We start from the raw sequence: 72,089 nt of genomic DNA, 5'->3' as shown, positions 1-72,089 counted from the left end.
CCTGCCATGAGGCAGGCGTAAGGTTGTGACGCATTGGCGTCCTAGAAGTGGCGCAGCAAAATCTCATAGATGTTGCTGCGCCACTCCTACGACCCTTTTTTGCGGGGGAACGCCCACCCTGCATACATTATACCTGACGCAGGGGCTTATGAAGTGACGCATCTGCCTAGATGCGTCACTTCGTAAATATGGCACAACATGGCGCATTATTTACGCCACCGCTGCATCACTAAAAGTGACGCAACTGCGGCGCAAAACTGGGGCAAGGTGCTCATAAATAAGCCCCTCAGTGTGCTACTTCTCCTGAGTGGCGCCTCCATTCCCCAAATCAAATACCACTGGCCAGTCCTTTTTTTTTTTTTTAAGTATTTCAGCAGGCTTATTAGCCCTTTTTTGCTAAAAATGAGTGTGATTGTGGTTGCCTTTTCTATAAGAAGTCAAAGTACCAGTCAGTCCATCACACAGTGGCGGCATGGCTGGCCAGCCATTGTTATTTTTGTTTGTTTCACAAAAACAAACACTGAAAGTGTGGATGTTTTAAGCAAATAAATAGCCCTCACGTATGTCGGGACATTTTTTTTCCTTTTTTCCTTCTAGGGGCTGCCTTGAAAGGCTAGGTGGTCATGAACAGGAAAGAAAAGTCCGATATGGCATTGGAAGCTTGCCCTAAATTGGGTGACCCTCAGATGGCATGTCAGCCAGTGGTCCAGTGGCCTCTATTGTGTTTCCAATGGTGGAGCCATTTGTTTCTCGTTTATCAGAAACACAGTGCTTCTTTTCTCTCCAAATGAGGCTCTGGAAGTAACAGAAAGGTTGGCAGACAGGCCACCATACAATTTTCGGCGGATGCCCTGTTACTGTCAACCTCTAAATGCGGTCCCGGCCCCCATTATGAGTGGCCTGGTCATGATTCTGGTAATTTCGACCCCCAGAGTCATTGTGGGGTCTGCAGACACCTGCCCGTTATTTGTTGATACCTGTTGGTACACTTGGGAATGGGAAATAACGGAGTGAATTTTATTTAACACGTCCAGTTACTTGTTTTTTCCTCATTCCTGTCTGGCTTTTAGCTGAAGATTTTGCTTGCTTTCAGTAGCCAGAGTCCTTCGAGGGAAATAGCCAGGCCTGTGGCATTTTCTCTTTACTTACATGTTCTGCTGAGTTTGGTCACTCCTGTCAAAGGGCCTACCGAAGATTTGAAATAACTTGTAATAAGGGCTAAAGTGCTTTATTGATAATAAAAAATAAAGAGAGCTAGAGCCACAAATGCTATACTTGAAAATGTGCTGAAAGAAGAACAATATGCATTAATATTAAAAAATATATCAAACTGTGCAAAACATCATCATATGATATTTACATATCCTTACACTCATATTCTTAAGAAAGTACAGAGAAATCATACTAAACAATTTATGAAAGGGGCAAAACTTCCAAGGTGTGTAGTATTGCATTGGTAAATGAAGTAGTACCCAGCAAGGCAAACTTTTGGGGGGATTTCATCTTTTGTGTTGAAACCTTTTCACATCTTCTTCTATGAAAAAGTGTTCTCTTTTCTCAGAACGGTTTGAAACAATATTTCCTGGATCACAGAGGAGGAAACAACTTTCCAAATTTCTTAAGATCTTCGAGCCCAATTTAGAGTTTGGCAGACAAGGTACTCCATTGCAACAGTGACAGAGTACCCTGTTCGCCAAACTCTCGGTCCGCCCTTTAAATTTTGAGTTAGGTGGGTTGCTGGGTTTACACTAATGGAGTAAAATGTACTCTGTCGGCAAAAACCTTCATCCGATGGCCCGAAGAAGTACGGGCCATCGGAGTCAAGCCACATGACTGTCCACCCTATTTAGAGTGGGTGGTCAGATTTTATTTTTTCATTGTCCGTCAATGCTAGAAATATCCTGGCAGTGAGGGACAGTACAAATAAAAATATGACCCCCACACCATGGGTGAAAATTCCCATGGTGTTGGGGCCATTGGTTTTTACTTCTCAAAGAACAAACTCCCGCTTGGGAGTTTGTTTTTGGAAAAGTAAAAACTTTTAAGCGTTTAGTGTAAGAAATATCACTAATGACAGACGCACACCAATCTTTTAAATGGCTTTGTATGAATCGCTGTGATGGCAGTGCAAGCAAACCCATAAAGTTAATTACAGGGCTGGCAGTCAACTCTTGGGGGCAGATTTACAAGAAAGTGCCGCAGCGCGGCAATGCAAGCCCTTTGGCTGCGCCACGCTGCAGCACATTCAAAGCACAGGAATGCAACATATTTACAATAATATGTCACATTCCTTTGCTCTCCCCTGCGCTGGTGCACAAACAGCTGCCATGCACCAGCGCAGACACCCTTGCACCATGGTGCAAGGATGCCAGCGTCATGGGGAGATTGTTTTTGTGCCGGAAGGGGCACCTTCCTGCACAAAACAATCACTACAGGCATTTTCCTCTTTGAAAGCGTGCAGTAGAATGGAGCATGCATTGAAAGAGGCAAAAAACGAGGAGAAATTCAAACATTTCTCCTCATTGCGCCTCGCTACGCCACCCCTAGAGTGGCGTAACATTCTGACGCATTTCCAGGTTTACGATTCATCGTAACTCTGGAAATGTGCCTGGCTCCGTGGGTGTTGCGTGGGAACACCCACAGCAACACCAATGGAACTCTCCTTTCACGCAAAGTGCTGCGTGTGAAGGGGTCGTATTTGAACGGGCAGGAAAAGTCGCGCAGGGTTGGCTTTTCCTGTCCTTGTAAATATGGGGTAGTGAAGTGGGCAGCCGGTGGTGCAAGGGGCTTGTAAATCTGCCCCTGAATTTGGCAGGTGTAGTAAAGGCAGGGTGGCGGATGTAAAGCCCTCAGCCATCTGGCCCTTTGTTTCCTTGACTATAACATCATACAGTTTTGCAGTTGGGTGTGTTTTTTCTAATGCGTCTTTTAGATGACCTGCAGCTCCTTGAATCCAGCTTGTTGCCCTTTGTTTTTAAACTGGCGTTCTCGTTCCATCATTTTCTCGTTGTACTGATCTGCTCAAGTAGCAGTTGAATAATCGATCATATAATATACTCACAAAAACAAGCGCTTTTTCCAATCCATTCAACCCGAACAAAGTCAGCGCATTTCAAAGAAAAAATCCCCCATTGTTCTCCTTTTAGATGTCGTTCCCAGTTTCCTCCTCTTGTGTACTGGCATGGTGTAAGTGCATTGTAAACGGCAACACCACAGCAGGACTATGGGGTTTGGCGTGCCTTGTGCATTGTGTGCGTATCGTGGTGTTCTGACCCTTGCAATCAGCAACAATGGTGTCAACAGCCATCACAGCGAGGCTCATGCAGCCATACGTTATGAAAGGGCCTCAGCCATTTAAATTCGAATACCTTGTTAAATTACCTGCCACTGCTTGGCTTTAAAACATTCAACAACGTGTTCTTTCTAAAGATAGATAGATATTTCAATTTTGAACGGAATTGATAGGGTGCTCCGGATGAGGTTCAATTATTGTCTAATGGCACACATTTTGAACTTTGGCAATTGCATAACATCACAGGAGCATTATTTTTAAGTTGCTAACCAAATGAGTGACCATGCATCGAGTGTACATTTTTAACATGCCCTAACATTTGGCACAGAGGCATAGTGCCTTTAATAGTAGAATATGTACTCTACCATAAATTATTAAAATTAGCTCAAACTAACTAAAGACATACTGCCAAATAAAAATACAGAAAAGAGGTCAGCTGGCATCCATGCAATCTGCAGCATTCAATGAACAACCTTGTCTTTTTTTCCAACTGCACACAAACCCACTGCAATTTAGTTATCAGTAGTCAGTCAGTAAAAAACTTTATTCGTTACTCTTCAGTAACATAAAGCACATCAAAATATAAAATCGCATAAAAGAATAAACCATCACAAAAGAAAACATGCAGAGTAAAAACCTTAAAAACATTCACATAAGATTTCATTTAGAGGGGGTCTGGCCTCACACTTTTCCAAATTTGTAAGCTCTGCCATGTATAAGAGGCCACAGCACAGCAGACCAAGAGATTATTCAATTGTTGTAGGAATAATTAAGCTGATCTACGCTGTCTTACATTAAATATTTGAAAAAGGGGAAGGACAAATTTCCTTCTAGGCAAATCATAGAAAGGACAAAAAAATACAATGTGCAGGTTCGTCTGGGAAGAAATAGCATCACAGGGGCATGAGGAGACACCTGAGAGGGAATGGCAATTTGTGGGGTAACCGACCGTCAAAGGCACCAGATTGACCCTAAATCTGGTCAGAACAAAACGGTGCTGGACGTTCTGAATCAGTGTCAGATAGGAGTGCAAGTCCTCCTGGAAAGGCTTCCCATCTTTTCCTCGGTGCCTTTACCTGGACATGGTGTTTCAGCTTGCTCTTTGCAAGCATTGTACAGGGTTCAGGTTTAATAAAGAGATCCAGGTAGCCGATCTCCTCACAACATGATTTTATGTATCCCACCAAGGAATCTCTAGGGCATGATCTACGGTCAAACTATCCCTAAGTTTCACCTTATTCAAACTCGTTTACTCTCGTGACCATATAGATTGCCAGAGTAAAAGCAAGGCCATCCTGATCTTGTCTGTGATATAAGAGGCCCCCACTTACGAATGACAAAAAACATTAGAGCAACTTGGGGGGAGTGCTAAAATGTTTTTCATAAATGCTTTGTCCTCCCTTTGGATGCCCTGCGTATTAGTTATGCCCCATAAGATGCCACCGCCACACATTTGCCCTCATAGTCAAGAGTTCCCTAACTGGCTTCCCACCCAGGGGCATATTAGCAAGGAAGTGCCGGAGAGAGGTGTTAGACTTCTTGGCTTAACGCCTCTCTCCCCCACTTCGGAAAAGTAAGGCTGCACCATATTATCAAGGATATGGTGCAGCCTTGCTTCTCCCCCTGTGATGGCGCTAAGTTTCACATTTTAGCGCCAACGCAGACACCCTTGCACCAGAGTACAAGGGTGTCTGCAAGTAGGGAGTTTTGTTTATATACAGGAAGGTGTCCCTTCCTGTACATAAACAAACCAAAATGCCATTTTGTAACTTTCATGTGTGCTGCTTCGTGCAGCATACATGAAAGTTACAAAACAGCATTTTAAAAAAATGGTTTGTTTATGTACTGGAAGATACACCTTCCTGTACATAAATCAAAAAATGGCATTTTGCTTTTTCCATGTGTGCTGCACAAGGCAGCACACATGGAGAAAGCAAAAACAAGGAGAAATAAAGCATTTCTCCTAGTTTCGCCACCTTAAGACCAGGATTTTTCTGGTCTTAAGTTCGGCGCTGCCACCTATTATTGCCGCCCTTGAAGCGCCAATTTCAATGGGTGCTGCGGTGGAACGCCCACCGCAACACCCACTGCTCGCCCCCTTTCACGCTAAGTTTAGCGTGAAAGGGGACCTATTATCAAGACAGCGTTAAGCCACTTAACATGGCTTTAAGGCATTTTTTTTGTCTTTTACGGAATTTTATATAGCGCGAACTTGACCCGTATCAGTATTGAGTATCAGAGCGCTTTACATAGCACCAGTTGCGTTACATGAGGACACACATTTATTTTTGTTAGGCATGGGGAGATTAAGTGATTTGCCCAGAATCACAGGATGTTCAGCGTCATTGCCGAGACTCGAACCCAGTTCCCGGATTCGAGGTCGACCGACCTAGCCGTTAGGCCAACTCCTCTCGCCATGTTAAGTGGCTTGACGCTGCCTTGATAATAGGGCGCAGACCCTATCGCCACCACAATGTCACAAAAAGTGACGTTGTGGTGGCGAAGGGGGCTTGATAATATGCCCCCCAGTTTTTTCGTGAACGAGTGAACTCCATTAATGGACTTCTCCATCTGGGAGCACATATTTGATGCCATGGGAAACCAGGAGAAGTCACTGTCAAACAGGATACCCAGATAGGAGAAAGAAGGAACTTCACTCAGTTTTGTCCCTTCAGCATAAAAAGCGGGGTTTATCCTAGGTCTGACCCCACAGGTCATGACATATGTCTTGGCACCATTGACTCTCAGGTCCAGCCCCGACATAAAGGAGATGTACTCATCGATAAGGCCTTGCAGCCCTCTCCCTGTTCTAGAAATCAATACTGCGTTGTCTGCGTAGAGTAAAACAGGGTGGGTGAAAGGTCCAAGATAAGCTGTATCTCTCCCCAGTGTCCTTAGGGCTAGCTCCACACAGTTAATTCACAGGGAAAACAGGAAGGGGGCTAAAACAAACACTTGCCTGACCCCCCTCCCGATGTAAAAGCTGCCCATACATTCACCCTCTCTACCAACATGTGCAGGAGCATTAGCGTCACTATACAATTGCCTGATGAAGGTAATTATACCAACTTCCACCCTTATTTGCTCCATAACTAGCCACAATTTCAATTTTCGGTGCCCAACCCCTATTTAAACCCATATTGTGCATCTACCATTATATTATTGGAAATTTCCCAGTCCTCCAACCTATGCAATAGTATACGTCCCATAACCTTTGCAGTAGCATCCAAAAGTGAGATGGACCGGTAGTTTTGTGGTAGGTCTTTATCATCTTTTTAATAGATTGGGATAATAATGGAAGTTTTCCATGAGATAGAGCAGAGGTCTTCAAACTTTTGTAGGTTGAGCCCCCCCAGTTTAATTTTTTTTAGATGTTGGGCCCCCCCACCAGCTGACAGAAATTTCTGGAATCTGGTACACTACATAATCCACCGCCATGCGCATATCACGGGCCATATCCGGCAAATAATGTTCTACACAATAGGAGTGTTTAGTAAACTGCAGGTTTGTGAGTGGTTCTGGTGAAATGACAGAGGCTTATTACACAGCTCAAAACGCAATATTCCAAGATAAAACTTGCGCAAATTGTTTTTACTAGGATGCTTTATTTTACGCATCACCAACAGCAGCAGTGGAAGCTTCTCTTAAACACAGAATAATGCAGCACGGACAGAAACAGTGCAAATGATACAGACACATCACCGACAACAGCACTGCAAGCTTCTCTCATACACACACATAGCAAGTGCAGCGTGGACAGAAGCAGTGGAAACAAGACAGACACATCACCAACAGCAGCAGTGCAAGCTTTCCTCACACACACAGAACAGGTGCAGCACAGGCAGCAACAATGCAAATCTCTGTCACATAGAACAAGTACTGAAAAAAAGGCACGAGTATATTTCATAAGAAGGCGGTTTAAGTATAAACAGCCCAAGCATTCATTACGCACAATGAACACGCATGGTATCAGAAGCAGCACTATAAGCTTACTTATGCAAAGACAATAAATACACCCCAGAATGGAGCAGTGCAAACTTTCATTAGCCAAATAATACAACTCGCTGCAGCAGGAAATACTTTTCTCAAACAAAGAACAAGTACAGCAAATACAGCAGTATGCCAAGTTTCCCTAGCCAGGCGACACAGGAAGAGCACAGGCAGCAACACAGTAATTGCCTCACATATGTGGCAGGACAGCACAAGCAGCAGCAGGGCAAACATGGATTGTACATGGAATGTCCAGCAGCATCAGCAGAGCCTCAAACATCCAAAGAAGCAGAAAAGCTCAAACAAGAACAGTATAGACACCCCTCATACCAGAAACAAGTACAAGAAAGCAAGCAGCATTAGTCAAGCTACTACCACATTCATTGCAGACAACAGATGCATGAGGCCAGAACATCCTTCCACAAAATGAGAGGAAACTTTGGCCATGGATGTAGGGAACACAGGGAAAGAAGGAGGGGAGAGGAGAGGCACTTGAACACCCCCTTTTCCAAAGGAGGGAAAGCAATACCTAGCAGATGCTGGGGCCTGTCTGTAGAGAAGTCTTCTGGAAGGGTCTACTCGACTAATAGGAAAGAAAGGCCGTGGGGTTGGGAAGACATTTTTTCCTGAAAATAGTTACTGTATGGGCTCAGCAGTGCAGACAAACCTGCCATTGCTAGTCTTTAAAGGAATGCATACTCTGTGGCGGTCTGCATCTTAAATAGATTGTAGATGCTGCAGTTGGGCATTAATGAAACAAACATTGGTAACGCCTTTTGTCTTGTGTTTTTCAGGTCTATGTGTTGTTTGTTGGAATGGGTGTATGTTGTTTGATAATACTAGACACAAAATCAGAAACCACACTTCCAGAGATGTATATGCAAACAAACCACTCCCAGAAGCAAACATACATGCAAAGCAAAACACACACAGATGCACATGCAGCCAGAAAATCCATATTGGCACTAGGTGGATGTTGGTTTAGATACCGGGATGGCTGGATCGATGGCTGAATGACTGTATACAAGGATAAACATATGGTTGCCTGAGCACAAAATGGATGGGTGTGGTTATATACATGAATGGATTAAATATGTGTATGGATATATGTTTAGTTGTGGGTTGATGGAAGAATGGGTGGAAGTGAATGGATGGTTAGGTGCTTGGGTAATGAACAGATGGGGATGAACCAAACAAAAGTACGATCAGTTTTATATACTATCACTTCATGTTCAAGCAATATATAAATGCATTTAAATACCATGATAAAATCAGAATATATATATAGCACTAACTATACCAACAAACCAAAAAAAATTGGCATATACAATGGACCATGACAGAGCTATTAACCCAAGAGAAGAGCCCTAGAGTCCGGAACGCACAACATGGCTCATGAATACACTTTAGTCCCCTTTGTCCCATACCCTCTGATTTCATTGGACATCTCGCTTAGTATCAGTCATTTCAGCTGCGGTGGGAGGCAAGGAGTCTCCTCTGCTATGAAATCGAACACGAAGGAACCGGACTGTCTGTTCGTTTGCTTTCGGTTTTAGCAGAGGAGACTTCCTGCTTCCCACTGCAGCTGAAGCATTTCAGCTCTACCAATTAACCCCCTCCTGGGACGGTGAATGTTAGCTCTTAACAGACAAAGGCATGGGCAGGTCGTGCCCCATGAATTACCCTCCCTCCCCCCTCCAACCCTCTGTTACTGGAGTTCTCTAATGAAAAACAATTCCCATTTGAAATGGGTGAAGACTTCGACCCGGAGACAGTGGAAGACAACAAAGGTAAGATTTTAGAGTGGAGTGTACGCCCCCCCCCCCACCCCCCGAGATGGTGTCACGCCCCCCTGGGGGGACGCGCCACACAGATTGAAGAACTCTGAGATAGAGGGTCCAGTCCACCCAATTGCATTGAAAACTTTGGTGAGTAGCAGGGCCTATCTGGGAGTAGTACCCCAGGGCTTAACTGAGGGTCAGACTGTACAATAGGGTTGGTCTGATCTGCATATATAGCAGAGAAGAAGTAAATTCATACCTCTTCTGCTACATGTATGTCCGCTGAGGGGTCGTTAGAATCCCTGATGTATTCATCGCTGATCACTCTCCAAAACGACCTACAGTCTTTAAGGACACTAGCCTGTACCATTGCTGCATCTTTTATTACTTTCTTTCTATGGCCTTTGGCCTGCCTAGTGTGTTAAAGCCTGTCTTATTAGTGACACATATCTGGGCCTCTGCTGAAGGATTTTGGTCAACTGCATTCTTGCTTTGGTGCAGTCGGCGTCAAACCAGCCCTACTTTGAGCCCTAGGTGCCTGAATACTATGGCTAAGAGCCTGTTTTACATGTAAGGCTATAGCCGAAAAAGCTATAATAATCTTTGTGGCTTCCACCTCAGAGTCTAAGCATGCATTAACCTCTGCCAGGGTATGCTTCAAAATAACAGATGTAAAAATGCAGGATTTACTTTTTCCCGTTTAATCGAATAGCTATTTCTGGTGGCAAAAGTTTGTTTGAAGCATATTTTCTGGTAATTACTTGGCTTCCTTGCTAAGCATATCCTAGACTTCAGGAGTGGGTGGCAGTGTCTAACTCTTCAGACACCATATTATAATTAATGGTAGAGAGATAATCGTTTCTAACGAGTGTTGACACTAAGCCCCCATCTTCATCCCTCTGTGTGTTAAGCATCTTATGGCTAAGCTTCATCATTAGATTATTCAGAGCTATACCAACACCTTTATGTTTAAAATGAGCAAGGCTTCCCCATGTACATCGACAATCCCACAGATTGGTTTAATGAGTAAACGGGCAGTAATGTGCATTAAAGTCTCCTACCCAAAGAATCCTCTGGGAATTGTGATGCAAGGACAATACAGACTGAATCACTAAATCCACATCTGCAACTACCTGGATTCTCTGATTATCCAAACATTATTGTAGAAGTTAATTAGGAGTATGTGCCATATCTCACCCACATCGCAAACCAAAAAGTGAAAGAAGAGTGATTTATTAATACATGTATGTACTTTCCAGTCAAGTGAAATTAAAATATAAGTCACTAAACCCCCCTTTGCCCTTCCCGCAGATGACGGTTGGATGGGAGTGTGAAATGCCATAACCATCTATGGGATTAACGACCGTCTCCCAAGTTTCCTGAAGACAAATAAGATGGGCACCAGAAATTAACATATGCATATTGGGTAAGTCAATCTTATTTCTGAGGCCTGCTACAATCTCCGTAATGAGTGGCACCCCCTGGTTGTTACAATTGTGGATACCATCAGATCTTCCTAGAGTATTATCCCCATCTTGTGGGTTGTCGGGCTTAGGGTACTTCTCGGTATCCAGGGAGGTTCACCCAAGAACGTGACAGCTAGATATTTACAGATATTCTGGTCATCCTAAGGAACTAAGCAACCCAATTCTATTTCAAGTCAGTCTTGACAATAGAGTTCAGAAATACACTCATACCTATTCTCTACCCTCCAGGCATGCAGTGAGCGGCTGGATAGATCTGTCTGAATTCAGAAATTAAAATGACCTACTCCATGTCCCTTCTTGCTATTAACTAGAGTCCAAGAGTTCTGGGCAGCTACAACTATTCCAGTGGGACTGTAGAAGAAAACAAGTGGGACTACAGAAATGTTATTAGACTGAAGTTCCATGGACGCGCATGCTTGCAATATCTTCTCAGCAAGTTCTGGATTGCGGAAAGTATCACCACGCATTCACCCTCGATGACCTATGCTGCTTTTCACACCTAACCCACCCGTCTGACCATGATTATATTACGGTAAAGTGTATCCACCTGTATCCATCAAGCCCTTGCCCCTATCCATAGTACACTTTTCTTTTTTTGTTCCCCCCAAGATTCCACTTTTTTTTGTAGATATTGAGGGAACTCCTACCAGAGTGACAATATAGAGTACACTTTCAGGCAGCAACTCTAGGGTCTGAAGGGAAGGAACTCTACTGCCCTTTACATTCTGTGTCCTGGGTACGTTTACATAGTTGTTGACAACTTTTTTTGAGGCAGAGATGTCTTTCTGGTTTAAAACAGCTGGATTTGTAACCTCCGTTGTTTCACCCTCTACTAAGCCTCCGCCACCATTTCACTATGCGCCTGTTAGGTCAACAATTGTTGTATGGCGATCTGTCCTCTTTGTTAGCTGATCCAGGGCTACACTACATGACCAAAATGACAAACATCCAACAAAGGGAACTGGAAATATGAACTTTTAATGAATTAAGTGAAAAGTGCTTAGAAAAAGTACAACTCCGGTGATATGGTTGCTGTTGACCGTGACCTAAATGAGATTTCAGGGCAAAAGCAATTCAGTAGGTCAAATACACCAAGTAAGCTCATCTCTGTCAGATATTTTATGTTGGGACACAGTTTCTGAAATGGAAGTTGAAATTCTCCAGCAGAGTAAGGATGCAGATTGTATCCAACACCTGGATACCCTACCAGGTGATAAGATGCGCTATACAAATCTACATAACATCTTAGAAGAGCCCACAAGGCTGGCTAGCTATTGAATGAGTGCTCACTGAAGCTGTTGATTTGGGCAGGAAAAGCTTTGAGTGGAAAAATTCACGATTAGCACCCAGAGAAGTCCACTCGAAGGAAGGATACTTTGTGTGCCCTCACCCGGTCTAGATGTTATGTTCTGACTTAGTCTCAAGTGCAACAAGGTTGTAGGCTGTATGCAACAATGAGTTCCACCCAGAGTTCCCCATTGAGTGAGGTATGCGACAGGGCAGCCCACTGTCACCCCTCCTTTTCGCCCTCATGATGGAACCACTGGTGGAATGGCTTAGACAAGACGCTCATTTTAGTGGCTTCAGATGGTCTGGGGGATATGAGTACAGAAGTTAGTTGTATGTGGATGACTTCCTGGTCTATATTAGTGTCCTGGAATCCTCCCTGCCCTGTATGATACACATACTACAAGTATACGCTGATGGTTTAGGATTTAAAGTCAACTGGTCTAAATCTACATACATTCCATTAACTGGGAAACATGATGACATTTGGGCTCATATCAAACTGAACTGGGCTCATCACCACTTTAAATACTTTGGTATGCGTATAACACACATCAGAGAGAGGGGTTCAGACATGAATGTCGCACTTCTAGTATTCCGAGTGTGGCGAGACATGGACATCTGGAGAAAACTCCTTGCCAACATAGCCGGCAGAGGAGTACTGTTTAAAATGATATTGTCAGAAATTGCTGGTTGACTGGGGTGTGAGCCTTGGTCATGCAGCAACTACAATCCTAGACAGGGTAAGGCTCAAGCAACATCCAAATTAACCTTTGCTCACCCTCTGGTAGCTTGGCACAGAGCAGTCAGGCTTAACTTAGAGGCAAAATGGAAAGTATTTGTGCAGCACTTCAACAGTAAAACAGTAATACCACCACACAAAAAGATCCATGTTAGCAAAATAGAGCTAAATTTAATAAATAAAACAAGACCAGAATGATAAAAATCCAATCAGTAGAACCGGAATTATGAATTTTTAAAGAATAAACTGCAATATAGCACCTAATACCATAAAGCGGCAACCACGGCTAACTTGTCACACTGGACTGGGTCAAATTTAAAAGTTCAGGCTGACCGTGATGGAGCTCGGGTTGCATATAGTCTCAGATTTGTCCAGCTGAAGGTTTACCTTCTCAAGTTTTGTGACAAGAGTCCCATTCACATTAGAGAAAGTTGCCGGGAGCAAGGAGAGCGTCACTGGCGTTGGTTTGCGTGGTGCGAGGAGCAAGCTGGACGTCGCGAAGGGGCAGGCTGGTACCTAGTGTTGGCGGGCGACTGATGCTTGCTGGGCAAAGAAAAAGGCATGTGACAGCTTGCACTGATTTTTGGTGTGAGCAGCGCAGTTCTGGTGTGAACAGGCTCGTTGGTGGTCATGAAGAGCCCAAAAGCTTGAATGTAAGAGCTCTAGAGCCACACCAAGGGTCCAGGACATGAAATGCACCACTTGGGAGTCAGGAACTCACTGAAGATGCATCCAGGAGCTGTTGGGGAGCCTTTTATGTCCCTGAGGCTCAGAACAGGAGGTCAGCAGTTTAGCTCATTGAGTCACTCTGGGGCCCTGGATTCATGAGGCGTTTTAGGTTCAGTTTTTTCTCCCCAGGCAAGAGGGCAGTAGTCAGCAGGTCAGCACAACAGGGCAGCAGATCCTTCAGAGTGGCAGTCCAGCAGAGTGACAGTCCTATTGGCAGCACAGCAGTCCTTCTTCCTGGCAGATTATTTGTGGGCCCAGAAGTGTACTGAAAAGTTTGAAGGTCTTCTTCTATACACTGGTGCCCTGTTTGTGGAAGGTGGGAGACGTTTCTAGACATTGACTTTGAAGTATATGGAATTTCTTGTCTCCCCTGCTGCCTGAAGTGACAATGCAGGCTTGCTAGGCCTTTTGTGTGGAAAGAGGACGCAGCCTATTAAAGTGTAAGTGGGGTTGTGCCCAGCTCCTCCCTCCCATCCTGCCCGTGATTGCCCATTCAGTTACACATAAGCCCACCATTGTGTGTGGGTGTCTAGGAGGAATACACAAAGCCACACTGCCAACTACACCCAGTCATGTGATCAGAGACAGTCTGCATGCACCAAATGGCTAAGGCAGGAAAATTCCAACTTTCTAAAAGTGGCATTTTCAGAATTGTAATTTAAAATCTGACTTCACCATAAGTTAGGATTTTATATTGTGATTCCAGAAACCCCAAACTTAAATGAGGCATCCCTTCCTGTTTGAAAATGAAACTTATAAAATGTAATCAGCAACTCCAATGTTATCCTACGGGAGAGATAGGCCTTGCAGTAGTGAAAAACTAATTCAAGAGTGTTACCTACCAGAACATATCACAGTTAAAAGTACATGTTCAACTTTTTATATGCACTTCACCCTGCCCTCTGAGCTGTCCAGGGCCTAGCCTATGGGTGACTTATATGTATAAAAAGGGAAGAGTTGGACATGGCAAAGGTTTATTTTTCCAGGTCAACATGGCAGTTTAAACCCGCACACACAGGCTCCGCAATAGCAGGCCTGAGACATGTTTAAAGGGCTACTTAAGTGGATGGCACAATGTGGTGATAACATGTGGGCTAAGAAAGAAATGTTGAATGATATGGTGCTATGACATCAGAACAGAAGGGTGGAAGAAGATGGGGAGGTTGGGAAGCTGGGAGGAAGACAGGAAGGTCATCTGGATATATCATATGAAGTCACAATTTAAAAACATCCAGAATCAAAGATGTGCAACCCTTATCTGTACATTGGCAATGAGGAGAACTGTCTGTGCAGGGGACAGACATTTGGAAATCTCCAACCCTGGAAAAAAGGAATCACCGTTTTTCACAAATCTATACATCAGGATGGTGTTGGTAGAAAAAAGAAATTGCTCGAAGATTAAGGCAAGTGAGCATTAGCTAATGTATGGGATATTGACCAGTTAATATAACTAATATAGTCTTAAGCATACATAAGCTGCTGTTTAGGAGTGCGAGCAGAGGCCGCTTGGCCAGTTCCAGATCCGGCCAAGTGTGAAGCACAAGCCGGGTGCTGTCAGCTGCGTGGATCAAGCAAGCTGAGTGTCATCAGACATGAGGGCTCGCACATGCCAAATGCTGCCAGCAATGCTCAAAAGCATTCGAGATCAGGCCAAGTGTGAAGTTTGGGCCGGGTGTTGTCCACCACGCAAGCTGAGTGAGACACGGAGGCTGCGCATGCTGAATGCTGCCAGCAACGCTCGAGGAGCCCAAAGAAGCATGAACGTCGTTATGTGCTGTCTCAAGGGCTAAAATAGGCACTAGGAGTGCTCATCATACAGAAGTGTTGGATGCAGCTACAAACACACTGCAGGCTACAAGAAAAAAGAAATTATAGTGAACAATGTATAAGAAGAGCGAATTGGATGACTAAATATAGTGTTGTTATTTTAGATTATTATTGGAGTATTTGCTTATTATATTAGATTGTTACTTTAAATTTATATTTTAATTTTTTATATTAAGTTACTTACAGGAAAATGTCAGATCAGACTATATCATCACCTCCACCTTTTTTATCAACACTTGGAGAGCCACCGATACCATGGAAGCTGTTGTGTGTAGATTTAGTTTCTGTATATAGGTTTCCCGATTTATGCCCTTATATAGGTACAATTCATATTGCCCTTATTTAGGCATAGAAAATCCAGCCCTTATTTAGGCGTTGTCCATGCTAACCAAATACAGGCATGGTCTCCTACATCCGTCAATCCACGTCACAATGAGTTCTTGGAAAACCAGACTCTTAAGCCTTTAGGAATTTCCCTTGCTTGAATATTGATTTCTCCAAGAACTCATTTATTATGCATGAACATCTATTCCTTAGGGGTTCATTCATGACGTTCCGATGCCCGACTTTTACGTCAATACAGGCATTCCTAAACACCTTCAAGGTATAAATATACCTGCACTTGCCCTGGCAAACCACGGTTCCGGTACGGTCCAGTTCGACTGCCTACTTGCGGTTCGCCACGGCGAGTTCGGAAGGAGATCGAGTTCCCGCCTGATGCACTGACCAGACTCTGTCATCCTCCTCGCAAAGAATCCAGCTCCAGTGTTTCTGACTCCCCTTGCGGGGCGTTAGATATCGAGTCCTGGAAAGAGATTCCAACCTCACACATTCTAAGGTATGGAGCAGACTAGAACTTAGAGAAACTGTTGGCAACTCTTGGCAAAACTAAAACTATAGCTAGCTATACTTTAGAAAACAGCACCTACTTCTTAACTCGTGCTACACTTAGGTTAGGAACACTGGGGTAGAACTATTTAGAAGCATCAGATGAGTATTCACATTTTAGCCTGTGTTATTTATGTATGTATTTTATGAATATATGTCATAGCTACAAACCATGCTATTGCAGTATTATTTTATCTTACTGCTAACCCTGTACGTATTGTATTTCGCATCCTGTCTTACGAATGTAGCGGTTCATATCACTTGCATGAGAAATAAGATTGTTCAATTAACCCCTTTTTATTGAAACACCCGTCTCTCTATTTCTGTGCAACTCTGTAGAAATGAAGCATGCACGATTGACTGAGTGAAACTGTTATCTATTGTTTCCACGGTTCTGAGATTGTTCCGACTCTAAGGGAAACAAAGTTGTCATGTTTATGCGGTTGTCAGAAACGAATCCCTTCTTGTATATTCGAGAAGTTTCTAGTGACCTCTGAGTTAGCCGGCACACACAAGTAATTAAGTTTAATGTACTCGATAGAGACATACTGACCTCAGTCTTATGTCAAAACTATAGTGTATATTATTCCAATGCGCAGAGCCTATTAGGGATATAGGAACTACAATACATGGCGCCCAACAGTTTGATAAGGTACTAATTTAATGCTGGATACTGAAGTAACTCAGTCGTGCTTTTCTCAGAGACCCCTACTCATAATACTCCATAAGACGTCTGGAGTGGGTAGGAATAATATCCGCCATAGCTGAGTAGGACAAAAATCCTATGTATTAGCTGTTTGGTTTGTTCAACGTTGAAGGATACAGTGTTCCAAAGTATTGGGCACCTTATCTTTGTTCCCTTGAAACTTGCTCTGAAACTTTCATTAAACAATGACCACAAGCGGCAGAAACACCGATACTGGTGGAGCTGTACCCGACGAAGTTGTAGCAGCTTTTGATTATGCAGGTTTTGATGAAACCGATGTAAATGCGAAAATCATCGCTCCAAATTTAAGGAGAGCCATCGAGACTGTTAATAACATGATGTCTGATCTAGAGATGTCTGCAGTATTCACAAATCTTGAATATTTAGAGGGTTCATCAGACTATGAACAAATGTATTGTTATAACCACTATGGTCATCATTTCTTCAATAAATCTGCAACACCTAGAAATGTATTTATGTATAACCAATGGGAACATTGTCCTACACCTCCAAAGGGTAGTTCGAAAACTTTTGCAAAGAAATTTCCATATTTTTCAGGCTACAATTTGTCTAATCCATAAACGTTTTACTTTCAATTATGTGAACAAGACAGGAACGAAAAATATGTTAACCAATACGAAACAGATTTATTCTGCAGCCTTTATTGCCCAACTGTCTAGACAGGGTTTCGACTTTTGGAAAGACAACATTGAGACAAAATCTGTCTGGGGTACAAAAGATTTGCAAGTACAGCTGGTAGAAGCTCTGTTTAGAGCCTGTATCATCCCTGAGCAAATTATGTTGTTGAATGACACTGTCCAACAAACGTCTTGCCTTGGGTTAGCCAAGATCAAAAACATGAACAAACCGACCATACCTATACCTGCAAGTAATAGCACTACACGGGGGGAGTTCGACGTATAATATTTTGCATCACAACAGATCAGATCCAGAATGAAAAAAATGGTTGCTCTGGCCCACAGACACAAACAACTGTCAAGATTGATTCCTAAACAAAACACAGGGTTTCACTATCAATAGGCCAGACCCATGCTATGTTCAAAGACAGCATCCAGGGGTAGTAATAACATACAGTGTAGGGAAACTCTGCCTTGATTGGCTACAGACAGCTACACTGAAGGATGTAAAACAACACTTAACTTTACTTCAAGAAGGCGCAGACCTTAGGGAATTCTTGCTAGGACCAAGAAAACCGCGTAAAAAACGTTTCATATATGCCGGTATACGCTGCTTATAATGAAGCATGGAAGGTTACCCAAGCAGAGACTGCAGAACGAATACGAGAAATTGATCGTATTAATTTAGAAAAAACTCTCTCTGTAGTAGACAATGGGTTAACGACTCTGTCGTCCAGAATATATTCATTGGACAGCATTGTGTCTTCTGTCATAGACATCATGGAACAAGACTTGGTCATGTTGCAACATGGTCAGTCTCAGCTACGTTCTATCATGCTATTGGGCTGGACGCTACAAAACTTGCATGCAGGCTATGTGCCTTGGCGTTTAATCAACACTACGTCACTGTTTTCAGAATTCAATCTCACTGATAAACAGATCAGACTGGCACAAAAGGGAGCAGACTACACTGTGCTGAGCATTGAAAAACTGGAAAAATTACCATTTACGGTGGCAGAAAAACCAGCTACTGAGTGGATCATACATGGTAAAATTACTCTGCCTGTTACAACTTTCCATTTTCAGTATTGCTTAAAACATATACCAGTAGGCAAATATGAAAGGTTGGGTAAAGGATACATCAAGACATCCTGGGATTTACCTTACACACATAGATGTTGGAGTAGGGAACGTGAAGTGTTTCTTAGCGGTGAAAACTGTGAACACGCACCAAGCGGTTCTCTCCTTTGTCAGGGTATTAACTTACACAGGGCCTGTGATGATTCCACTACAAACTTATCCTGTCACCTGCAAGGTTTACCGGCTGCAGTGATTAATCCAATTTTTGGCCAACTTTCTAATGGGAGTTACATTATGTTGAATGATCACAGCTGCTGTGGCATGTTGCCAGGTATTCCATATCTAGTTACGGTTACATCCAGGGTCACTTGCTGTATGCAAGCCTTGTTTCCACAAATAGACACAGTCAGGGAGTCGCCTTTACGGCCTTCACTGAACATCTCTTCTATACGAAATGATACTCTAAGCAGAATGAAAGCCATTCTTTGACAGAAAACAGTGCCACTGACCTCGGCCAAAGAAACCTACGATCTCCAAGTCACAAGAACTTCTGACGAGATACATACCCTTTTGTATACAAACTGCCCTGTACATTTCTCAGAAATGTTAGTTCATATCTTAAACATGTCTGAAACGAGCGGTATTATACATGTATTTAAGAACGTATGTGCAGGACTGTTAGCACCTTTTCAAGCAGTCCTCTGATATTTCCAAACTTCATGCACTCTGTGTTTGGCGGACTGCCGCTCCTTTTAGCACTCGTTGCAGGGATCCTATTTTTGCTCCTACTGCTACGATATGGCAAGCCAAATCACCAGCGACACCCAATTCACCATGGAGAGAGCTCTATTGGAGATGAAGTGTCGTGAGCGCATTGTCCAAATTTTGGGTTTACCTCGTCTATGAGAATTAAACACCACATGGTTTCTGTCATTCACACCAATCTGGCAAGATTGCATCTTACCTGTTCTATGCTGCCTGCTCTGTGGTGAAGAATGGGTGCTAGACATCTGTCTAACACTCCCATCAGTCATGCCTACGGATATCGATACTCTGCTGGACCCGATAACGGCCCATGCTCTGTGTTGTCCCCAGCGGCTACCAATCCTGATGACGGCATTCATTGAGATCTCACAGGCACAAATTGCTACTGCTGAGGTACGAGAAGAAACATCAGGCACGCAGGTAACATCTGATTCGAACATTGCTGATGCAACCAATGCTGAAGGTGATTGTTCACATCTATGTGCAGTTAATCTTCTAAACGAGGTATTCCAATTTTCACCTACAATGGTAGATGACTTTTTGTCTACAGGATTAGAAGATTACATGTTTTCTCAAGGCCCACACACTGACTTTTGATTCAGGCACAAAGTGTTCCGATGAGACTCTGAATTTGGCCTTCATTCTTTTCAGACAAGAGACTAACTTTGGAACTTTTTTCCTATGATTAATCCTTTTACCAATTTGTATTTTTTTTTCATTTTTTGGCACAGTAATCTGCTTATAGTAGAACTATTCATGGAGAACAGAATTCTTTGAAAATCTTCCAGGGACATTATGCCACTTTGTCACATCAACAATTGATTTGTGTTAACCTGTAATGAAATGGTTTCGGTCCCTTTTTCTTTGTATTAACGAGCCATTTCATCATGTGTATATATTTCTGGTTCATTCTTTTTAGCATTTCCAATGCACACATATGCTTAGAATGAATTATTGCTTTTAATATGTACAGCACCTTATGCATAGCAATGGTTTTGTAATGCATTTTTAGGACATATGTTTTTAGATATGTTTTAGCGATGCGATACTCTCTTTTAGATATGTTTAGTATGTTTGGTATTTAGTAATGTCGTTCATACAAAACTGGAGTGGGTGTTGTGTGTAGATTTAGATTCCGTATATAGGTTTCCCGATTTATTTCCTTATATAGGTACAATTCATATTGCCCTTATTTAGGAATAGAAAATCAAGCCCTTATTTAGGCATTGTCCATGCTAACCAAATACAGGCATGGTCTCCTACATCCATCAATCCACGTCACAACGAGTTCTTGGAAAACCAGACTCTTAAGCCTTTAGGAATTTCCCTTGCTTGGATATTGATTTCTCCAAGAACTCATTTATTATGCATGAACATCTATTCCTTAGGGGTTCATTCATGATGTTCCGATGCCCGACTTTTACGTCAATACAGGCATTCCTAAACACCTTCAAGGTACAAATATACCTGCACTTGCCCTGGCAAACCACGGTTCCAGCACAGTCCAGTTTGACTGCCTACTTGCGGTTCACCGTGGCAAGTTCGGAAGGAGATCGAGTTCCCGCCTGATGCACTGACCAGACGTTGTCATCCTCCTCGCAGAGAATCCAGCTCCAGTGTTTCTGACTCCCCTTGCGGGGTGTTAGATATCGAGTCCCGGAAAGAGATTCCAACCTCACACATTCTAAGGTATGGAGAAGACTAGAACTTAGAGAAACTTTTGTCAACTCTTGGCAAAACTAAAACTATAGCTAGCTATACTTTAGAAAACAGCACCTACTTCTTACCTCGTACTACACTTAGGTTAGGTACACTGGGGTAGAACTATTTAGAAGCATCAGATGAGTATTGACATTTTAGCCTGTGTTATTTATGTATGCATTTTATGAATATATGTCATAGCTACAAACCATGCTATTGCAGTATTATTTTATCTTACTGCTAACCCTGTACGTATTGTACTTCGCATCCGGTCTTTTAGCTGGCACACACAAGTAATTAAGTTTAATGTACTCGATAGAGACATACTGACCTCAGTCCTATGTCAAAACTATAGTGTATATCATTCCAATGCGCAGAGCCTATCAGGGATATAGGAACTACACTACAAAGCAGTAGAGAAAGTATTAATTAAGTATTTATTAGTCATTGGAGGTGATAGATATGGACCTCACAGGCATCAGGCCATTCTCCTTCAGCATCTAGGAATTGAGTGAAGAGGACTTTATGAAGATTTGCCAGAAGTGTCTCTAGGCATGGGGGATGGTCAACCCAATAATATTTTTGAAATATCAATGCAAATGCTGGACTTACAATTCACTCCTAAAACCAATTTGGGTTTGGAACATCATAAATTCTTTTCAAGGATACCAAAAGTAGGTGAAGACATTGTATTGTATATGCGGCTGCAGTAAGAGGGCTAGCATTGTCTCGTTGTTTTGAACAACTAACTGATTCACTAATAGCAAGAACATAAAATTAAACATCCTAAGTTGGAAGAAGCCATCAAATAGCTAATGAGATGGTGGTATGTGGTTAAGGGAAATGGATGCCACAAAGGGTGATAAGAAATAAAGTGCAACAAATAAGATAGGAACTGTGTACAAGAGTAAAAGAGTAAAAGAGATAATGATAAAAAGAATGATGCAGGGAACAACATAGAGATGCCCAAACCAAAATCAAGAGACATATGAAACAAAGAAGCAACTTATAAAAATCGTGGAAGGAGAGGGTATTTTGCAGAAGTATGCAAAAGTATGCAAACCAAAGATCGATGGCAGAGATAACAGAAAGATTCAAGTTATTGAACAACAGATTCAGGACAATTGTGAAAGTATTCAAGAAATAATTCTAGCTGTAAGTGAAGAGGTGAAAGATTCGGAATGAGGTAGTGGTTTGGGAAATGAAAAGTTAATGGGGTTACAAAGAGTGAAACTAGAGAGTGCTGACAAGTTAGAGAAACCACATTGTCAAGTATTGCCAAGTAACACATCAATAAAAGTGCTGGCGGACTCAGGGAGTCTATTTACCCTTGTGTCTAGGAAACCATATGAAAGTAACTGGAATCATGTTGAAGATTCACAGCTTTGAAAGCCGGATATAAAAAATGTAGGCTATACAGGAAGGAAGATAGAGATTCTAGGGATGAAGTGGATGACTATTGAATTCAGATGGAAGGCTGTCTATGGACGAGTATATATTACAGAATATAAGTCTGATCCGCTAAAATGGCTTTACCAGAGGGATTCAGACATAATGATAAATCCTAATGGAAAAAAATGGTGATGGTGGCAGAGAGAGAGGAAGTGGAGGAAATACTTGATGAGTACCAGTGTGATTTGATGAAGCAGTATCCATGTGCGTTCTCTAATTAATTGGGTCTACTGAAAGGTTTTCCCCATTAAATAATATTGAGGAAAGGTGCAAAACCAATAATCCATAAAATAGGAAACATTCCTAATATGATGAGAGAACCTTTGCAATAAGAACTAGACAAAGTATTCCAACAAGAAATTATTGAGCCAATTGAAGCCTCTGAATGATTGTCACCAATTGTTGTGGCACCAAAACAAGGAGGAAAAATCTGGCTGTGCATAGACCTACGTGGTCTTAATAGGAACATTTGGGTGGATAGGCAGCCACTTCCTAATATATCTGAAATGTTAAGAACTAAGAGTAAGGATGCTATGTTTAGTGTTTTGGGTATGTCAGCTGCATATCATCAGGTTAATCTGTAAGAGCAATAGAGACATCTGACATAATTTGTAACTCTGTTAGGGGCTTTTTGTTACAAAAGGATGTCATTTGGGCTTGCCTCAGCGGTATTTCAAAGAATAATGAAAAACATTTTCAGAGATATAGATCATATATTGTGCTTTCAGGATGACATACCCATGGTGGGAAAGTGTGGAAGTGACCACAATCAGTTATTTGAAGAGGTTGGAGAGACATGGAGTGATTATAAACAAAAAGGAGAAATGCCAGATTAGAAGTAAAGAAGTAACATATTTAGGACATCTTAAAAGTAATGAAGGGATTAAACAAAGAAAAGTATAATAACAGCAATAGATAAAGTGCCAATGCCAGGTAGTAAAGAAGAACTGAAATCATTTCACAGGATATTACTTGACATTTATAAGAAAGTTTGCAGAAGTGGTAGAACCTTTAAGAAAATTGACAAAAAAGGGCGTAGAATTTGAGAGGGGAGAGGAATGTGAGCATGCATTAGAAAAAGCTAAGGAAACCATTATACAGGCTTCCACACTCTGACATTTTGACACTACAGGAAGGACATATTACAATAGATGCCAGTAACATTGAAATTGTTGCAGCACTAATGCAAATCAAGAATGGTACAGAATATGTGGTTGGTTTTGCATCCAGGAGATTACAGGGAGCAGAGGTCACATATTCTCTGATTGAAAGAGAGGCCTTAGTTTACTGCTGGAGAATTAGTTATCAAAAATGCAAGTGAATGAGGAGGAAATTGTTAAAGAGATATTTGACAGAGAGGAAGGGACAATCAATGGACAGACGGCAATACATGTGGAAGAGTGGAATGCTGCAAAGAAAAATGATTTGGTGATGAATGACATGGAATTAAGAGTTGAATGTGGATGGGGCAATGGAGGTGAATTGAATAGAGAAATGAGTGAATATTTCAAAGTCAAGGAGGAGTTAGGCATAATGGGTAGAAAACTAATGAGAAGAAGTCAAATTGTTCATTATAGTGGGGTCCGAACACACATCATCAACATTGTGTATGAAGGACATCTGGGATGGGAAGGGGCAAAAAGGAAAGTAAGGCAGTCATTCTGGTGGCCCAGTACGAACAGTGATGTGGGGGAAAAGGTGAGAAATGTTCTGGCATTTGCCAACAGTGATAAGACCAAGGTAATGAGGCAACCTCCTTTGGATTGCATGATTTTTCCTGAAGGACCATGGGAAAAGTTGGCTATTGATTTCCTAGACCTATGGAAAGGTTGGGATCAAGAAATTGACACATCTTGGTACTGGTAGATTATGACACTAAATGGTTTGTAATAACGACAAAGGAGCATGTTAACACAGCAGGAGTCACTGAGTTTCTGGAGGAAACTTTCATGGAGTAGGGAATACCTAAAACCATTGTGTTGGGTACAATTTAATTTTAGGGAAATTACTACTTTTCTTTCCAGGATAGGAATAGTCCACAAGAGTGTATCTCAGTATTATGGGTTAGTGGAAAGGATAAACTGTTTGATAATGGAAAATATCCAATTATCTTTGGCCAATTGACTTCCGTGGAAAATAGAATTAAGGAGGGTGATTTGGTCACATAGGACAGCTCTCCATTCTGTGACTGATATATCACCGTTTGAATTCCTGAAAGGAAGGGAACCTGGTAGAAAGGAGTGCCCCATATGGCTGAGTGGAAGAGCTAATGCAAGGGTTGATTGTGAAGACGTGAAGAGAAAAGTCAAAAGAAGTATGTACAGCATTACAAAACTAGAAGGGGTATGATGAAATCTTACATATGAAGTGGAGAAGGTGGTGTAAGGAAGGGGGTTTTTGTCAGTAAATGGGATAGCAAGTATTATACTCCATGCAGAAACCAAACATAGCATTGTAATGCTGGGGGATGGAACTGCATGCAGTATGGAAGATGTATGTAAAGTGAAAGAACAATTGAAATATGCAAGTGGGTGAGAAAAAATAGAAAAGGAAAAAGAAACATGAAGTTACAATATCAATATTATATTATATATGTATTGTATTGTATTATATTATGATAAAAAAAAATATAAGTAACCAATGGAAAGAAATGTAGGAGGTATTACCGTATTGAACAATTCTACATGTATTGTTTAAACAGCCAGGTTCATGATAATATAAGGGGGGAGATGTGTGGTGATAACATGAGGGCTAAGAAAGGAATGTAGAACGTTATGATGCTATGACATCAGTGTAGAAGGGTGGAAGAAGCTGAGGAAGCTGGGAAGCTGGAAGAATGACAAAAAGGTCCGCTGGATATGCCATATGAGGTTACACTTAAACACATCCAGAATCAAAGGCGCGCGGACATCATCTGTACACACAATCAGTGCTGCAGGCCCACTAGGATAATTTAATTTACAGGCCTTGGAAACATGAAGTGCACTTTGCTAGCGGCTTATAAGTAAATTAAATATGACAAATGGGTATAAGCCAATCCTATCATGTTTTAGAGGGAGAGCACAAGCACTTTAGCACTGGTTAGCAGTGGTAAAGTGCACAGAGTCCTAAAGCCAACAAAACAAATTTGGCAAAAAGTAGGAAGAGGTAGGCAAAAGGCTTGGGGCTGACCTAGCAGAGGGGGCTAGATCCAAGAGATATCCTTACATCCACTGCTATATACCCTACAAAAAAAAACATATAGCGCTCCTCCTGCATTTTTCCACTCCCTACGGCTGATGATTGTAAGGTTTCTATGGTGGGGGGGCATGTATTGTATACTGTGAGTGTGCACACGGTCCATATGACAGAGGCTTGGGAATTGCCAACATCCAATTGTACTATTGAACTAGTCATACTGTGCATAGTAACGACTGGATATTCACCGACCGTGTAGACCCGGCAACTGTGGTGAAACTTCAGACCTTCGAATGCAATGGGACACTCTGTCTGCTTTAGGGGGAGCACCAGCATGCAGACCCACCCATGGCGACATTAAGCTCACTGTCCTGTTGGCATCAGGCACTGAGCTGGATTGTGACACAAGGTACTGACTAATGAATCACCATTGTGGATGAGGAAATGGCTCAGGTACACAGCAACCCTGTAAGACTTCCGTGCATGGGACAGTATAGGCATTTCTAAATTAGTAAATATATGGGAGGGCGGCTCAGTATGCACATTTCACTTTTTTAGGACACATAGGAAATCCATAAAGGGCAGTTCAATCACTATTTACAATTGCGCCTTGCACTCGACCAACACCAAAAAAGTCTACAGGTTCTCACGGACCACAATCCCCTAGAGGTGCACATCACAACGTTTCAGATAGGGAAAGAGGGGATCTTCAAGTTATATTGAACACTAGTGCACAATACCCTAGACTCAAAGGTGCCTTTGAGAGGGGGATGGCAGCTGGACGTGGGAGCATTTGAAGAGGAGGACAGGGTAGAAGTGGGGATGGCCCCCAGGTCATTGTCGGTATCTATGAGGCTGTGTCTAATTCAGCTCAAGTACCTATATAGAGTGTATTATAGCCCCACGAGAACAAGCAAAATAAAGCAGGGCCTTTGGTGCAAGCAACAAATGGGCAAATTTTTCCACCTTATATGGTAATGCCCCGTGATAAAAGGGTACTGGCAAACTGTTTGTGATACCTTGTTCTTGGTGATGGGATGGCTGGTGGTACCTGAACATAAAATGGTGATATGGGGACTGATGGATGAATGGGGTGGCAGCTGATGCATTGGATTGCTGTTGGCGGTGGGTCTCCTCCTTGCAAAAAGAGGTATTGCTAGGCATTGGAAAGTGGAGAAGGCATCCCTAAAGTCAGAATAGACTTGTTTTAAGGACGATTGTGCTACTACGAAATTATGTGTGTATAAATCCAGGGTAGAAAACACCAAAACGTCTGGGGGACCTGGATTTCACACACCATGAGCTGCAGAGTTTGAATTGTTTTGAGGAAGATACTCACTTAGTGGTCCAATGGGTGGCATGGGGAGAGGGAGGAGAGGCTGTATACAATATGACCTTTATGTGCTGGGCGAACCTATGTATATGTTGGAAAATCAAATAAAAAGAGTTGGACAACAAAACAATGAGTTCCAGAAAGCTGGATACCTTCTGTCTAAGCACCTGCTGAAATGGAGTTTTAGAAACCTGTTTCTTTACCCCACCCAAGTCTTGTATTGGGTGGTGTCCTAGTCCCCCGGAGGTCCAAAACTTTTCTAAGGCTTCACTTTTCAGAGGTGCTAAGAAACGTTCAGTTAGACACAGCTAAGGGTACCAGGACCTCAGAAATGGCACTTGGGGTTCAAGACTCACTACAGCAGAGGCCACTAGCATGGTCAATTTCAGGTTCAGTTGCTAATGGTCAGCTGGCAGTTCAGGGAAAAGGCCTCTTGCAGCTCATTGTACCTCAGGAGGTCAGTCAACTGACCCTGCGAGTCAATTTATTTTTCTGCAGTGCAAGTGGGAGTAGGTCCAGCCCTTCATGTCCCTTCACATGTCTCAAACAGCAGGTGCAGTCCTTCTTCTACTCTTCACCATGTCCAAAATATGTTCTGTTGTGGGTGCCTTGGGGTGCCATATTTATAATTGGCACCAGCTAGTGGTAATTCCTTGTTCCTCTTAACTAATGGGGAATGTTTTCAGGGGCAACCCTATCCACATTTGCAGAAGTTCCTGTTTGCCCTCCTGCAAACAATGACATATTCCACCTTACTCCCATCACTAGAAAACTGTTCTCCCCTTGTGCAGAGCCTGTGTGCCCACCTAAAGGTATACCCTGAGTAATGAGCAGTCACTTCCTCTGTGGTCACTCAAAACCAGTTCTGGGGTAGCTCTCCATTCGCCGGGTTGGTGCCAGATTGACTTTGGGAACAAAAGCTCGTCCTCGCTAGGTATCACCTGAAATTTACTTGTGAGAGCATGCACCCTTTTGAAATTAATCTAGTTCCTGGGCGCACCAAAACTGGTCTTTTTGCCAGAGAAAGAAAAACACCTCTTCACAGCCATGCAATTTTCCCTGCTTTGGGAGAAGTTTTCACACCTTGTTAGGGTCAAGTACTTGCTATACAGCTGCTGGAGAGCTAGTTTAAAATAGCCTTCAGGAGTTTCAGGCAGGGAAATTTAACTTTCAACCTTTCTAAAGGTTACTTTTCCTAAATATTTATTGAAAATCTTACTTCTCCCTGAATTTCAGTTGACTGTTAATAAATATGAAAAAGGGTGACTTCATTATTTTTCAAGCTGGTCTTGAACCTCATGTAGGAGAATTCATGTATTAGTCTGTGCTCTAGTTTTCTTATAGGAAGACCAGAGACTTCTGCAGTGAAAATTGATTTTGAGGGCATATCACTGCAGACCCATGGTAACATTACCATTACATTTCTACATGTCCCACTTTTAAATACCCTGTACCCTTCTTTGTGGGCTACTGGGCCTGCATAGGGGTGACCTATATTTAAAAGGGGTTATTTTGACAGGTCTAGCTGCGTATTTAAACTGCAGCAAGCAGGCCACAATGATAGGATAGAAGCCATGTATTTTTGTTGCATGGGTGAATGGCACATTAAGTGCTGCAGTCCACAGGTGACATTTTACTTTCTATGTAATCGGTGTATTTTCTGTGCCATATGCTATGGACTTCTAAGAAAATTAAATATGCCAATTAGAAATTTGCCAATGTGAACCATGTTTTAGTGTTCAAAACACATTAATTGAGGCCAGGATAATGGTATCTCAGCGCCCATAAAAAACAGTAGCATCAGTCCAAAAATATATAAGGGAGACCACACAAAAAGGAGCACTTTCATACAGTAATGTATGAAAGTTTCTAGTTAAAATGTCAAGAAAAAAATGAAAGTATGTTCTATGTGAGCACCTCAGTATCTTGGCCACGCCAAGTCTTCCCATTTCCATTTTATGATACACATATTTTTATATTATCAGGGAGTAAATTGCTGTCTTGTATAATAATATTAATAATGAATGAATGAATGAATACACACTTGTATGGCGCATGGCTACCCAAGGGCATCCCAGCGCTTTCTGTGACACCTTATCATTCACCAATGCTCATGGAAAGAAAAAGGTCTTCAACTGCTTCCTGAACCTGAGATAGTCAGGTTCAAGACGAATGTAGTCTGGAAGCTGGTTCCAGAACTTGGCAGCGTTATATGGGAACCGTCGACCTCCCGTCCGTGACCGTTTAATCCTAGGGACTACAAGAAGTTGTTTATTGTTAGATCTAAGAGTCCTATTGGTGCAATATAATTGCACCATGGACTGAATCATAGGAGGGCCATTACCAGCAATGGACTTATGGATAATACACATTGCCTTAAACCTGATTCTCTCCTGAACAGGAAGCCAATGCAACCGACTAAGCGCTAACTTAGCAGAAGTACGTTTCGGGACATTCATTAAGAGGCGGGCGGCACAGTTCTGGACAGTAGACGGATGTATGTCGTTACAACGCACACTTTTACAACGCATGCACTTACAACGCATTTTTTACAACGCATAATCCATTACAACGCATGACATTACAACGCATGACACTACAACGCATTTTTAAAAACTACCTTTACAACGCATTTCCATTACAACGCATACTACCTTTACAACGCATACCATTACAACGCATAATATTAAATTGCATTTAAGGTAAGTATTAGATAGTATAGGGGTAAAAATTACTTTTCTAACTCCAGGGGGTGCAACAGTAGGGTAAGTGTTGGATAATATAGGGGTAAAAATTACTATTCTAACTCCAGGGGGTGCAACAGTAGGGTAAGTGTTGGATAGTATAGGGGTAAAAATTACTATTCTAACTCCAGGGGGTGCAACAGTAGGGTAAGTGTTGGATAGTATAGGGGTAAAAATCACTATTCTAACTCCAGGGGGTGCAACAGTAGGGTAAGTGTTGGATAGTATAGGGGTAAAAATTACTATTCTAACTCCAGGGGGTGCAACAGTAGGGTAAGTGTTGGATAGTATAGGGGTAAAAATTACTATTCTAACTCCAGGGGGTGCAACAGTAGGGTAAGTGTTGGATCGTATAGGGGTAAAAATTACTATTCTAACTCCAGGGGGTGCAACACTAGGGTAAGTGTTGGATAGTATAGGGGTTAAAATAACTATTGTAACTCCAGGGGGTGCAACAGTAGGGTAAAGTGTTGGATAGTATAGGGGTAAAAATTACTATTCTAACTCCAGGGGGTACAACAGTAGGGTAAGTGTTGGATAGTATAGGGGTAAAAATTACTATTCTAACTCCAGGGGGTGCAACAGTAGGGTAAGTGTTGGATAGTATAGGGGTAAAAATTACTATTCTAACTCCAGGGGGTGCAACAGTAGGGTAAGTGTTGGATAGTATAGGGGTAAAAATTACTATTCTAACTCCAGGGGGTGCAACAGTAGGGTAAGTGTTGGATAGTATAGGGGTAAAAATTACTATTCTAACTCCATGGGGTGCAACAGTAGGGTAAGTGTTGGATAGTATAGGGGTAAAAATTACTATTCTAACTCCAGGGGGTGCAACAGTAGGGTAAGTGTTGGATAGTATAGGGGTAAAAATTACTATTCTAACTCCAGGGGGTGCAACAGTAGGGTAAGTGTTGGATAGTGTGGTGTAATATTATGCATTGTAATGGTATGCGTTGTAATGGTAGTATGCGTTGTAATGGAATGCGTTGTAAAGGTAGTTTTTAAAAATGCGTTGTAGTGTCATGCGTTGTAATGTCATGCGTTGTAATGGATTATGCGTTGTAAAAAATGCGTTGTAAGTGTAGTGCGTTGTAAAAGTTGCGTTGTAAAGGTTGTTCCCCGTCTGTAAGATCTCAGTGGTTCCTTGCGGCGCACCCAAGTAAACTGCATTCGCGTAGTCCAGCCGCGATAGAATAAGAGCTTGGACCAGCATACGCCTGGCTTCAAACGGAAGAAGAGGAAGAATCTTCCGTATCAATCTAAGAAGACCATAACAGTTAGCAGCAACTTTACGTGCTTGTACTGTAAAGTTGAAGTTGCAGTCAAACCATACGCCCAAACTCTTAATTTGTTTCTTTGGTACAGGAGGGGGGCCAAGACAACTGGGCCACATAGGATCTAAGTTCATGGGGGCCGCATGGCCCAGTATCATAATTTCTGTCTTGGCACCGTTCACTTTAAGAAAGGACAGATCCATCCACTCAGAGACCTTCACAAGGTAGGAAGTTAAACCCGGTTCAGCTTTGTCTTGCTGACTAAGGGACACCACCAAATGGGTGTCGTCAGCATACGTGACAGTATGGATCCCCCAGGGGAGTACCACATCTGCCAGGGACCTCATGTAGATGTTAAACATGGTGGGACTCAGAGAGGACCCCTGGGGGACTCTACACTGCAAAGGAATCTCCTTCGAAAGAACATCCTCTTCAAAGACCGCAAATGATCTGTCTGAAAGGAAGGACTGCAACCATTTAAGGGCAGTCCCTGCTACTCCCACCTCCCTGAGTCTTTGGATCATAATTTGATGATTTACCGTATCAAAGGCTGCGCTGAGATCTAACAAAATGATTGCAGCGCAGCCTCCATTGTCCAAGATTTTTCTAGACTCTTCGACTATGGCGAGAAGGGCGGTCTCCGTGCCCTGATGGTGCCTGAAGCTGGTCTGGGTGGGATGGAGGCAGTTATTCTCCTCCAGAAAAGCTGCCAGTATGGAATTAACATTTTTTTCCACAAGTTTACTAATTCCTGGCAGCAAAGCGATGGGGCGGTAATGAGCCCAGTCCTCAGGATCTAAATTGGACTTTTTCAGAAGAGCTTTGACTCTTGCTTGTTTACAGAGAAGCGGAACCTGCCCCATTACAAGGGAGGAATTTATTACGTCCAGAATAACTGGAGAGACGATCTCTGAGACCAGATTAAAGAATAGACGGAGGGGCGAGGTCTGCTGGAGATCCCAATTTGAGCTCCCTCAAAAGTTTCTGCTGGGCCGGTAGGGTCAGCGGAGCAAATTCCTCCAGCATGACTTGTTGTGTAGGCAATGGAATATTAGTATCCAGGTTAGTTTTCTGGAATGTAGAATAGATGTTGTAAACTTTTGTGAAGAACATTTTTTCTATTTCATCACAACGCTTTTGAGCATCATCAGATTCAGTAGGAGGACTAGGAGGGGTGAGAAGGGATTTCAAAATTTAAAAAAAATTTCCCTAGGGGAATTGGATGCAGAAGCAATTTTTCCATGGTAATAGCAGGCTTGAGCAACTTTTATTTCATTTTTATAAAGCTTAAGTGCGTCTCTATAATTGCTCTTTCTGATCTCTGTAAAATCCTTCCTCCATTTCCTTTCAAATTGTTTGCAAGATTGTTTAAGCTGACTAAGTTTGTGGGAGTACCAAGCTTTCTTATTGGGCCGACTCGATGGCATAATTATTTCTTGGGGATAGCAGAGTCCAAAGAGGACTCCAGGCAACTATTAAAATTGCCATTAACCGTCGTAGGATTGGCGTGAGGTAAAGGGGTAGAATTTATAAGATTGGTTTCCCAGCTTTCTACAGAAAGTTTGGATCATATGCGGCCAAACTTTTTAGTCCTAACAAATGGAATAACACCACAGAAGCAACCTATAGATCTTCAGTGGATAGGGGACACAAAAACGGAAGAAGAAACAGATTCCCTCCAAGTTTTACTTAACAACCTGCACATTAAAATGTCTTTATATAGTCACTCAGTACAATCACAGACAAATGAATGACATTCATTTGTCTGTAATTGTATAGATTGCCAATCACTTGTAAGTAATTGTAGTGGATGACAATCCAAAATCTTGTTAATGTTTGTTGGTAAGTGAAACCTAGACAGAACCTGTTGCTTCTTTGAGTCTTGTATAACGATGTCATACAAAGCTTTTAAAGAGTTGATATATACCTAGTAGAACATCATTCATTGCAAATCAAAAATATAATAAAATATCTGAAAACATCTGCCTTTCAGGCAAGCAGGCAAACAGCAATGACATTCTCATAGACAAGTCAGCACCCAACATTTTGAACTCCTTTACTTAAAAATAAATTACTGAAAATGGCTCTAAAACATTACTCTTTTTCTAACATACTGCCTCATGATGTAAATCCCTGGGTACAATACAATGTGGTTGCCATTCTGTTCTAAAAAATTTTTGCAAGAAAAACATCACATTGTATAATGACGTACCAGGCTAAAAAGCAATTATGCAATGGGCTGAATTACATAAAAACAGGCCAACAGATTGGCATGGCCAGCTGTCTAGGAAGATGCGGTAGAGATTTCCAAGGTGCTTACCTTTAGGTATTGCCTTCAGACGACCTTCACTGTTTGCATGTATGGGCTCAAGGAACCTTGAAATTTTAGACACCCCAAAATTTGAACCCAACCAGAATGCCCACATTCACTTCATCACAGATGGTGTTTAACCTCAATTTCCTGAGTCAATGGGTACCTATGTTAAAGCACCTCCCAAACCATATGGACACCAAAATCGGGAAAGAAATGGCAAGCATCCATGGTACGACAGGAAAGTCTTTTGCTCACCCTCCAAGCCAAGGGCTTTTATACATTATTTTCAAATGTGAAATTACAGAGTCGGGTTTGAGCAAATGTAGAATTTCATCAGTCAATCAGTGCACCTAAAAAATAAACATCACATTGTTTTAACGCTCAAGCACTATCCCACTACATGAATAATTATTTAACACCCTCTATACTAATGTTATCCGGTGATGCTGGAACAAAACAAGATACATGAATAATAATGTGTTATATGAATAAATACACACAGTGAACCAGGGGAAGGACCTTGGTAACATATCAGATTGTAACTGAAAGTTCATCAAGAGCAGAACAACAAAACGGTGCAAATAAACCAATACATCTCAGATAGACTGTGTGCTGCAGAGCTTGTGAGGAGAAACGTGGCAGGGGAAGAAACATGAGTGAAAGGGATGGCTTCTATTTTGGATAAGATGGAGCTAAGACCTAGTTAACCCATTAGAAAATCATGCTTCTACACATCATAGAAATTAGTTTCAAAAGCAACAGTATTATTTCAGTGTATAAATGCATAACGAAGTGGGAAAACATTCTGCTCCTTGTTAATGATGAATAAAAATATAAACACAAAAAAGCAGCACATAGACCTATTCCATAAACTAAAGACAATGGCCAAATTTATCAAAGATGTGCATCTCCCTTGCGCCACACAATGGGGCACAAGATTGACGCAAGTCTTAAATTAGATTTATCACGCTACGTTGCGTGGCCTTGCATGGCTTGATAAATCTAGAGTAACGCAACACAGCTCAAATCCCTGCGTTGCATTATTCTGCCCTAGGGAGATGTTCCTGGGTGGAGCGTAGTTATTCCCACACAGCCACCCATGAATTTTTCTAAGGTACAGAGTACATACCTCTGGTGCACATTGTACCCAACTTTTGCCAGCACCTGGCCTTGTACGCATGAAACATTGCTGCTGCTCTATCTCACATCCAGTCAAAGTCAACACAGAAGACTTACCCATGTGCTAAGGTGCAACTCCAGTGTACTAAAGAGCACTTCACTCCTCAGCCCCTTGTCAATTCCCTGGTCTTGCTCAAGGTCACAGGTACAGAGCTGGTGTTTCCTCCTTTTCTTGCACCCTTGCAGGATATTGGGGTAATGGCACTAGGCACGGCCGAAGGCCACAACTTGCATACTGAGCCTATCAAGCACAATCGGAGTCCATATCCATTGGGCCTGCATAGGGGCATCAAAACTAGTTGGCGGGCACTTGTAATTGTAGCACTCTAAGCCCAGTGCCCAGCAGGTATCATAGTTGCTCACATCGTAGCGCTGTGGCACTGATGGACAGAGCATTGAGCATGGCTGAAGTCCAATGGGCAATTTGGGAATGGTGCTGGAGACTCCATCCTCTCTCCATGGCTCACTGAACACAGAGAATGTCTATGCTCTGTGAAGAAAAAGTGGAAAATAGATGTGTAACTTTGGTCATGGGCACCCTAAACACAGAACTTACTGGACGTGACCAAATGTCATGCCCTGTGTGCTAAGATGGCTGGGTAAATGTTCATTGGGTGTAGACAAATATCACACCTTCTGCAAGAGACAGATGGGCACACACTAAGATAGGAGACTGGCAACGTGCAAGGCCAAAGGCATGTCTGAAAGATATACCTTACACTAATTTCTTGCTGTAATTGATGGAGGCCATGAGTAGTGAATAGTTTGTATACAAACACAAGGTTTTCTAAAGGGATACATTCACCTGAAAGTGCTTAGTCTACAATAACATAGGTACTCATTATTGGACATGCAGTTCAATTTGCAGCCACTACTAAGCTACTTATTTTAAAGCATGCTGTGAGAGGTTGGCCTGATATATGCTGTCCACTAATTAAAGAGGGCACCCTGTACCAGTCCAAACAACCCCTTATGGTGAAAGGTTAAAGACAACCTTTATTGAAAGCTATCCTGGTGGTAGCTATGGAGAGCAGCCTTCAGGCTAAGTCTTGAAGGAATGTAAAGCAGCTTGTTTTACCAGTCTATAATCTCTTCAATGACCAAATGAAAGGACAACCACACCAGGTATATATTCAAAATATATGTATTTAAGATAAAACACACCCCTCTAGTCTCTTTATGAGGCTGGAGTTCGAAGTACTTAAGTTACAAGACAGTATGCAACAGTAGAAGCACAAATACACGTTTGGGCCCTAATGGCGTACCAAACCTTATACCAATAAAGTGGTATAAGAACCACGACTGAACTAGACACAAGGCCTAGAGCCTTTAGAAGTGCTTGGGCCCCAAGGAACCACCCAAGGTAGCGACGTAGGGGACCCACGGGGGACGCGTGCAGTGTTAGAACACAGGAGCGAATCGCCGTTAACTTCCATGGGTAAAGTCACGGTTGGAAAATTACAAGTTAAGGACACTTAGAGGACGACTACAAGCAAACCCTTTGGGACATAGAGGTGTCTAGGGCCAACACCCACGGAAGCACCGGAGTACTCGTGTTACCTCACCCAGGGAAGCCGGGTGCATAGGTGTCTTTTGGTGTCGGGTCGCGGAGTCGTTTTCAATGGAAGCTGGCAAAGAAGTGATGCTGCCGTGAAAAGGAGAAGTGTCCAAAGAGATCCAAGCCTGGATCGAGGATGGAAGGAACCTGAAAGCAGAGGGGACAGAGTCTGGGTCACTTACCAGTGACCAGGGACACGATAGTCCAATGCCCACAGATGTCGGGTGTTTCAGGTGAGTTGACGGGTGTCTTGAGGCTTCAGCCACAAGGTCCTGGAGGAGTCGATGACGACCAGGAACTGGATTCTAGCTGTCCCACAAAGTCTGTCGAGTGCTGCGGTGTCGGCGACTAGAATGGACCCAACAAGCCTTGGCAACGGCAAGCCAAGTGGAAATAGAAGAAAGACATCGGGCGGTGCAGACCAGCAAGGTCTGGGGGACTCACCCAGCAAGGGTAAGTCAGGGCACATCTGGAGCAACCAGGAAAGCCCAATCAGAAAAGGAGTTGCCTTTGTGGGGACCCACTAGCCAATGGGCTAGCGATCGCGAAGAGGCCTCGAGCAATCACACTGGAAACTGGCCCACGGGTCACTCGTGAAGTAGATGCCAGAGATCTTCGGTGCAGTAGGTGCCCAAGACTGGGGCTACTCGGAGCCCAAAGGCCAACTTTGAGGAAAACCAGGAAGATGATGTACCAGCAAAAGTTCACGGTGTCCAGGGGTCACGGTTCCACGTCACCCACGATAGCCACGGGCCTCAGCTTTGCTATGGACACAGGGTAGCCTCTGGGAAGTCTGGAAATCCACCTCTAGTGATGCAAAGACTTTGGCATCTGGCGGGAGCTTCAGAGTTGCAGACCAGACAGTTGCTTCTTTGGTGCCTGCCAAGCAGGGGAGTCACTCCATGACCCCAAGGGAGATTTCTTCAGTCTTCTAGTTGAAATACAAAGTCGAAGGTCCAGGATATATGTTGCAGAGTTTCATCTAGGGTAATCTCAAGTCTCAAGGACTGGGTTCCTATACTTATACTAAGATAGGGGGTAGGACATACTCTGGGGACCCACCTATGAGTATTTGGAAAGAGGGGTGGTTGCACCCATTTTCTTTGTCCGGTTTCGAGCCAGAGCAGGGGCAGGTAGCCCCTGCAACTGGTTTGCACTGGACTATGCACAGGGACACCAAGTGTGCCCCCAGTGCAGGACTTCAAAGCACCAGAGAGTGCTCCCGCCCAGCCCCAATACACATCTGCCTGTCTGGGAAGGTGGTTACACCTCCCTGTGACAGGAAACCCATTGTCCAGGCCTCCCCTGCCGGAGTTTCGGTCAGCAGCAGGAGGTCAGACCCGTGTCTGTGGCAGTAGCATCCATTTTGTGATGCCGGGGCTCTAGAAAGTCTTTACCGGTTAGACCAGTGGGCACTCCCTCTAGAAGGGTGGAAGCTACCCCCGCTGCCAGAACTGGTGGGGGGGGGGGGGTAGTATTCCAAAGTGTTTGACACCAAACACGACATGTTTCCGTGCTGCCAGTCCAAAGTTAGCATTTAGCGCGAGGTTATAATGCACTTACTAGTATATGGTCAGGCTGCACCACAAACAGCATCAGAGGAGGTACTCTGAACGCTGCAGAGGGGCTCTGCTCATGCAGGGGCACCCTCTCACATAAAAACCAAGCTCTCTGCCTTCAGGATTGTAAAGGCCTGCCATAGGAGTGACTTATAGGTTTTATATGTGTGTGCAATGGTAGTGATATAGGTAGTCTATACCACAGTAAGGGGTGCATGCACCGCCTTACCCAGGCTGCAGTAGCAGACCTGTGGTGTCATTTTGGAGTGCTTCCCAGGGGTGGCATAATACATGCTTCAACCCCCGGTAGGCCTCTGAGGTACCTATGCCCTGGGTACATAGTATACCATATACTAGGGAGTTATAAGGCACTCCAGAATCCAATTAGAGATGTACCTAATGTACATGGAAACCATTTTAGAGAGGAGGCAGGGGTCCTGATTAGCAGGGCCACAGCCAGACTAAGGTAAAAAAACAGTGAAACACCAGCAAAAAGTGGGGGTACCCATGTGAAGCAGATCCTACTCTCCTACACAACCCCCCCCCCAAACGCGGTGACATTAAACTAACCTTGACCAGTTGAGTCTTCATGTTCTAAGTGGAAATACCTAGAGAGTCCATCTGCATTGGCATGGTTACTCCCAGGTCTATGTTCCACTGTAAAGTCCATCCCATGTAAGGAAATGGACCACCCAAGCAGTTTGGGTTCTTCACCCTTCATTTGTTTTAGCCATAAGAGGGGCTTATGGTCTGACTGAACAAGGAAGTGAGTACCAAACAAGTATGGCCTCAACATCTTCAGAACCCAAACCACAGCAAAGGCCTCCCTCTCAATGGTTGACCAACGTTTCTCTCTAGGGGTTAGCCTTCTGCTTATGAAAGCTACTGGGTGATCCTGACCTTCATCATTCAATTGTGTCAGTACAGCCCCTACCCCCAATTCAGATGCATCTGTTTGGACAATGAACTTCTTGGAGTAATCAGGACTCTGCAGAATGGGAGCAGTGCACATGGCCTGCTTCAGGTCATCAAATGCCTTTTGACAGCTAGCCGTCCACTGAAGCTTTTTGGGCATTTTCTTAGAAGTTAAGTCATTCAGGGGTGTCACTATTGATCCATACCGCTTGACAAATCTCCTATAGTACCCAGTCAGGCCTAGGAAGGCTCTCACCTGAGTCTGGGTGTTTGGAGCAACCCAGTCCATGATGGTCTGGATTTTGCTCTGCAGTGGTTGAACCTGGCCTCCACCTACAAGGTGGCCCAGGTACACAACCTGACTCTGCCCTATCTGGCACTTGGTGGCCTTGATAGTGAGGCCTGCCTTTTGCAGGGCCTCCAAAACATTCCTTAGGTGGACCAGGTGATCCTGCCAGGTGGAGCTAAAGACAGCAATATCATCTAGATAAGCTGCACAGTAGGCTTCCAGACCTGTGAAAACTGCATTCACCAACCTTTGGAAAGTGGCAGGTGCATTCTTCAAACCAAAGGGCATCACCACAAATTGCTAATGCCCACTTGGGGTTGAAAATGCTGTGTTTGGCCTTGCATCATCAGCTAGTCTGATCTGCCAGTAGTCAGCTGGCAAGTCAAATGTGCTAAGGTACTTGGCTGAGGCCAAAGTATCTATAAGGTCATCTGCCCTTGGAATTGGATGGGCATCAGTACTAGTGACTGCATTGAGACCCCTGTAGTCCACACAAAACCTCATCTCTCTTTTCCCACCACTGGTGTGAGGTTTTGGCACAAGGACCACTGGACTAGCCCAAGGGCTATCTGAGGGTTCAATCACTCCCAAACCCAACATTTTCTGGACTTCTGTCCTGATACAGTCCCTGACATGGACAGGTTGCCTATAAATCTTATTTTTCATAGGCAGACTGTCCCCAGTGTCCACTTCATGAGTGTACCAGGTAGTCTGACTTGGAGTCAGAGAAAACATGTTTCTGAACTAATTCTGCAATCAGTTTGCTGCTGGGCAGTGAGGCTGCCTGCCAAGGCCACACCATCAACTGACCCATCATCAGGGTTCTGTGAGAGGAGGTCAGGGAGTGGGTCACTCTCTTCCTCCTGTCCCTCATCAGTAGCCATGAGCAAGCCCATGTCAGCCCTGTCTACATATGGCTTTAGCCTGTTGACATGGAGAACCCTGTGGGGACTCCTGGGAGTTCCTAGGTCTACTAAGTAAGTAACCTCTCCCTTCTGTTCAACAATAGTGTGGGGTCCACTCCACTTGTCTTGGAGAGCTGCTGGGGCCACAGGCTCCAACACCCACACTTTCTGTCCTGGCTGGTAAACAGTCAGTACAGCCTTTTGGTCATGCCAGGCTTTTTGCAGTTCCTGGCTAGCCTCAAGGTTTTTAGTTGCCTTTTTCATGTACTCAGCCATTCTGGAGCGGAGACCAAGTACATAGTCCACTATGTCTTGCTATGGGGGCTTGAGAGGTAACTCCCATCCTTCCTTCACCAAACACAATGGACCCCTGACAGAGTGACCAAACAAAAGTTCAAAGGGGCTGTAGCCGACCCCCTTTTGTGGCACCTCCCTGTATGCAAACAAAAGGCAGGGCAAGAGAACGTCCCATTTTCGCCTGAGCTTTTCTGGGAGCCCTTTAATCATGCCCTTTAAGGTTTTGTTGAACCTTTCAAACAAACCATTGCATTGTGGGTGATAGGGTGTGATGAACTTGTAAGTCAATCCACACTCCTTCCACATTGCTCTTAAGTAACCCGACATACAGTTTGGAGCTCTGTCTGATACTACCTCCTTAGGAAAACCCACTCTTGAGAAAATTCCCAACAGGGCTCTTGCCACCACAGGTGCTGTAGTGGTCCTAAGGGTAATAGCTTCTGGGTACCTGGTAGCATGATCCACTACCACCAGGATAAATCTGTACCCAGATGCTGTTCTGGGATCCATGGGACCAACAATGTCAATCCCCACCCTTTCAAAGGGCACCCCCACCACAGGTAGTGGTATCAGGGGGGCCTTTGTAGTGCCACCTGCTTTGCCACTGGCTTGGCAGGTCACACAGGAGCGACAAAACTCCTTTGTGTCTTCAGACATGTGGGGCCAGTGAAAGTGAGGGACAAGTCTGTCCCAAGTCTTGTTCTGGCCCAGGTGACATGCTAAAGGGATATCATGGGCTAGGGTAAATAGGAAGCCCCTGAACTTCAGAGGTATAACCAACCTCCTGGTGGCACCAGGCCTGGGGTCCCTACACTTTGAATACAGGAGTCCATCATCCCAATACACCTTATAGGGACCATTAGCATTCCCAGCAGCCTCAGCAGCAGCTTGCCGTCTGAGGGGTTCAAGAGAGAGGCAGCTCTGCTGCTCCTGGCTCAGATCTGCCCTGGAAGGGCCCCCTGTCCCCAAGACCTTAACCTGATCAGGCTCAAGCTCCTCTGGGACAGTTCCTTCTTCAGGACTGTGATCATCTCCTTCAAGAGACTGATCCTCCTTCTGAGTCAGGGGGGAAGGCTCGGCCTTCACCCTTCTGCTCCTTCTCTTGGATGGCACTTGGTCCATTGTTCCAGAATCCAAGGCCTGTTAAGTTTCATACATTTTGGACTGTGACCTGGTCACAGCAAACACATCTGCAGGGATGCCCAGCATTTCTGCATGAGTCCTGGGCTCTTCTTCTGCCCAAGCTGAAGTCTCTAGATCATTGCCAAGCAAGCATTTGACTGGTAGGTTTGCACTCACCACAACCTTCTTAAGGCCAGTTAGCCCTCCCCAGGACAAGTTAACAACTGCCAGAGAATGGTCTGTTCTGACGTTGCTAGCATTGGTCACTTGGTGCATTTCACCAAGTATAATCTGCCCATGATCCACAAGATCTTTTGTCACCATTGTGACACTTGCTCCTGTGTCCCTGAATGCCAAGGCCGGTACTCTATTGATTAAAGGCTGTTGCCTGTACTTGCCCAAGTTACTGGGACTCACAGAGGGGGTCATATCCATGCCCCCATCACAGACAAGAACAGCCTGTGTGGTTTCTCTGACTAGGCCAGAGCCCAATTCAGAACCCAGGGTCAACCCTACTAAACCCTTGGCTTGTGTACTCCCACCACCAATTATAACTGCACTAGGGGGAGCAGGTGCCTTAGGGGCATTGGTGGGGGCTGGAGTATTCTCTTTGGACTTGGTGCAATCACTGGTCCAGTGTGTCTTTTGCTTACAGACTTTGCACCATGGTTTCTTTTGGCCTTTCCCTTTGTTAGGCTGTGAATCCCCACCTGAAGAAGATTTTTGGGGCCCTTGAGAAGACTTCTGGTCTTTACCCTTCTCCCCACCCTTGCCAGAGTACTTAGAATCTTGCTACTTAGGGTCACCACCTTGGTTCTGTTCCTTCTCCCTCACCCTGGTTCTGACCCATTTGTCTGCCTTCTTTCCCAATTCTTGGGGAGAGGTCAGATCAGAGTCTACCAGGTACGGGTGCAACAGCTGATCTTGACAGTTATTAAGAATCCGCTCCCTCATTATCAGATTGAACAATCCTGTGAAGTCACACACCTTACTGCCCAATAACCAACCTTCCAGAGCCTTAGCAGAACAGTCAACAAAGTCCACCCAGTCTTGATTTTGTGCCTTTTGGGTATCCCTGAACTTTAACCTGTATTGTTCAGTGGTTATGCCAAACCCATCTATCAGTGCACTTTTTGAGACCTGGTAATCATCAGCATCCTCTTCTCTTACAGTGAGGAGCGTATCTCTACCTTTGTCTGCAAATGAGAGCCATAAGATTGCTGCCCACTGCCCTTGGGGGACCCTCTGTACTTTACAGGCCCTCTCCAAGACAGTTATCCATTTGTGGATGTCATCCCCACTCTGGTAGGGAGGGACAATCTTACATAGGTTTCTATGGTCATAAGACCTCTCCCTATCTCTAGGGAAGTTGCTGCCACCAAGGGACTCTAGTCCTTCCTTTTTTCTTGCTCTGTAGAGCTCTAGGGCTTCCTTATCTAGGGCCATCTGCTGTTTTCTGAGGTGAAGCTGAGCTTGCTCATACTTTAGACGTCTCTCTCTCCTCGGAGGTTTCCCTCCCTCTGTGAGAAGAAATAGAGGTCCCTACAGATGAGGTAGAATGGACAGACTCCCTTGAGAGAGATCTATCACTTCTAACCCTACCTTCAACTCTTCTTGGAGGGCCAAAGAGGGGAGCATTGTGCTCTTCCTCATCATCCTGATCCAGTGGAGCTGGGTTGTGCAGATCCTGATCATTGTCATCAGTCTGGTCAGCAGCAGAGGTTTGGCCAGGGGGAGTTCCACCCCTAGGTCCTCCCTCAACTGCTGCCCCACCCACTCTGTCTACCCCTTCAGGCCCACTAGGCCCTGAGAGATCGTCCACCCTGAGTATCTCCAAGAGATGCTGGGTGGCTGGGCTTTTGCCTGTCTTCAGCTTCCTAATAGAACATAAGGCCCTAAGCTGAGCAAAAGTGAGATCGTCATACTTATAGGGGACCCACTGGTTCCTGGCTGATTAGATATTACTAGTGTGGTGTGGTGTATTGCACTACCTACACTAGTGTGGCCTACTAAACTCTCTTGAGTTGTAGAAATGGTGTGCTAAGTCCTTGACACACAACTCTAAGTTCAGTGGAACTTACTGTATACTAAGCTTGATATTATATGTACCTAAGGTACCTTTAGTGGTTTTCAGTTGATCTAGCGCCAGGACACCGCATGGTAATCGTGCGCTCTATAAGTCATAATAACATAACATAACATAACATAACATAACATAACATCAATTCAATTGAGATTATATGGTAAAACAATAGCAAGCTGGAATCCCACACGCTGCACACCAATGTGTGAAGTTGGCCTGGTATATGCTGTCCACTAATTAAAGTGGGCAGTGGCACCCTGTACCAGTCCAAACAACCCCTTATGGTGATAGGTTAAAAACAACCTTTATTGAAAGCTATCCTAGTGGTAGCTATGGAGAGCAGCCTTCAGGCTAAGTCTTGAAGGAATGTAAAGCAGCTTGTTTTACCAGTCTATAATCTCTTGAATGACCAAATGAAAGGACAACCACACCAGGTATATATATTTAAAATATATGTATTTAAGATAAAACACACCCCTCTAGTCTCTTTATGAGGCTGGAGTTCGAAGTACTTAAGTTACAAGACAGTATGCAACAGTAGAAGCACAAATACACGTTTGGGCCCTAATGGCGTACCAAACCTTATACCAATAAAGTGGTATAAGAACCACGACTGAACTAGACACAAGGCCTAGAGCCTTTAGAAGTGCTTGGGCCCCAAGGAACCACCCAAGGTAGCGACGTAGGGGACCCACGGGGGACGCGTGCAGTGTTAGAACACAGGAGCGAATCGCCGTTAACTTCCATGGGTAAAGTCACGGTTGGAAAATTACAAGTTAAGGACACTTAGAGGACGACTACAAGCAAACCCTTTGGGACATAGAGGTGTCTAGGGCCAACACCCACGGGAGCACCAGAGTACTCGTGTTACCTCACCCAGGGAAGCCGGGTGCATAGGTGTCTTTTGGTGTCAGGCCGCGGCGTCGTTTTCAATGGAAGCTGGCAAAGAAGTGCTGCTGCCGTGAAAAGGAGAAGTGTCCGAAGAGATCTAGGCCTGGATCGAGGATGGAAGGAACCTGAAAGCAGAGGGGACAGAGTCTGGGTCACTTACCAGTGACCAGGGGCACGATAGTCCAATGCCCACAGATGTCGGGTGCTTCAGGTGAGCTGATGGGTGTCTTGACTCTTCAGCCATAAGGTCCAGGAGGCATTGACGACAAACAGGAGCTGGATTCGAGCTGTCTCACAAAGTCTGTCGAGTTCTGCGGTGTCGGCGACCAGAATGGACCCAACAAGCCTTGGAAACGGCAAGTCGAGTGGAAATAGAAGAAAGACGTCGGTGCAGACCAGCAAGGTCTGGGGGACTCACCCAGCAAGGGTAAGTCAGGGCAAGTCTGGAGCAACCAGGAAAGCCCAATCAGAAAAGGAGTTGCCTTCGTGGGGACCCACTAGCCAATGGGCTAGCGATCGCAAAGGAGCCTCAAGCAATCACACTGGAAACTGGCCCACGGGTCACTCGTTGAGAGGAGGCCAGAGATCTTCGGTGCAGTAGGTGCCCAAGGCTGGGGCTACTGGGAGCCCAAAGCACAACTTCGAGGAAGACCAGGAAGATGATGTACCGGCAAAATGTCATGGTGTCTTTGGGTCATGGTTCCACGTCACCCACGATAGCCACGGGCCTCAGCTTTGCTGTGGACTGAGGGTAGCCTCTGGGAAGTCTGGAAATGTACCTCTGGTGATGCAAAGACTTCGGCGTCCGGCAGGAGCTTCAGAGTTGCAGACCGGACATTTGCTTCTTTGGTGCCTGCCTAGCAGGGGAGTCACTCCTTGACCCCAAGGGAGATTTCTTCAGTCTTCTAGTTGAAATAGAAAGTCGAAGGTCCAGGATATATGTTGCAGAGTTTTGTCTAGGGTAATCTCAAGTCTCAAGGACTGGGTTCCTATACTTATACTAAGATAGGGGGTTAGAAAATACTCTGGGGACCCACCTATGGGAGGCTTTGGAATGCGGGGTTGTTTACTCCCATTTCCTTTGTCCAGTTTCACGCCAGAGCAGGGGCAGGTAGCCCCTGCAACCAGTTTGAACTGGACTATGCACAGGGACACCAAGTGTGCCCCCAGTGCAGGACTTCAAAGTACCAGAGAGTGTTCCCGCCCAGCCCCAATACACATCTGCCTGTCTGGGGAGGTGGTTACACCTCCCTGTGACAGAAAACCTATTGTACAGGCCTCCCCTGCCGGAATTTCGGTCAGCAGCAGGAGGCCAGACCCGTGTCTGTGGCAGTAGCATCTATCTTGTGATGCTAGGGCTCTAGAAAGTCTTTACCGGTTAGACCAGTGGGTACATGTCTCTCCCTCTAGAAGGGTGGAATGCTACCCCCGCTGCCAGAACTGGTGGGGGTAGTATTCCAAAGTGTTTGACACCAAACACAACATGTTTCCGTGCAGCCAGTCTAAAGTTAACATTTACCGCGTGGTTATAATGCACTTAAGCGTATATGGTCAGGCTGCACCACAAACAGCATCAGAGGAGGTACTCTGAACGCTGCAGAAGGGCTCTGCTAATGCAGAGGCACCCTCTCACATTAAAACCAAGCACTCTGCCTTCAGGATTATTAAGGCCTGCCATAGGAGTGACTTATAGGTTTTATATGTGTGTGCAATGGTAGTGATATAGGTAGCCTATACCACAGTAAGGGGTGCATGCACCACCTTACCCAGGCTGCAGTAGCCGACCTGTGGTGTCATTTTGGAGTGCTTCCCAGGGGTGGCATAATACATGCGTTAGCCCCTGGTAGGCCTCTGAAGTACCTATGCCCTGGGTACATAGTATACCATATACTAGGGACTTATAAGACACTCCAGAATCCAATTAGAGATGCACCTAATGTACATGGAAACCATTTTAGAGAGGAAGCAGCTTGGCTCGGGTCCTGATAAGCAGGGCCACAGCCAGACTACGGTCAAAAAACAGTGAAACACCAGCAAAAAGTGGGGTTACCCATGTGAAGCAGATCCTACTCTCCTACACATGCAATCTCCCCAGCTCATTATGGACACACAAAAAGATTTGACTCAATATTAACAGCTGAGCTATATCAACAGGTTAAAAGACATACAATTCTTTTCAGATTTCTTATATTTCTGCATTAATTTGCACTTTACATAAACATAACAGTAGGAAAATCAATCATTGTCACGTTGTCCTTGTCAGAGCAATTTTCAGACAAACATGTTGTCCATATATATGAGTTGTTTGTGATAGGCCTATGGGTAGTTCTACACAAGCGCTTCTCTTGCAACACTGAAGCACCAGCACGCACGGTGACCACAACCACTCCTAACGCAACCACCCTAGACCATCTCCACTGCCTCCAACTAAAAGCACAATATCCATCTGCAAGCACGCCACCAAGATTGGGAAAACCATCAGCTTGACATTATCTTCCTCACCGAAGCCTGATTCAACCCTACATCTGTGCCCCACATCCCCTCAGTCATGCCCAATGGCTACAAGGTTGTACACCGAGACCGCATCAACAAACACAGAGGTGGAATTGCCACTATCCACAAGGAAGCCATCTATTGCACCACCACCGCAGATAATGTCATCCCGATCATGAAAAACCTCAACTTCCAACTCCGAACTGCAAAACCACCATCAGAGGCACCCTCACCTACAGACCTCCAGGACTTTGCCCCAGCTTCTGCAAAGCTATTCCCAATTCCATGGCTCGGCTCACCATAGACTCCAAAAACTACATCTTCCTCTGTGACCTCAATTTTCACCTTGACGACCCCACAACACCAACACCACCAACCTTCTTGAAAGCATGAACAACATCCGCCTCACCTAACTTGTCACCAACCCCATTCATATTGCAGGTCACACGCTCGAACCCATCTTCACGGCCAGCAACAGAATCAAGTATAGCCATGTCACCAAGCTCATCTGGGCTGACCATGCCATTGTCCATTTCACCATTGATGTATACCCAGGCACCACCCCCAAGCCACCCAGCACTTCACACTGCATCAGGAACAAGGTCTCAAAGAGCCAATGGACCAACACCCTCAACACCTCCAGCCTTCTCACTGCAACCAACCTAGAACAGGCAGTCAAGGACATCTACACCTGGATCACGGAATGCACCAACAGAGTAGCCCCCAGTAAACCCACCAAGCTCAACAGGTCCATTAAGCAAGCCAGTTGGTACACTACAGAGCTTAAAACCATGAAGTGCACCTGCAAACCATGCATCCATGGCACCCTGCCACCACCCAATCTACAAACCTTGGGAATAAGGCGATCAGCAGCAAGTTTACCGCAATAATGCATCCATCACCAAGGCAACCTTCGCCGAAGAATGGAAACATGCAGAAGTCAAGCCCCTACTCAATAAACCATCCGTCGACCCCAACAAATCCAAGAACTACTGCCCCATCTCTCTGCTCTCCTTTCCCACCAAAGTCCATGAGAAGGCCATCAACTGCCAACTCCCAGAATACCTGGAGAAAAACAAACTTCTGGACACTTCTGAATCTGATTTCCGCACCAACCAAAGCACTGAAACCACCCTGATTACAGTCACAGATGACATCAGATCACTCCTCGACCAATGGAAAGGCGGCTCTGATTCTCCTCGACCTCTCAGCAGCGTTTAACACAGTATCACATCACACCCTGATCCAAAGACTTAACAACATTGGAATCCAAGGAGATGCCCTCAGGTGGATGACCTCTTTTTTCACCAGAAGAACCCAATAATCCACCTCCATCCCTTCACTCTGAACCCAAGTTCTGCAGCACCCCTCAAGGTTTGTCCCTCAGCCCTACCTTGTTCAACACCTACACGACTCCCTTGGTCAGAGTTATCAGATCTCACGGACTGAAAATCATATCCTATGCCGATGATACCCATCTCATCCTCTCACTATCAGAAGACCCATGCACAATGCTGACCAACTTCCGAAGATGCATGAGGAGCATCACTGCCTTGATGAGAGACAACTGCCTAAAACTCAACATAGACAAAAGAGAAGTGCTAATTTTTGGGAACGACACCTGATGGTCTCCTGAACTAGGACTCACACCTACTCTGATCAACTACTCTTCCAACCTTGGAATCATCCTGGACACTAAGCTCAAAATGAAAAGACAGATCAATGCAGTATTGTCTGCCTGCTTCCTCACCCTTAACATGCTCTGCAAGATTTTCAAGCAGCTCTGGGCGACTGGACTATGACAACTAACTCTACAAAGGAATCACTTTGCAACTCCTCAAGAGACTGCAAACAATAAAGAACTCAGTGGCCAGCCTGTTCCTTGACCTCCCTACATGGACCCACATCACCCTCCACCTCAAGAAGCTCCGCTGGCTCCCCATTCAAAAGAGATGCCAGTTCAAGATGTTGATCCACACCTCTGAAGCCCTCCACAACCAGAGACCAGCATACATCGACCACTGACTGAAATGCCAACTTTCATCCAGACACCAGCGCTCCACCTCCCTCTGCCTTGCCCACACCCCCAGCATCCGCCGAAGCAGTAGTTGAGGATGCACTTTCTCCTACCTAGCTTCGAGGTCCTGGAACGACCTCCCACTTCATCTACGGACCTCAGCCTCTCTGCTGGAATTCAACTGGGCCCCCTGCAGCAACACTCACAGTGTCTGGATACCCTCACTGGTGATTAGCAGCACTATAAAAAATCCAGATTGATTGACTGACAGATTGAGATTGCAAAACTGTATCGAGAAAAACTGATCGTTCAAGTTCTCCTAAGTGACCACCTTTGACTGTTGAATTTATTATCCTGTGATGAACTGCTCACAAGACATAGTCGATACATTTGGGCCAACTGGTTAACCCTTTCGGTGAGCATGACGGAATGGTTCTGTCATGTGCAGACGAGCACTACATTCCTCAGCTGTAAACAACAGAGGAATTTCCTTTTTTTTGTCTCAGGAGGTGGGGAAGAGCTTCCCCAACCTCTGAGGCATTTTTTTTTCTCAATGTAATGACGATCGCGGGCATGGCACGTTGACATCATTACATTGAAATTGAAACTGGAATGAGCTGATCACCTTATTTCAGTTTCACTGTTTCAGTGGTCATGGGACTATCTCAGCCCCCTGAGCACTGACACACAAGGGAGAGGTGTCATTGGAAAGGGGGGAATCTCTCCTTTCCAATGGGACCCCTCCCTAGTGGATACCTGCTTGGGTATCACCACAGGGGGGCAATCCCCTAGCAGGGATCCACCCACTAGGCACCAGGTAGGGGGAGTGGCCCCTTGGGCAAGGGCTTTTGCTCCCCCCAATGTTTTTGCATACATTCAATCATTCTACATCTCCTGGGGAGCGGATGGTGCAATAGACCCCACTCTGCCCCCCAAGGGAGGCAGAACGCACACTAGGTACCAGGGATTTATTTTATCTGTGTATATTGTGGTGGGGGCTTTCCAAAATGGGCATGCAAATTCCCCCCCAAACAACCTCCACATGTTTCTGCCCCCCACTGGGGAGCAAATTGGGGTTATTACCCTCGATCAAAAGCACACTAGACCCCAGGGATATATTTTTTTAAATAAAAGAGGGTTGGGGGCTGCCCACAATGGGAAAGACCATGCCCCCGCCCAAATGTATTTGGAAACAGTATTTCTGACCCCTCCCCCCCCCCCGGGAGAAGATGGAAGCAATAGCCCCATCTGACTCCCGGTGGGGGGGGGGGCAGAAAGCACACTAGGCACCAGGGATTTTTATTCATGTACATTTAGGGGTGGGGGCTCCTCAAAAAGGGCATGCCAATGACCCCACCCCCTACATAAATTACCACAGTCTATCTGCCCACCTGAAGGCAGATGGTGGCAACAGCCCTTTATCCGCTCCCCGGGGGGGGGGGGGTCAGAAAGCCCACTAGGCACCAGGGCTTATTTTTTTTATGTGTAGGGGTGGTGCTGCCCAAAATGGGCATGCCAGTGGCCTCCCAAAAACTAATTGGACAGTTTTTCTGCCCTCTTTGGGGCAGATGGGGGCAAGTGCCTCCGATCTGCTCCCTCCAGGAGGAAAAAGCCCACCAGGAAGATAGGGGCTATTTTTTTGCTAAGTCAGGGGTGGGGGCTTCCTAGAATGGGCATGCCAATGCCCCCACCCCCTCAAAAAATTTGCTACTGTCTTTTTGCCTACCCTTGGAGGCAGTTGGGGGCAAAAGTCCCTGGTCTTCCCCCCTGGGGGACAGAAATCCCACTAGGCACGAGGGATTATGTTTATTTTATAGGTAGGGGTGTGGGCTTCTCAAAATGGTCATACCTGCACCCCCAAACACAAATCAAATTTGACTGACTTTCTGCCCCCCTTTGGAGCCAGATGGGGGTTATTACCGACGACTTCCTGACATTGGGGCAGACAGCCCACTAGACACCAGGAATATGTTTATGTGCATGTCAGACAGCGGCACCATAGACAAGGGTCACTTTCCTTTTTCTTCTAGGGGCACATTTTGGCTGTTTATGCCCCCTTGGGGGCAGATCAGCAATATTTGTAGGGGTGCTGAAAATCACTAGATACCAGGGAAGGTTTCAGTGTGTGTGAACCGGAGTTCTGCCGACGGTCTGCTTGTACTGGAATTTGGCTGGCATGTGTGTACTGTCATTTTGCTGGCGGTGTGTGCAGACTGCCACTTGCTTGGCAGTGTGCGTGGACTGGCGCTTGGCTGGCAGTGTGCGTGGACTGGCTCTTCGCTGGCGGTGTGCGTGCACTGGTGCTTGGCTGACGGTGTGCATGGATGCTGCTTGGCAGGCAGTGTGTGTGGATAGTGCTTGGCTGGAGGTGTGCATGGATGGCACTTGGCTGGCGGTGTGCGAAGTGGTAGCCCCTCCACTATTGCAGAGGAGCATTGCCCCCCCAAAAAAATGTCAGGAAAGGAAAAATAAAATGATAATAAACATTTGTTTTATTTTTCCTTTCTTGCCCAGTCTTGGGGGCGGTGTCAGTGGGGAGTGACTGAGGGAAGTGGTAGATGCACTCCCTTCACTGCACATGACTGTTTGGCCGGCCATCTCAGGCTGGCCAAACCTTCATGTGCAGGGAAAGCTCTCTCCAACCCAGCAACACAGCTGGGTTGGGGAGAGCAGGCACAGACTCACAGTCTGTCTTGGAGAGCCAATCTAAAGCACTCAGGCTAATCCTGAAGCTGCTCTCATGCATGAGAGCAGCTTCAGGATTGGCCGCAGGGCATTCTGGCAGCTTGTGCCACCTGGAGAAGAAAAGGAAAAGAATGTGACGCAGCCTGCTACAAGAAACTTTTTTTAATTTAATTTAATTTTTATTTATTTTTCCCACCCGTGACACCAATGCTACCCCACCTTCCCGCTCCCACCCTGCCACTCGTCCAGCACACCAGCTGTGCCTGGGTGTCTGTGGACCTGCGGTGTGGCTTGTGTGGGTTCCTCAGCTTTTTTTTACCCAGAATCCCCTGCAAACCTCAAATTTAGCTAAAAAGTCGTATCTTCCTGAAATGTCTGTGTGGGAAAGTTGTATGTTCACCGCACCAGTACAAATTTCCGAACACCCAGCGTTCCCCTCGGCCTATTGAGCAAAATGATAAATGATACCTCACTTCTTTGGGTGCCCAAAGCAGAGTCAGCCTAAAAATGTAGAAGAAACTGCCCTTTTGGACCCACTTTGGTTCCCCCTCAGTCTCTACAGGTTTTTGGCCCTTCCCTGTTGCAGGCACGTGGCCCACCCACACAAGTGAGGTATCATTTTTATTGAGAGACCAAGGGGAAGCTGAGTGGTAGGAAATTTGTGCCGTTGCAGTAATCCCACGATTTTCTCACACAAAAATGTGAGGAAAATGTGACTTTTTAGCTGAATTCGGGGTTTGCCGGGGATTCTGGGTAAGACTCCCTTGCAGTTTGGCTATTACACAGTAAAATTAGACATGTATCTGTTTCTCTTCTATGGCTTGCATAAAAAAATGTTAGAAGATTTGTGGCCAAGTTTTATTACGAGATGTTCAAGTATTTCACGTACAAACTAAAGCAATCTTTAGAGAATAGGAAACATTTGTTCTGCATCTTCACACTGAAAGCGCCACCTGAGGAGTGGGTTTACTGACCAATTATTTCTTGTGTACATGCTGCTCTTGGTGTCTACTGTTTCAACACACCAGTGATGAAATGGCTGCTTTTGTGGAATCTGGAGACCTGTTGCTCATAAACTGTTACGAACATGCCTTTCCCAGCCCAACAAACATGTTTTTTAGTTGTTGTCAGCAGTCCTGTGGGATTTTAAAGCAATAACCCAAGAAGGCAATGATCTACGTCCTAACGCTTGAGCTGGGTAATACTGTATTAGATTCTTCTAACTTCTCCTGGCAGTATGGACCTTTGAGGACAAGTGGCGTAACCCTAACAATCCCTCAGAAAAGGGGCTCACCTCGAAACGGCCCTTACAGGAGGATGTGAAAAGCATCCTTCCTAGGGATATGACAAAGGACTATTTAGTCCCATTGTTTAAGCGGAAAGAGGGAATTGGCTGCCAGACCTCCATTTCATGAGGGGTCATGGGTTTATTTTGGTAACCCCTCAGCAAAGACAAAAGAGGGGGCGGGAAATCTGCAAAGGCAACAACGTAGCAAGTACATTATCTAGTAGGATTTTATAGAGGTTGCACAAAGAATAGACTATGTCGTATTGAATTAGAGCAGATATGTTTCCGCTGCTTTTTAGCCAAATCAGAATTATCGCCCATTTTTGATGGGAGCAAATTGTACATTACACATTATGAGAAAGTATTTAATTAACCGATGTATTAGTAGCCATATTTGTAGCTATATAAGCTTGGGCTAGGTAATGTTTTATAATTAGAAATAATTAAATGATCTTCTGTTCTTTGTTGTGAAGGCATATATGTTGATGTGTGTGGTGTTTGGATGCACATTCATGGCCCCATATCCACCAGACCACCTTCACATGCGAGTATACATGCACAGATAAGACACATACATACAGATAGGCAGCAAATCGTAGCATATAGGGAAACCTGTGGACACGGATGTTGGTTGGATTCATTGATGAACAGATGGCATCGTGGTTGTACACACATCTGATTCGATGGTTGGACGGATGTGACTGCTTACAATGTTTGAAAGGTATATGTTAGGGGTGGGCGGAATTTGCGACATTCACTTTCTCAAACTATCGCGAAAATGTTGAAAATCTCCGCAAACACGCCGGAAATATCGCGAAGACGCAGAAGTTTTTTTCCCGCCCGTTCGCGGTATTTTCTGTGTGATCGCGGCTCGCCAACTTACCCATGCGGTTGCTCACGGGCACGGGCATCTTGTTTTCACTTGTCCCGCCCGCTCGCATTCGATATGACGTGCCCGCGTCCTCACGCTCTCGCTCGTGGTGGAGAATGACGTGTTCAAGATCTCAATCTTCTCATACTCTCGCGGTGCATGATCGCGAGAAGAAAGACGTGATCACGCGACAAATTACGTGATCGCGCGACAAATGACGTTAATGCGGGCGCGAACTGTCGCGAGACAGAGCAAATGGCTACCAACAATCCAACATCTCATGGAGAACGCGACCAGATCGGGAAAACTTGTCGGCGAACGCGGGGATTCAGGTAAGGCGATCGCGTGCACACGAGAATGTATTTTTTTACAGCGCGAGCAAGAATAAAATTACCAGTAAGATGCGGATTGCGGAAATTTTGACATTTTCGCGCTTTCCACGGAACGCGAAAATGCCAAATTATCGCAATTTCCGCGAGCGGAACAGAATTTTGGCCCAGGCCTAGTATATGTATGACTAAAGTTGCAAAGTTGTATTGAGTGTGGCTGGATGAATGTCTTGTTGGGGGCAGATGGATGAATGTGCAATTATGGGAGGATGGCTTGACACGTGAATGGAAGTGATTGAGTGACGCATGGGGTGTGTCGACGGATACATATGTTTGTTTAGATATGTGTGTGTGTGAGTGTAGGAGTGAATAATGTGGATGGGTGAAAAAATAAAAGATGAGTGCCTGGGTGGATAAGTGTAATTAAAAGGGTGAATAGAGAGATGACCACATAATGATTGACAGCTGCATATGTGAGAGCTGAAAAGTGTATGAATATTATTATGTTGTCTAAATAAAGACGTTTATTCCACATTGATCTCCAAGTTAATCACATGCATTCTATATATCAGAAATCCAAACATTCTTAAGCTATGGGTTTGACGAACACAAGCTTACCACGTGACTCCCTGAGCCATGTCAGCACAGGATTCCAAGGGTGATTAGCTATACTCTTACAGCTTGGGCTGTCACCTGAGCCCTGTGCCCCTGCACCACTCCCACTACCAGTATACAGCAATGAAGTATAGAAAAGAGCTAGAAATGCATGATAAGCTATCAAGACTCTACCATGTAAATTGAAAAAAAGGTGATCGTTGAGGGTTTATTTTCCTTGGTTGTTTAGTGACGCTTTTTAAAATAAAATGAATCTGCACAAGGCCTTTAGGGGCAAATGGGCCTATCCACCTCCAGAATGTAGGGCCCCACTTTGTCTTGGCCAAGGCCTGACGAACCAGACAATCAATCTCATTCTAGCGACAGAGGAATACAAAACATGGAGGAAGACCACTATAAAATCTATGGCGATCTCCCATGGAACAAGATAAAAAAACAAGCACTCCGAGTCCAAACAAGCAATCACAGATTCAAAAGAGAGCTAAAGACTGCCCCTTTTAGGCAATCTTTCATCCAGAAAAGCTGATTGCTGACAATACCCATGGTATCCACAAAGGACCAAGAGAACCTAACACAGACAAATAGGTCTAACCCACCAAGCCCTAGCACTGTAGCACTATAAATCATTCAAAATGATTGCTAGTCAGTAGCAGTGATGCCATACATACAAGCAACAATCTAGTCCCAGATCATTAAATAAATTATATACAAGAGTAAGTATAGGCTGAAAGGGAGGACACAGAGAAGTGTGCGATATGGAAAGAGCTTTCAGGTGAATTGACAATATTGCACAGTTCAGGCACTTCTAAGATCAGCCTTGCTATTGTCTGTGAAAAAAGCACAATCCATAAAAACATGGCTTCTCGGAATTGGTAAACAAGACTAGCTACTGGCTCTACTTAAATCTGGACAAAACGACATAAATGAAGAGCTTGAGACTACCAAGATATTCGAGTTCAACAACGGTGTTTCTAGACATCTCTTTGACTCGAAGATCAAGATGGATTCCTTTGTCAAATTTTAAGTCAATGGCTTTGGATAAGGTGTTTCTTTTTGGTAAGTTGGTCTTTCCTATCTCTGGCAGTTTTTAGGGGTTTGCTGGAGAAATTCCATTTACGTGTTATATTTGCCATCCAGTTTTGAATTTCCTTAAGAAAGAAGTTTAAGGCCTTGAGGTTGGTTGAGCTATTGAACTGATGAGGAGGAGGATGACATCAGCATATTGGAGGAAGGAGATTCCCTGCTTTGGTAAGACCACCTCCCAAGACAGAAAAATAAGGATTGAGGATGGATCCTTGAGGGACTCCATTTGGGAATTTGAAAGGGTTGAAGAAACACTTGTCCAATTTGCTAATACTCATTCTGTTGCTCAGAATTTCTAGAAAGGTTACATGATCAATTGTGTCAGTGGTTACTGATAGTTGGAGGATGAGTCAAACAGCTGAAAAGTGCCATCTACAATTCTAAGGATGGAGGTTTTAGTGCCGTGCCCAAAATTAAACATACATTAGTCTTCTACACAATGGTTGCCACCTAGTAGTCCACTAGTTGATTGGTGGCACCACTCTCCAGTATCTTGAAGAGGAAGAGATGGGCTGTGATAGGCCTGCTGTATTCCAGTACTTCTAAATTAGCAATAGCTTTCTTTTGAAGAAGATGAATACCCTTCCTAATGGACATGGGCAGAAAACTTGATTTGCAACAATAGTTGACAGAGAGACATTAGAGACTTCAGTGTCTAAAGAGAGTGTGATGCAAACTTATTAGAATTTTGAAGGTTTAGTGTTAGCAATGACTTTCTTCAATGTAGTCAATATGATAGGGTGAAGGCACTCCAGGTTACTGTGGGATTTTTCTTGGTGAAACTGCACTTTTCTGAATATGATAAGGGTGTGAGTTTGGCAATATCCTCTTTGATTGCATGAGTTTGTTGCAGAAATGGGAGGCTAAGTCATTATATTTGGATATAGTGAAGGATAGTGGGGTGAACATTGTTGATTGCTTTAGTACGGTCTGAGAGAGCTCTCTTAATTGATTTGGTGTCCGAAGTTCCAGTATGAAGGAGGAGGCTTTCGATTGTTTTATAAACTGCATTTGTGCTTTTCTGTGACTCTTGAGTTTAAATAAGTAAGTGAAGTTGGGGGACTATATAAAATGCCTTACAGAATCTCATATGTTTTTATTAAAAATGCATTTATGTTACTGTTGTACCATTTTTAAATTTTCTCTGATCTTTTTAATTGGAAGGTAATAGGGTCAGATTACCTATAATGCTGGTGATCATATTATAATGTTTTTCTAGCCTGGTGGAGTTGCCATTTGTATTAATTTGCAGTTTTACAGAATTGATCAAGGAGTAAAAGGCTTTTTTCATTATGTTTGTGGACTCTAAATGTTACCATTTCCATCTCCTGTTTAATATGAGGAGAGAACATTAAAATGAGAATTTTGAAAGAGGTGTAGAAGCCGCCTGATGAATACAGTGTGAAACAGAGATTTGTATGGTCTATTTCTTTACAAGATTCAGATTTCGGACAGTTCACTTATTGTGGGTAGTCAAAGTACAATGTGAAAGTAGTTTTTGATGTTGGGAGGGATGAATCGGTATCTTTGGCTTTTTCCCAGTAGAGGTTGAAATGGTCGAGGTAATCTGATTACAAGAGGAGTTGGGCTGATCCATGAAATTATCAGGAAAATATATTTAATAATATTTCTTATGCCAATTGGTGTTTTGTAAGATGCTCAATTAAAATATCTTAACTGTTGTGATAGTAATATCCACAGGGAGGCATTAGAATCAGGAGAAGTTCATCGATTTATTGAGCTGTCATTTAACAGACTTCTAGTGAAGAAGGTGAATCCCCACACCTATTTTCTTTTTTTTTAAATAGAGGATCTATCCTACTGGTGGGAAAAAATCGAAAAGAGATATGTAGGATTTTCAGAACCAGGTTTCTGTGAGTTCCATACTGTCAATGTCAAAGTCTAGAATGATGACATACATTAAAGTTGTATGGGAGGCACAGCCCTACAGTTCAGGGTGGCAGATTTGATGCGATGAGTAAGGAATGGGTTGCCGAGTTGAGAGTATGTGTTTCTTCTTAGGATGCTTGTGGAGACTGATCTTTAGTTAAGTTTAGGACATCTGGCTCTGGAGATTGTATGAAAAGGACAAGTTGCAAGCACTGAAATCTCTGACTATTCAGGTGTGTGTTTGTGATTTACAGAAAACGTGCAAGGAGAGTGTGGTGATTAGGGACAAGTGAAGAGGTAGTTCTTGGCATAATTCTAGAGACAAGGCACAAAGAGAGTTGTCACCTAGTTATACTGAGAAAATGCAATTGTAGGTGGATGATTGTGTAGATGTTTGTAGGTGTTAGAAATGGGGGTTTCTAATTGGCAGAGGTATGCAACTTTGTCCAAGTAGGGACCCTTCCTTCTAGTCAGGGTAAGGAAGTTACACACTTTAGGTAACCCCTGCTCACCCCCTTGGTAGCTTGGCATGAGCAGACAGGCTTATCCAAAAGGCAATGTGTAAATTATTTGGACCCAAACACACAGTAACACAGTGAAAACACCACAAATGGACACCACACCAGTCCAGAAAAAAAAAGTTTTCTTTATCTAAACTAAACAAGACCAAAACGACAAAAATCCAACATACATGTATCAAGAATATGACTTTTACATCAGTTACTTCAAAAATAGTACTTGTATAAACAAATAGCTACACCTGAGGCTATTAGGACATTGTGACAGGAATGAATTCAAAGTACGTTGCAGACCATGAAGTGTGCTGGCTGGGCACAGAGTCACATGGACCTCCAAACAACAGTACGTTGGAAACGAAGTGCATGGACAATGCATGGCGTCTTGGAGGTGAGGCGTGGGTGCCGAGGCAAAGTCAGTTCCCTGGTTGCCATGGGGAGGCAAGGTTTCAAATCTGTGAGGAGGCGAGGCATTGAATCCAGGGCAGGGGAAGTTAGGCGGCATCGGCGGTGAGGCATTGGTTCCAGTGAGGTGATGCAAAGTTGAAGAGTTTGTGAAATCACCCTCGTCGGTTATCAGCTCCATGATAACTGGATGCAGGCGCCAGCGATGATGGCTTCGGTGCGAGAGCTGGCGTGGGGAAGGCCGATAACTGCAGGCATTGGCAGGCGTCAGAGCTGCAGGGTAGGTGGGACGATGTGCTGTGCACTTTACAAGTGGTGCCCCCAATCTTGGTGCAGGTCACAGTGTCACTGGTGACGTCGCTGCCTGTGTCAGAGTTGTGTTTCTTTCTTCGCATCACCAACCACTCAATTCTCAGGGCCCAGGAACTGGAATTTGCGCCCTTTTGAAATCAGGAGTCCACAGAGGAATCCAGGTTTTGGTCAGTGGTTGCAGGTGAGGTCATTGTGGTCCTGAGACTTCAGAACAGGAGGCAAGCACACACAAGCCCTGGGAGATTCTTCTTCAAGCAGGTTCACAGCAAAGTTCCAGTCTATGTCCTTTCCTTGGCAGAAACAGCAACTGCAGGCAAACCCAGCAAAGCACACACAGCAAAGGGTCAGTACTCCTCTTTACAGCTCTTCAGCTCTTCTACTTGACAGAGATTCCCCTTGAGTCCAGAAGTGATCTAATTCTCGGGGGTTTAAGATCCAGTACATATACCCCATTTTATCTATATTCTCTATGTTGCAATGGTCTCTGAGCCAAGTCCAAACTAGTTCTGTCCTCTCTGGTGCAGCATCATTACAAGAGGTAGAGACAACATTGTACAGAGGAGACACTGCCTATTCAGGCACTAGTGCAACTCCTCCCACTACTCTAAATGCAGCCAAGGTCTATTCAGCTCAGCTATGAGTTACCAAGGAAAGGCAGGACACACTTCAACCACCCTTGTGGCTGTCTACAGCAAATTCACATTCCCAGAACCTAACACGCCAAAACCAGACAGTCAATACACAAAACAGCAGCGGCGCACAGAATGGTTGAACAAGACAATGTCCACTTTCTAAAAGTGCCACTTTCAAACACGCAATTTAAAAACCATCTCCCTAAAAAGATGTGTTAGTACATTCTGAGTTCAGAGAGCCTAAACTCCATTTCTCCATCTTGTCCCAATGGAAAGTTATACTTGTAAGATGTTACAAAGTACCTCCCATCTTACAAGTATAACTTTCCAATGGGACAAGATGGAGAAATGGAGTTTAGGCGCTCTGAACTCAGAATGTACTAACAGATCTTCTATCCCCTTCCGTAGCAATGTTACTGCTTGATGAACAACACGGTTGCCTTAAACTGCCTTATATCCCCAGCCCTTATGGGTTGTACCCTCAAAGAAAGTAAGGTGAACTTCCATTCTTCCATAGGCCTATGGGGCAGATAGCCTTTCAACAGTGAAAAATGAAGTAGGCAGAATTTCACTATCAGAACATGTAAAACACACCAGTACATGTCCTACCTTTTATATACACTGCACCCTGCCGATGGGGGTACCGTGGGCCTACATGAGGGATACCTTGCATGTAAGAAAAGCGAAGTTTAGGGCCTGGCAAGTGCACTTGCCGGGTCAGCATGGCAGTTTACAACTGAGCACGAAGACACTAAAGTGGCAGGTCTGAGATACCTTTACAGGGCTACACATGTGGGTGGCACAATCAGTGCTGCAGGCCCACTAGTAGCATTTTATTTACAGGCCCTGGCACACTCAGTGCACTTTTCTAGGGACTTATCAGTAAATCAAATATGCCAATCATTGATGGCCAATCATAATAATAATTTACACAGAGAACATTTGCATTTTAGCACTGATCAGCAGTGGTAAAGTGCCCATGTCCTAAAGGCAACAAAAATAGGTCAGCAAAAATAGGAGGAAGAAGAGAAAAAACTTGGAAATAACCCTGCAAAAAGACTATTTCCAACAGCAGGTTTTCATTTTTTATCATAAGTTGTATATCACTGTATTGGGTATAACTGTACAATCATGTATCAGATTTTGGATTTCTATAATGTACATGTTCAGCTAAAATAGTCTTGAACTTGAATATTTGTGAAGGCTTTCAGAAAGAAGTTACAGTCACTCCTCCCTTAAAAATCCTGAAATGAGCTTTTGAAGTACAGTCCTAGGTGTGCCCTATTTAAGTGAGCGTCATCTGTATAATTAGGCACAAGGTATCATCTTTACCACTTCAGCATATCCCCTTCCGTAGCAATGTTACGGCTTGATGAACAGCACGGTTGCCTTAAACTGCCTTATATCCCCAGCCCTTCTGGGTTGTACCCTCAAAGAAAGTAAGGTGAACTTCCATTCTTCGTACTTTAATATAACGACAATGATGGAAAAGTAGTGTTTATGCACACATGCTGTTTGTATTTTTTTAACCTGATGAATAATGGGCATACCTTCTAGCATTGCAAAGCAGAGCACAGCTAACTGACAAAGCTATCTTGTGTAATTAGTTGATTGCCAGGGCCGGACTGGGAACGCAAACCAGCCCTGGCAATTGAGTTGGACCTGCCACGCTGATAGAGGGGAATCTACAGCAAATAGGAGATGCACAAGTACACTTATAAAAGATGAATGAGTATAAACAAAGGTATTGGTTATCAAGGTGCAGAAGGAAGGCAATCGGCTCTTTAAGGTCCGCAGATTCTTTTCCCACACTGGTCCAATGGGAACTCTTTATTCCAACGGCTTTATCATAGAATAGGCAATTAAGACTGGGTATATGGAGATGTGTAATCTGTGACATACTGAGGTGGAATCGTGAGCACTCATAGGAGCAGTAGGTGTTAGGTGGCATGGAAAGGGAGTATCTTGGGCCTCAAGTCGGGCTTACCAACAGATGTGTTCTCAGCTAAACTGATACCTGCTCTTGCACCACCTTAAAAGCACCTATCAATAAGGTACTCAACTCCTCGCTTCAAACTGGCATTGTGCCACCAATCTGGAAGCAGGCAAAAATGTTGCCACTCCTGAAAAAAAGAAATGCGGACCCCAACATTCCCACGAACTACAGACCCATTCCCCTCCCAGTCTTCCCCAAAGTATTGGAGAAACATGTCAACAAAGTACTCATGGAGTATGTGTAGAATCACACTCTCATGCACCCCACGCAATCCGGCTTTAGGGCCACTTACAGCACCGAGTCTGCCCTGTTGGAAGTGATGGAACATTTTAGATATAAGCTGGATCATGGAGGCAGAGCAATTCTTATTTTACTCAATCTGTTGGCGGTATTTGATACGGTGCCCCACGGGATGCTCCTAGACAGATTGAAGAACATGGGCATTGAAGGGAGAGCATTAGCTTGGATTACATCCTTTTTGGAGGTCAGAGAACAGGTCATTTGGACCCCCCATTTTCAGTCTCTATGCCCAGCATGCAGGTTGGAGTCCCGCAGGGCTCCTCATTAAGTCCAACTCTGTTTAATTTATACATGTCACCTCTAGCATCATTGGCAGAGGCACACGGCGCCAAAGTAATTTCGTATGCTAATGAAACTCAGCTGATCTTTACTAGTGACAAAGGCACAGACTTCAATGGGGATGCAATTAGATCCTGCCTCACTAAGGTTTTTAGATGGCTGAAGGAGAGCCAGCTCAAGTGCAATCCCGATAAAACTGAGATTGTCTTCCTTGACCAAACTGCTGTGAGCAATTGGAGCCAGTGGTGGCTGGAAGATCTCTCTCCTCCCAGTACAGCCCAATCTACAATCAAAAACCTGGGTATCTACATCGATAATGAGTTTCTCAATAAGGTTCCAGGTTCAGACACTAGTGCAAACTTGTTTTGGCTTACTATGGATGCTGAAGAAATTCCTGCTGCTCCCTGAATTCCAGGAAAACCGTGGTGCAGGCACTGTTCACATCCAGATTAGACTATGCCAATGTCCTCTACCTGGAACTACCAGTCTACTTTCTCAAGCGCCTTGCGGTAGTGCACAATTCAGCAGCTAGAGCGATTCTTAAACTGAAACCCAGGTCCCATATGACCTCCCAACTTAAGTCCTTACACTGGCTCCCAGTGAGGGAACAGATAAAATTCAAGGCCATGGTTATTTTCTTAAAAGCCTTCCATGGCATGGGCGCTGCCTACCTTAGAAAACGAGTCAGCCGATACACACCTACTAGAGCACTCAGATCTTCCTCTGCCGATCTGGCCTGCATCCCCAAAAATCATCTGCTGTGCAGTTGTGGCAGGTTCTTCAGCTTCTTAGGAGCCCACGCTTGGAACAAACTGCCAGCAGCTCTGAGAGCATCATCAGTTCTCTCCCACTTTAAAAAACAGTTGAAAACATGACTTTTTAAAGTGCCGGTACACACCAGCTGGAGTCGCTATCGCTCTATAAGTACCGGTCATTCATTCATTCATTCAAGGACACGTGTGAGCATTAGAGCAGACAATTGGTGATGGTGATATTCACAGGGAAATGAGAGAGGATTCACCTTAGGACAGTTAGTAAGTGCAATTGGAAAAACACATTGAAGAGTTAATGCCAGAGGAATCTAAGGACAATTGAGGGTAGAGGCGCAGAGATGTGTGGTAGCTAGGTGGGGAGTGTGGCAGAATATGGCAGTCCTTAGAAAAGGCAGTTATCACTACTAAATGCCTCAAGTACCATATTTTGCTGTCCCAACATTAACTACACCTCTCTGCACCTGAAGCTATTCCTCCCCCCCACACCACATTGGTCAATCTGTCAACTAAATGATCCTGCCCTGTGTACCTCAGAGGCCCATTTTGAAGACCTCATCACCACCTGCCTCCCCACCAACCCTGACATTTACTGTGGTGTACACTGTCTGTAATGTAATTGAGTGAGTGCAATTAGAGTGTGCATCTGGCAAAAAAGATGAAGGATGCACATGGGCAGGCATCCGAAGGGCAACAAAAGAAGTTAGTGTCTGGGGGGACATTTTGACAGCAATTGTTAATGGGACAAAAAGAAATGGGGCAGATTTACAAGCCCCTTGAGCCACTTTTGCATCACTTTTAACATGGAAAAAGTGACGCAAAAGTGGCGCAAGGGGCTTGTAAATCTGCCCCAGAGTATCTGATCCCCATGGTATTGCATCAGTTACGGGTGTTTAAAGAAAGAAATTGAGGAAAAAAACATGGAGATGTGGGAATGGTCACTGAGAAAGGGGCATTTGGAGACTTGGAGACAATTAGTGAAGGCGCCATAGGTGGGCACGGATGAAAAGCATCTATGGTATGGAGGCAGGGAAGCAATGTGTGAGCAAAGAGGACGCAATCAATAGCTCATAGGTATTATAATAATGGGGGTATTGTGGAGAGAAGGTTGTACTTATACATTTGTATGTAACTGTGTTTGTTTGAACCAATCCCCAGTTGGCACTCTTATCTATTTTACTTTTACAAAGTTGCCATTTTCATGTCCCAACGATCTGTGCCTTCTGCCAGTGTCCTGGGTCTCATGACTGTGAATGACTCTGCAGTTTCGGCTTGTGTATTGCCTCTGAACAGTAACACAAAGGGGGCTTAGGTGTGGCCAGGATGGGCCATCCTGAAGGATAACTGTTGAGGGGTTGTACCCTGTCCCACTTACACTTCAAATGGCATTGCCTCCTGCGCACACACAGAAGACCCTGAAACCAGGGCTGCCCTGCCTTTTGTTAACCCCAGACAGTTTGGAGCCTTGACAAGGGAATGGGAAGAACTTTCCATAACCAGATGTCAGGGTAGGACAAGGAGTGCTCCCACACATCAGCTGGCAACAGGTATAAGAACTGGACCTCCAGAGCCCTTATTTAAAATGCTCCTGAACCTGTGGAAGTTTTAGAAGAGGGACTGCTCTGCCACCAGAGGACTACTCTGCTGCTTGAAGGATGCCTTGATGACTGAGAAGGAAGAATGGACTTGCTTGCCTTCATCCCAGGCTCCCGAGAGTGAATCCAAGGGCCCCTTGGCTGGCCTTCTTTATGAGCTACAGGGACACAACAAGTTTCAGAGGCCTCCTTGCATCTGCCCAGTCGACCTGCTGCAACAGGACCTGCCTGTACCTGCAACTGGACCTGCCTGAGTCCTGCTGCTGGCCTCTGCTGGAGTGAATCCTGATCCCCAAAACGTCCCTCCCAGACCCATGGCTGGAGTCAGAAGGCATTCCCCCTGGTGCAATTGAAGGTTTCATCTGGACCAACTAAGTGCAATGTAGCCCAATGCAGGACTTCACATCTCAGCATCTTGCAGCTCCTGATCGGGATCGACACAGGATGACGCTGCCCAAAACAAGACCTCGCATTGCAGTGCCTTGCACAGCCTGATCTGCAGCTTTTTTGGAATCGATGCAGCATAATGCAAACCAGCATAGGACCCGACTTCTCAAAACCAAGGACACTAAGATATACTCCCATCGGGCCGGACTTGGTCCTGTACCCAGCCTGCATTCCAATGTGGTTGGCCTGAACTTGTGACTTTGTCCCAGTACAGAGTGAGCAGATAACCCCAGTTGATTCTTTCTGCTTCTTAGTGCTATTTTCACTTAATGCTTTGAAATTGGATATCTCTGTTCTACTGAGTGGAGTGTTGTTGTTCTGGTATGATTTTACTTATTAAAATGTGATCTTTTTTCAAATTGGTTTGGGATTGTTCTTGTGTTGTGTTTTTACTTTATTACTTGGTGTATGCTGCAAAAATACTTTACACTTTGCCTCTGAGATAGGCCTGACTGCCTTGTGCCAAGCTATCAGAGGGTTAACTTTTGTGGTTCAGTCTGACAAGACTTGTGGTTGTTGCCTGAGTGGGGCTATTACACCACTCAAGAAATAAACCCATTTCTTATAGTACTGAATATACTGGCATCAAAAGGATGTAGGGTTAAGTTGGCCTCTCTGGGAGTCACACTTGAGATCTGAAGGTCATAGAGATGTCAGTGATATATATTTAACTTATTGAGTTTCTTGTTAAATTTATGTACAAGCATATGACAGTCAATACCCTCGCTTGTGCACTCTCACTGGAGAGTTTCTTTGTGGCTGTCATGTTCAATGTAAGATCTGCCAAAAATGGTCCCTAGCTATGAAATCTACTTATGGTCACCTACCCTATCCTATCTCTTGCAACAAGATGTGGTCTGCAGACTTATCCAACCTAAACAAAGAGGACCTCCTCCCAGCGACTGTCTCATGAACAGAACAAAGAAAAAGGGGCAAGGAGAAGAAATCACACACATTCTCTCACCTTTTAGGAATTTTATGGTACTTTGAATGACTTTTTTGAAAACTGAGCTAGTAAAATGTATCACCAGTATAACCACAAGATCATTCGGCTATAATAATCAGTAAAATACTACAGATTACAGAATCATAACGTTTAACATAAAGACTAAGGGGTGCGTGGAGCCATAGGTAATTACTCCCTTGATGTTTATGAGTGTCATTTAGCCTCCAAATTAGAGTATGTTAAAACAGATCTTTTTCATGTGGTCATTAATTCATATACTACCTTCAAAATACTATTAATCTAAACAACATGTGGGAGATTTGCCAATGGTAGTGACTCTTTGCGAACTTTTAGGCATTCCATTGTTGTTGGGACCCTGTTACTGATTCTGGGTGATTTCAGCACTTGGATCGATAGTCCTTAAACATCCCACAAAAAAGTTGGAGAACTTCATTGATGCTCAAATCCTCCAACTACTTTGGACATCACTTCAAGTGTTGCAGCCAGGCTTCTAGGACAACTGAATCATGGCAGTTCCTGCCTCCCTTGCCCAGATCAAGTGGGCTCCCAGGTTTCTTTTGACCTGGTCTGCATTTATTCATTATTTACAAACTCTAACAGTGGAAGGTGATTCAAAAAGCAAAATAGCAATGACCTATTTGCAGGAAAATTAAAATGGAGGGGGACATTGATTGTTTTCCCTGCTCAGGTCTACCATTGCTCGGATGGCAGGCCCAAGCTGCAAATCAGTGACAGCTGGCCCTCCTTACGAAGGGTGGGATAAAGATTCTGTGACCAGAAGACCTTTTGGTAGACCGGTCTACAGTTCAAGAGTGATCAATTTCTGGGATGGTTGAAGCTCTTTCATCAGACACTCTGCCATTCCCCTGACTCTAATGAGGCATGAAAACTGAGAGATTGCTTGGGCGGGGACATCTCCAACATATGGTAATATTCCCACTCTGTCAGTCTCTAAATGAGGGCCTTAGTCTCTGTCCATCAAGATTCTTGTCCCTGCAGCCACAATGATCTATGAACTTGTCTACTTTCATTTCGAATTCATCATATGGGGTATCTGTAACATGGCTGCCTCCTAAAAATAGGTAGTGTGCCTTTTCAGTGTCTTTTTATAGCCATCGCCATGCTAAAGCATCATCGTAATATTCAGTACTGGAAGGTTTGGTCAAAACTCTTTGATGAGCAGAACGGGGGCAGAACATATGTAAATGAGTCATTTAACACATGGAATGCAGCAGCTACACATCTGACTGCACTAGGCAGTTTTAATCACTGCACTGTCCCATGAGTGATGCATATAGTTAAACATTGTTGCCCATGTGAGAGATTTGGCACAGAGCTACAGTACTGCTGTCCTTTTTTGGGTGTGGTGCACCAGTAGAGGCCTTCAGCATTCAGCCATGTAATTACTTTATGTTAGCCATGGCATACTGGTGGTATTTCTTGGAACAGAATGTACACCCATAATTTGATGGTAACTACCCATGTAATAAGGCTAGTTATGGAATTATGGTGCCAATTCTTGACATAATGGTGAACATTTTGGGTATAAATTTGGCATCCTTGGAATAATGATGAGTATTACTTTCATAGTGCTAGCCCTGTCATAACAGTGGGGAATATTGGCATAATGAACACCCTTAACACAACTACTCTAACTTCTGACAGAGTACTGGGTAAGGTATATGGATGACAATTCTTAGAATAATTAAGGCATCAATGGTGTGGTGGGACCCAACTCTATCATAATGCTGGCACTGCTATAATAGAGTTAATTATTGTTTTAATGTTTTATCTCATGGCACTTTGATCTCCACTTCTGGCTTATGCTATTCGTGGCACAATCTTGGTAATTTTCAGAATCATATGGCCATTCTTGGAATGATGGTGACTGCCCCTTTCCTACTGTTTGCTCTGGCATCCATGGCATAATAATGCCAGCTTCTTGCATATGGCTGGCCCTAGATTTCTGGTGCTAATTATTGTCATTTTGCATCCATCTACTCACATACATTATCAGTAACCTCTTAATGTTACATTGGGGAAAAGGAGAAAATGGCATCCCAATGATTGATGGCAAGCCATGCCCCAGTAGCTATGCATACATTTCTAGTAAGTCCAATTCATCCAGGGCTTTCAGTGGGCCGGGTCTTGCCAGTGCTCAGCACCAGCAGTTCTAAAAAGCAGGTGCCGAAACGGGTCTCTCTCAGGCTCTCCAATTTTGCCCTCACCCTCGGGGTGAAAAAAAAATCTCAACTCTGCAGCAATACCACCCTTTGAGGTAACTTCATAGAGACTCGTTATAATTAATTTACGGTCTCATCATTTCAGAACGGAAGTATTTTTAATATTATATGCAACAAAGCCATATTGTTGCTTATGTATCTTATGCAACTAACATCCATTGACAAAGCCAATAGCCCTAGCTTGTTGTAGGTAAACTTACTTTTTGTACTATATATCTGGATGCAATCACAGAAGCAGCAAAATGCCAGTTAGGCGGGACACAATGCTCTGCACTGATTTTTAGCATATGCGTTTTAAGTAATGCCCTTAACTGCATCGCCCCTTTAAGAGACTCCCAATTTTTACATCCCACTCAAATCCCTGCATTCATCCCTCAAGTGTATGAACTCACTCTTCAACTTATTTATTCATCCATGCAACCATCCACACATTCGCTTGTTTATCAATCCATGCAACTTCAAACATTCATCCATCCATTTGCTGATCCATTTATGCCACCAACTGTTCATGCAGGCATCCATACATTAATGCATTCATGCACACATCCATCTACCCGTGTACAACATTTTGAACACAGCCATTGCATTTGTCCAACCGTTGATCCATTCTTGCTTTTACCCACTCACAAACATGCCAAAGAAATAAAGGGGCACTCTTAACTATAAGCCAGAACTACTGACTTTGTCGTTGCTTGTTCATTTGTTGATAGATGGTGGTGGATGACTACAATTGTGAGCATGCAAACAGTAATCATGCAAATCATGGCCCCTTTGTATTGATAATTATAGCATAAGCTTTTCCCCCCATTTTGGAGATATCAGGACGATGCTTTTTTAAATTTCGATATGTGGATTTCATATTGATTTATTGCATTTATTTCATTGATCTTTTTTTAATTAATGGTTAACTCTTATTTAATTGGATATTTACTGCCCGAAAATACAATTTAAACAGAAGTATAATTTATGGGAAGAAATGATGTCAGCACTTTCATGTTTCTTAAAATGTCCAACAGAACTCGTTTTACATTTAATTGGAAACTATCATCACTTTACAAGTTTGCAGGCAAATGACCTCGTAAACTTTGGGTATTCCTAATGTTGTCTTCAACATGATCCGTTTCACAGCCTGCTTAGGTCTCCCTGCAGCAAAGACCCACGCCTGCACTGTGTGAGGTGGAGCAGCCTGGTGATATTTTGTATGCGAACACTGACACTGATCTCCCGAAGGCTGCAGAAACCAAGAGCAGGGGATTGTGATGTGGCGCTCTTTCAAAAGAGATCAGGCCCAGACAAAATGTCCCACCCAGGTCTCTGCAGCCTCCCCCTTTGTGTCCAGGCTGCGGGCACAAAGAGGATCACAGACCCCATCCTGCTGTTATTTACTTAAGGAACAATCAGTAATGTATGAATAATAATGCCACCCTCTGACCATGACTAATTGAATTGCAGCATGCTGTGGAGGTGATGAGGAGGCTTTTCTTGCTGCTGTCTATCAGAGTTGTATTTCAAGTAGCCGCAGACAATGATTGATGCTGCTTCGCTTTCCAACTAGTATCCCTAAACCCGTTGCTTTAGCACGTTTAAGTTTACATTTCTGGGTTTTAATAAATCCTGGGTTTGCTGAATTAGCTTGAATCAGCAGGAAAAGTCCAACTTGGTGATTGAGAATCCGAGGTTATGCAAATAATCGTCTGAACAAATATGTGTATTACTCCTACTAGACATAAAATGGTACAGGGCGATCTGTCAATGTGGAAAGGACGCTGTACACCTGAGGAGAGGAAGGGGATGAAGATTTCCTTCAATGTCCGACGGATGGTAAATTTCCAGGGATCAAGGTGATGTATTGTTGCATGCATATGCAGTTTGTATTTAAAGTTCAAAAGCTCAATCAATGGTTTTTAGTGGTGGAACAAGTTAATACTCATGGAGTGTGCACAAGGAACATGATAGATTGTAGCTATTTTTGGAGAAAGTGCTTCTCAAAAATATTATTGTATTTATAAAGTTCTTTTCATACCCGGGGTGAGTCCTCAATTAATTTATTCAGCTAATTTACTTTAGTGCGTATACCGCAGTTCAATGTTTTATTGTTTATTCAACATCCCGTTTCCACCACGGGTTGCCTCACAACCTGGCTGGTGAGGTGAGAGGGAGATACCACCACATTCGACAGATAAGGAGGGTGGATAACGTGGAAGAACACAACAGTGACCGGAAAATATTATGCAGCTTTATTGTCCATAACTAAAGAGCAAACGTTGGCAAATCCAATAGGTCTGGGGTTGGCACCCAGCCTTTTTGGTTTTGCCAATGCTTGTTTTGTTTGTCAGGGTTTTTTTTGCTAATCTTTAATGATAGGGGATGCGAGGTCCTCATCAATCTTTACAAAAAAAACCCGGTAAGCCTCCCGATGACTGTGGTTCTTATCGCCCCATATCCATTTTAAATGCAGACTACAAAATCTTTGCCTCCTTATTGGCTAGTAGACTGGGTCAAGTCATACCCGCGTTAGTTCATCCTAACCAAAAGGGATTTATTAGAGGCCGCCAGCTCTTCGAGTTAACATTCGATCTAATTGGGGCCATAGATATGGCCACCTTGAACGCAGCCCCGTTGGCCATTCTCACGCTCGACGCCACCAAGGCCTTCGATAGGGTCAATTGGTTGTACCTGTCGGGGGTCTTGGATAAGTTTGGCGTGGGGGGAAACTTTCAAAGGGCTGTACGGTTGTTATATAATTGTCCAACAGCTCGGGTACTTGTTAATGGAGGTCTCTCTGAATCATTTTCCATCTCTAGAGGGACCCGCCAGGGCTGTCCTCTTTCCCCTCTTTTATTTGACCTCTATATCGAACCTTTGGCTCAAAAAATTCGTGAGGAACCCCGTATCAAACCTTTTAGATATAGGGAATGGGAGAAGAAAGTCGCGTTGTACGCGGATGACCTCATGGTTATGACAGCAGACATCGATACTGCTTTCCCGGCAGTTATCAGTTTGGCAGCCGAATTTGGAAATGTTTCTGGTTACGAGGTAAATGCTGCCAAAACTGAAACGTTGGTATGGAATGATGTCGGGAGCAGTTTTAGTAATGGTTCGAATAAATGCCTTCGATATTTGGGGTTAAATATTATTAAAGATATTACTTTGATCGCGTCCAATAATTTTGCCAGGATCGCAAAGGAATGTCGGAAACTGATGAGAGCTTGGGTGCATCTTCCTCTTACTCTAATTGGCAGAGTTAACTTAGTCAAAATGTCTATCCTTCCCAAAATCTCTTTTTTGTTTAACACAATCCCTCTTTATTTTGAACCTGCTTTGTTGTCTAAACTTCAGGGTGAGATCAGTTCTTTCATCTGGTGCAATAAAAATCCAAGGATAGCTTGGAAAAAGATAAGGCGTCGAAGGGAGAAGGGGGGCTTGGCAGGGCCCGATCTACAAATTTATGCCTGGGCTTTTCAGCTTTCCCATTCACGTATGCTCTTAAAAACTCCTGCAGGTGATGGGATTGGCAACCTGTTTTCTACTTTGTTGAAGAGCGAAGGAGCTGGGCAGTCAGGTTTTTTGTTTAAGTTTGGAGACCCTAAATTTTTCAAAAAGGTGAAGTTAAAGATTTTACAGGGCCTGGCAAGAACTTGGGCAAAAATTAAATCTTCTACTAAACTAGGGTATTATTCCAGCAGAGCTCCCCTCTGGGACCTTCCAGAGTCCCCAAACTGGCTAAGTGATGCACTTGCAGTACCACTCAGGGAATCAGGGATAGCTGTTTGGGGAGATCTTTTTGTGGAAGGGATCTTGATCCCCTGGGAGGATTTAGTTCGTAAAGTTGGGCCCAATCTCTCAAGATTTAAGTATTTACAAATAGTAAGTTGGTCCCAAGCAGTAACATCACGATCTACACGGCTTGATAAGTTTGTTCTAGGGGGAGGAAACTACTTGGAAACTCTTTTGGTTGATCAGACTCCTGCAAAAAAAGAGGTTTCACTATGGTATTCTTTAATATTGGATGAAATGGACGGCGAATTTGATCTCCCAAAACAGCTCTGGAGCTCTTCACTGCCAGCCTCCAATGTTGTAGACCTCTGGTTGAGGTCCTGTAAATTGTTGTGGGAATTAGTCAAACCAGCTTGGCTTCGCAGGAATCACCTGTTCACTTTACATAGAGCTTATTATTCTCCACAAAGACTTTCGAAATTTTCTGCCGGAGGCCCGGTGGCTTGCCCGAGATGTGGACTTATGGAGGCGGCTGATACACATATGTTCTTTGAGTGTTCCCATTTAACTCCTTTTTGGGATGCAATTAGTATCAAACTCTCGGCCAGCCTGGGTCGCCCAATATTAATAGATCT

This window comes from Triturus cristatus, chromosome 6 (assembly GCF_964204655.1).
Source record: "Triturus cristatus chromosome 6, aTriCri1.1, whole genome shotgun sequence".
NCBI lineage: Eukaryota > Metazoa > Chordata > Amphibia > Caudata > Salamandridae > Triturus > Triturus cristatus.
This window is presented reverse-complemented; position numbering follows the sequence as displayed.